General features: G+C 40.3%; 2 protein-coding genes across 3 annotated transcripts; one reads left to right on the forward strand and one right to left on the reverse strand.

Moving 5' to 3' along the window:
- The first annotated feature begins 2,839 nt into the window (after positions 1–2,839).
- LOC103373237 (transmembrane protein 235) lies at positions 2,840–11,367 on the forward strand. Its single transcript, XM_008303088.1, has 4 exons — positions 2,840–3,276; positions 4,304–4,381; positions 4,863–5,000; positions 9,802–11,367. Exons 1-4 carry the CDS (start codon positions 3,105–3,107, stop codon positions 10,044–10,046), a joined length of 633 nt encoding a protein of 210 aa, XP_008301310.1. The 5' UTR covers positions 2,840–3,104; the 3' UTR covers positions 10,047–11,367.
- Positions 11,368–33,142: 21,775 nt separating this feature from the next.
- On the reverse strand, positions 33,143–51,268 carry socs3a (suppressor of cytokine signaling 3a). Of its 2 annotated transcripts, XR_521047.1 has the most exons (3): positions 51,042–51,268; positions 50,473–50,533; positions 33,143–33,153 (listed from the first exon to the last, which is right to left on the reverse strand). XR_521047.1 is itself a non-coding variant. In XM_008303099.1 (2 exons), the coding sequence occupies exon 2, from the start codon at positions 50,398–50,400 to the stop codon at positions 49,783–49,785; it is 618 nt and encodes a 205-aa protein (XP_008301321.1). In that variant the 5' UTR covers positions 50,401–50,533; positions 51,042–51,248; the 3' UTR covers positions 48,507–49,782. The 2 variants fall into 2 exon arrangements, 1 of the variants encoding a protein (XP_008301321.1); XM_008303099.1 differs by lacking the exon at positions 33,143–33,153 and having other exon boundaries at positions 48,507–50,533; positions 51,042–51,248.
- Between the last annotated feature and the right edge of the window lie 9,680 nt (positions 51,269–60,948).

A 60,948-nucleotide genomic window follows, 5' to 3' on the forward strand; every position in this document is an offset into this window, starting at 1 on the left:
TAGACCCCCTATACTAAAACTATTCTGCAGAAAAAAACCCTGTTCATAACCTGAAACAGTTCTGATCTCTATAACTAATTTCTCCATTTGTGTCAACTGTATGAGAAGTGAACTTTTAAACAACTTGCTTGTTTAAATTGCATTAAGGCTTAAAGCTACTGAGGCTTAAAGCTACTGATTATTAAGGGTATAGCCACTTTGAATGATAAGTCGGGCGCGTCGCAGGACAGTCCATGGTCTAGAAACGTGTGCATGGCCCACTTCAGCTCCACTCAGGCTACAAGTATTTGCAGGTACACTGAAGCTTATTTTGGCAGGACATGGTGGCAAAACACCTTACTAAGACACTTTGTTAGTTTTTCATTTAATTTGTCACCCATCTGTACTTCTCTCTAAGAGAACTGACAATACTGCTCTAATTAAAAAAAACAAAACTGTCCACTCAATAATCACAATAAGCCTTTTAAAGATGGAATCTGCATGTCACAGAAAGGTCAGCTGCCTGAAAAGCTAGCTGTTTTTAGACACTGTCATTGACACTGGTTGTCACTCACACAGGCATTCATCTAGTGCTCCGTACTAAACAAAGAAAAGAAATTAATTCTATTTCAGTTCACGTTTTATTTATTGGAATGTACATTTCAGATTCCCTGCATGCTACAGTGGCTGCATTTGGAGACGAAACTAAAAAGCAATTCCAACTACAAATAGGAAGCACAATGTTTGATGCTTCTAAAAATTGCAGACATGAAGAAGAACTTTCTTTACCAACTTACAATTGACGAATATTTTATTTTCCTTGCCATCTGTAGCATTTTATGACAATGGCCACAATCAAGTACAAAACATGTAGTTCTACTCACGCCTACCTTTTAACAGTCAACAATAGCAACATGAAAGAGAGTCTGAATGTGTCCCGCTTTTGAGAGACTAACAGCTTCAAATGACACTGTGATAAGTACAATTTTTACTTTATTTGTCATTAATCTTGCTGATCAAAGGGCAGTGGGATTTTAAAACCGTTTACTTGCTTCAGTTCTATTCAGCATCAAAACCCATTCTGCTGAAGACTGTGAAATCACTCTAAACTTAATTATTACCAATGTAGGTGTTAAAATCTCTTTTTCCTTGTGCACCCCTTTTTTACCATATAAGCTACAGCTAGATTTCCTGGTGAAAACAAGAGAATGAGGTAAGTTGCTGCAGTCTAGAGAACTTGGTAGGGAATTTATTGTCCGGTGAAACAACAAAGCCATAAAGATACACGGGAAAGGTTTCAAAATATCCTGTAGTGCCCGAGCCAAGAGCCCAGATCTCAGTCCAATTGAGAATTTGTGGCAGGACTTGAAAATTGCCTTTTACTCACCATCCCTTACCCATCTTGACAAAGCGTGGACAGATTTACAAGGAGGAACTGGAGGAAATGTTAGGCCCTGATAGAGCCATCTAAAGTCCAGGCATGATTTGAAAGGGTTGAATTTTTCTGCTTGTTTTAAATGTATGAGTAATTATATTCACAAAGGGATTTGTTTGTAATGTTACTGTCTTCTGTGGGTCTGTGACAAAATAAAACCTCAATCACGTGGTAGAAATAAAACCTACCTGTCAGACTGATGGTCTCTGGACTGTGTTTATCCATCCAACGTCTCACATGCCTTTCTAAATTCACAAACAAATATGCTGTTTTCTATCTGTACTCAGCTGTGTTGGTATTTCGCATAAACTGTATAAAGGATGGACGTAGCTACCGTGACGTCACTTGTTGGTTTCTGCACTGAGAAAATGAAGCCAGGGTTTTGCTACTTCCTGGTTGACATCTTGGATTTTTGGAGCCAGTGACGCAAAAATAGGGGGGCGGAGCCATAGGAGCAGCGATTGGTCAGACGGATTGAGAGGCAGGCCCTCTCCCCACATTTATGGCCTTCTGCTCACTTCATCTGTATGGTCACTGCCGACTGTCAATCAAGCCAGCCACACCCCTTGCCCCCACAAAATGTTGATGATTTTTTAAAAATTCAGCATTGATTTATTTTCAGATTGGCCAACTGATCTCTGGACTTGACCATGAAAACAAATTTTTTTAAAAATCCTGAGCTGAAGGAATGCAGTATTGCATGAACTGTGATCACTTCTTTTCCAATTCAAGTCTATGGGAGCCAGGGCTTTTTGGAGCCAGGACTAGCGGACGTAGTGATATTGCAGGTTTTTGACACTTCCGGGTTGGCTTCATTTTTCGGGGGCGGTTGCTACGTCCATCTTTTATACAGTCTATGGTATTTCGTCACCATCTATGAGGCTGGCCCTCCTCCAGGACCCTCAGGTGAACAGGTGTCAGGTGAAGTTGCCTGATCATTCCTGGCTCAGAACATGTATTTGAATTATTTGATGTAACCAGAAAGTCATGTCAGCCGACCGTTTTGAAAAATAATAAAATCATTTTAGATTTAGTTTTAAGTGTAGGAAAGTTACCCTGCATGCTCTCAGACTTAACTTGTGATTTTTATTTATTAAGTCTGCATTTTTTCCCTCATCAGGCAGCCTTTAGACTGATAGTACAGTTTTCTATATGGAGTCACCATCGCAGCCGCTGTTGCAGGTAAGATTAGGTTGAATTACAGCGGGAAACGTTTTACAGTAGGAAATGTGTTATTTTGAAGAAAAATAAATAAACACAAACAAGCATCTTCGCTGCATGTTGAGTTTTATTTTGAAATTCACCGCCAGAGCTGCAGCGTTTTATTTCTGTAACTTGACAATATGGTTCAATCGAGGAGCGCAGCAAGAAGCCGACAGACGCTCAGCCGCTACCTGTCACTATAAGATGGCACAGACAAAGACGCGTCTCTCCTTTATTTTGTAGTTCTCTATCTGATTCTTGTTTCATGTTCCTAAGCAGGACTTAATTCACAATTTTTATTATTTTTTATTTTTCCTTTTACAACTACATCCTAGGATGGAGAACCTGCAATTTACAGGGAAGGATCCAGCTGGAGAGCCTTTACGCATCGCACACCTTGGAACGTCGTTGTAGATTTCAGTATAGACAAAGAAAAAAAACAATCATGGAGTATTAGTGTAGCTGCACTCTGCGTGTGGACTGTATCATGAAGTACGGACCGGTGGTTCTAACTGCTGGGCTCACAGGGTTGCTCAGTTTTGGTCTCCTCGCTGTGGCAATTGGGACTGATTACTGGTACATAATTGATGTGAATAAACCCAACTATACAGGTCCAGATGACCTGAGTTCACACTCTGGACTGTGGACAATTAATGAAGGTAAGTCAGCTTAACTTCAGTCTGCATATTATGGGATGTAGTTATGAGCTCTTATTCAGCAGGTGTGACTCTTTACACTCAGTTATTAACTGCGTAATAACCTTTGTTCTGGCACAGGCAATTCTGAGAAACCCTAAAGTTCCTTATTTTTCAACTGACTTCTTTCCCATTCAGGCGTGTTCTAAAATGTGAAATATCAGTATTGATCTATTCTGAAATGTGGAGGGAGGGCTGTGAATCGATGGACTGTGTGTGACATGATGTTGCTGAGATCCAACATCGCTCATATTTGTTCATGGATCATGTCTCTCGTGCTGCTCTGCTGCATTACCGTGATAACGAGCAGCACTGTTAGAACTCAGGTGCAAAAGCTGCTTGCGGTGGATTTCACTATGTACCACTGATGCACAGAGGAGATGTCCATGCTTTTAGCCTGTGTGAGTAAATGTTGGCAGTATCCTGAATTAAACTCTCTTACTGGATTCCGACTCAATTAAAAAAAATAAATAAATAAATCACTTTTCATGCAGTGAATATAATAAACATTTTTTCATTATTGTTGGTTAATTTGTAAATGTGGCAACTTTTAGCCTCTGATCAGTATCAGCCCCTGCAGGCAGCAGCAGGCAAACACACAGGAAGCTGTAGAAATGATTTCCAACACAACTGTCATGTAATCTGCATGTAGGCTGCACAGTTTGACAGCCAGATGGGTCCGATTTGATGGTGGTGGTGCCTACAGTTTACACAGTAATGCCACGTAATGAGACAACATGCGGTGCTCACCTGCCACTGCCAAACAAATGTGAAACATCTGCTGTAAAACTAATGACATTTGGGACGTACAAAGGCTCGGTGTCATTGATTTTATTGTTGAATATGTGACGTTTTTCAGCACTCTGATCATATCTTTACTACTGAACGACTCAAATCTGTATTTTTTTTTTGGTATCATGGAGCAATTTTGCAAGTCCCCTGCACTATTGCAGGTCCTGTCGTGTGTAACCTTTTCTTTTGACATTTTCAGGAGCAAGCAGGAGTTCAGTGATCCCCTCTTTCACAGCAAATATGTCCAGCCTGTCAGAGGCAGAGAGGCACATTCTTGGTGAGTGGGTTACTTTATCAGCAGAGAAAGAGCAGGAAGAATACACAGTAGAATATTCTTGGCAGAAGGAAGTCAAATGTCTATTTTTCTGCCTAAAAACATTTTTATTTACCAGCAATGCTTTCAAACAATCATATCCAGAAAACAAACGATAAGCCAAGATAGACGTTTTGAGGTAGTATATATTTGTTGTTGTTAAATCCTAGATTGAAGCAGAGTGTCTTTCAATACTTGTCCCTGTTTGCAACTTTCACAAAGAAATACAGAAGTCAATTGTCTCCTGTGACAGAAACTAGCTCAGCCAAGTCTGTGCAAGGTGATTTTTATACCTTCCTGACAATAAGAATGAAAACCAATGGCTCCCTGGATGGAAGACATCAATCTGAAAATCTCAGCTGCTTTTGCAAATGGACTGCACTCAGCAGTAGTGTATGCACAGAGAGCAGTGTGTATGATTTTATGCGCATATGTGTGTTTGCAGGCTTGCACAAAGTGGTGGTCATCTTGTTGCCCATGAGCCTGGTCCTGCTGGTGCTCGGCTGGATCTTTGGACTTGTCAGTTCTCTGGCCTGCAGTCCCAAGCTGCTGGCTGCATCAGCATGCTACTTCCTCCTCTGCAGTAAGTCCACGCAGATCCTTGATAGTTTTTTTTTTTTTCTGAGCCTGTAGCGGTGATGTGTCCTTGGCATGTGGAATGAGACTGAAGCAAATCCTTTGCCTGATAATGTCAGCCTCTAAGATGTACAGCATGAGAGCAAGTGTGTGGGCGACACAATGCAGACACGTGGCTTTGTGTGAGTGTTAACTACACCTAGGAAGTAAATCCTCTCTGATTCACTTCTAACTAGCGGCACCATTAGTATCTGATTGCAGCCTTTCTAGACATAAACAGTATGTTTATGTATGCTTGAGCAGGCTAATGACCAATGAGATAACAGTGAATATAGTTGTGTAAATATCATATCTTGCAGCTGATTGGAGGAGGCTGTTATGCGTGTAATCTGCAGCTATATATTACATGTCTCCATGTGCCTGTTAAAAATCTCATTCAGCTTAATTGAGTTGAGTTAGGTAATGGTCGTTTTGCTCAAACTGTTACCAGAGAAGGGTGGAGATGTGGATTTTATGGTGAAAATAATTCTTTGAGGGGAAAGTAGAGCCCAAGTGATATATTGGTGGGATTGACTGATGTTCCCACATCACAGGTACATTTATAAATTGTGTCACGACAGAGTTTGTCCACCAGTTTTTCTTTGCACTACTGTCTGCACCACATGTAGTAGAGCGGACATCTCAGCCGAACAGATGGTGGTGCAGAATCAAGAGTGGTTTTCACAGTAACTTTTTTGCTCTTTGTGGTGTTTTTGGACCAATATTGGTGCCAAAATGTGAGGGAAAAAAAATCCAAATCACCATCCATCCATCCATTATCTATACACCGCTCAATCCTCACTAGGGTCACGGGGGGGCTGGAGCCTATCCCAGCCGACTCAGGGCGAAGGCAGGGGACACCCTGGACAGGTCGCCAGTCCACCGCAGGGCCAAAACTAGTTAGAGACAGACAACCAAGCACACTCACATTCACACCTACAGACAATTTAGAATCACCAATTAACCTCAACATGTTTTTGGACTGTGTGGGAGGGAGAACCCGGAGAGAACCCACGCTGCACGGGGAGAACATGCAAACTCCACGCAGAAAGATTCCGGTGCCCCCACCAGGACGCGAACCGGCGACCTTCTTGCTGCGAGGCAACAGTGCTACCAAATGCGCCACCCTGCAGCCCTCCAAATCACCAACTAATTAATAAATACATTGCTGGACAGTTATTTATGAAAACCCAATCACTTCCCCTTTAAGTATCACTTTAGCATATCCAGTTGTGAACAAAAGTTTACATACACTTGAAACACGCGTGTCTTTCCTTCAATAAACAGTCATGCATTTTGGTGCATGCATATTTCTCTTCTGGAAAAATTACGAAATCTTGCGGGTCAAAAATACACAGACAGCAATGCCAATGTTTGATTAAATACCCCTCTGCCATTTTCACCTCACCTAGGTGCTTTTAGTAGCTGTTTACAAGCTTCTGGCAAGCTACTGGTTGTATCTTTGACTCCTCTCACTGAATTGGTGCAGCTAACCTAAATAGTTTTGCTTTCTGATGCAGACTTGTTTCTTTAGCACATTCCACAGATTCTTGATGAAGTCTACGTCAGGACTTTGGGGAGCCAGCCTACAACCATAATTCTAGCCATTTCTTCATCAGTTTTGATTTGTGTTTGGGCTCATTGCCTTGTTGGAACACCCAACTGCATTTAAGACCCAATCCCCAGGCTGATCATTTCAGCATTTCTAAAGAGGTGATCTTTATTCCTCATGATTCCATTTACTTTGTGTAAAGCACCAGTTCCACTGGTACCAAAACAGTCCAGAGAATAATACTGCCACCACCATGCTTGATGGTGGATATGGTGTTTTGGGGGGCTAAAGGCCTCACCATCTCTCCTCCAAGCATATTTCTAGTCATTGTAGCCAAATAGCTCCATTTTTGTTTCATCTGACCACAGAACTCTCCTCCAAAGACATGTGTGTTTTAATGATTCCATCATAGAAAATTAGCAGTTGTAAGAGTCACTGGAAAGTCAAGACTGCCATGATACACATACAACTTCTGCTCACATCTGAATATAAAGACTATTGACTATCAGTATTTTTACTCCCTAAAATCAGTATTGGCCCCAAGAAATCCAGTATCCATCGGCCTCTAGAGCAAAGCATTTTTAAATTCCTATAAATCTTGAAACACTTCTGTCTCTTTATCCAGCCTGTCTGGTTTTGTGTATATCTGACAGATTTTGTCAATATGTATCAACAGCATCATTGATTCAAGCCATTCAGATGCAATTAAAGTAGATGTGGTAATGCAACTCTCACATAAAATCCCACATTCTGAATCACATTTCTGACACCCCCCTTTTCCAAACACTAACCTGTTTTAGAAAGATGTGAATAAAAGTAGTTTGTAGTGGTTAATTTCTGCAGGCATGTTTTTTGTTTTTTGTTTTTTTTCTTTTTTTCCCCCTCTGTGCCTCCCAGTCAGATTTGCATAAAATAAACCATAATTGCAAGCTGGTTCCTGATGAGCACGAACATAGTTTTAGACACCGTACCAACAAACATTCTCAGCATGGATATTGACATAATTAACAGTATTGATCACAGCATGGTGGCTGATTGCAGAAAATTGCAGAATAGCTTGTTGCTGATTGAAACATCCAGTCAGACTTCCCTTTGGAGCCGCCTCATTCTCATGTCATTCTCTGTTGCTATGAAATAATATTTAAATTCTTTGTTGTAGAAAGTGAATGAGATCAAATGGACAAGCCATTTTATAAATTCTATTGCAGAAAGTGTTCAGAGAGAGTCAAATCATAAACAAGCAGCAATGCACTTGAAATAATTCACATTTATCTGTCATTGTCCAGCGATATGACGTGAAGCAGAGGGTCAAATAATGGTTTTGTTTTTTATAAAAAAGCTTTCAGAGCCCCTTTTGATTAGAAGTTGGGTTTGGTAGCTACCAAAAGGAGACTTGATTTGCTGGTTCCACTATAAGGGCATGCTTTCATCAGTAATACTATAACAGAATACATTTTTTCCCTGGGTTCAGCTGTTGAACAGTCACAATAAATACAATATCCATCAAAGAATACATTTGATTAGGTCTGAACTCGAAAGGAATGAGTTCAAATTTGTGTTTGGATAAGATTGAGGGTAAATGCATGATTCTGTCAAAGGAGTAGAAGGTCTTATTATGTACTGCGCCATCTGTGCTGACATGCCCAGCCTCTCATGTCACACAGAAGAGACAGCTAATTTCATGCTTTGCACCAAATGCCCTGTCCGCGTCCCTACATCAAAAGACCTGCGAGAGCTGAGCTCTGCCATTTTCAAAAACACCCTTCTTATAATGTAAAAGAAAAAATGGGGAATGGTTTCTGTGTTTGGTTCTCCTTTTTTCCTTCTTATTAAATCCATTAGAACCTTATTACTCACGCCATATTGTTTTTGTATGAGAAACTATCGTAATTTACGTGTCAGTAGGTCTAGGTAATCCCACCCAACATACTCACATCACATATCACAGTACTGATTACACAGTCTCTGGTTCTTTTAGAAATGTACATTTAGTTTCTTTAATAGCTTTCATTTAGTTTTGCATGAGCTCAAAGGAAAAACTGCTGTGGTGTTGGTGCAGTAACAGCTTCGACCTCACATTAATTCCAGTAGAGCTCTTCTAAGACATACGATATATTGGAAATTTTAAATTTAGCATAAAAAGATTGAGGGCTGCAGGGTGGCGCAGTTGGTAGCACTGTTGTCTCGCAGCAAGAAGGTCGCCGGTTCGCGTCCCGGTGGGGGCACCGGAATCTTTCTGCGTGGCGTTTGCATGTTCTCCCCGTGCAGCGTGGGTTCTCTCCGGGTTCTCCGGCTTCCTCCCACACGTCCAAAAACATGTTGAGGTTAATTGGTGATTCTAAATTGACTGTAGGTGTGAATGTGAGTGTGCTTGGTTGTCTGTCTCTAAGTGTGGCCCTGCGATGGACTGGCAACCTGTCCAGGGTGTCCCCTGCCTTCGCCCTAAGTCGGCTGGGATAGGCTCCAGCCCCCCCGCGACCCTAATGAGGATGAAGCGGTGTATAGATAATGGATGGATGGATAAAAAGATTGAGCTAGATGAAACCCAAAAATGAAATCTTGTCATTCTCAGAACACCAATCATTATGATACTCACTCTAACGTCACATGTTCTCTTTGATGCGCCCACGTGCAAATTAGCCATGCTGCTCGATAGGCATTGAGACAAAAGACCACAGGTGAGGTTTTAAATTATCTGCAATTAACTGAAGTTAATTGCAGGTGCAGGTTTTGGAGTGTGCAGTTCCACCGTGCCACAGGAAAGGTCAATCTGAATTGTTCATTTTATGGTTCAATATTTGAGGACTTTTGAGGCTGACATTTATAATGATGTTATTTTTGCTGGCCCACCTCTGTGGCAATTGTTATGCAAGACATTTCCTCTGTCGTTTTAGGAACATATACAGAAATCAAAAACAAGACCACAGGTTCTGTCTGTAGAGTTACACACTGACAGGTTGAAACCTACATTTTGCAATTCCATCTACAGGGTTATGTGGGGACAATTGTGTCAGAAAAGGTTTATTTGCTAAATGATGTATTATTGTTGTAATTACCCAATTATAAAACCCAGTGAAGTGTACATCATGGTGATTACAGTGCGTGAGTACTCAGCTCAAACTCTGGAGAATTCCCTCCAATTCCAGATGGATCCATGCTGCAGGTACAAACAAGGGAGTGTGTTACAATCTGAAACGTTTGTCTGTTGCATCAACAGGTATTTTCACCCTGTCAGGAGTCAGCATCTACATCAAATACTCAAATCAGGCCATGGAGGAATTCCAGCGGCTCGTGTCCCCGGAGAGTCTCGTCTATGTGGATGTGTCGTTCGGCTGGTCCTTAGCCACCGCCTGGCTCTCCTACAGCCTGGAGGTGGCGACTGGCTTGCTGCTCATGCTGGCTGCCAGAATCACTCAAATGAAGGGGCATTACGACTCTGGTGTAGCCATCGCCATGTTATAGACTGATATATTCATGGTGCCTGGGTAAAACTAAAAGGTCACATTTTGTGGGTTTTTTTTGTTGTTGTTGTTGCAGTTATCACTTATTTATTTATGGTGCTGGGGGAAAAAAAAAAAACAGATGAGAAGAGTTCAAGCTGAACAAGGGCCATGACAACAAAAGGTACTGCAAGCTGGGTTTACAACCACAGATACAGAAAAACTAAATAATTTATGCTGGTGAACATTTATTTCTTTTCACTGCTGCCTTTCATTCTCTCAGTGTCATTTTCTGTCCATTGTCCCATAAATGTTGCCACACAAACAGAAAAACGCTGACTGGGCTTGACTTGATAACCAAACCATGTAGATGCAAATGCCTTGAGATGTGAGACGCTGGTGGATTCCTAGACCTTTGCTGCATGTCATTCCTCTGCTCTTTTCCCCCACATTTCCTGTGCTGCTCCACGCCTATCAAACAAGGGCATTAAATGTTCTTAGTCACAGAGTAATTACTGCTAAGATTAAAAGTAGCTGTTTTGCCTTTGAATGTATCCTGTATGTAATACAGTATGCTTTAGCCTTGATGCCAGAATCCAGCCAATATATACATTTAATTATTGTACTACATTAACTGTTTTGTATTTTTTATTTTTTTTTTAGTGTATCGTGATTTTTTTTTGTGTGTGTGTGTGAACAGTTGTTTCATCTGTGTCTGCCTCGCAAAATAAACGCAGGCAAAATGAGCAGTTACTGTAAGTTGTACAGGTTAATTTCCTTTTTGATGCATGCTCTGTAAGACTTTTTGAATTAAATATACTCCAATATCTCCTGTGCACCCATTTGTTATACTGTATTCAAATACGGTTTGCATCAGTGATATCGAGTATTTCATTCAAGTGAAAATGTTGCTGATTTTGCAGGAGGAACCCACCGAGCAATGAAGCCACCAAGGAGAGTAGACTAGATAGCACACAGTAAGACGTAGTACAGTTTCTATTATATTGTAATAGAACAGCTGCTACTTTGCTGCTCTGTGTGCCAGGAAATTAGCATTTCACTGCTTTTGAAAAGCACTTAGTCTGTGTAGAAGTTGAGAGACTGTTAGCTGCTGAGTATTTGACTTCTAGAGCAACATCTAAAACGCTATCCTGTGCCTCTTGCTTACACATTTCTTTACCCAACCTAACAGTAAATGAGTTAATCATGAAAATAGGGCTGACGTTAAATACACTCATGGGGATGCTGGTATTTGTTTTCAGCAGTACAGAACGGGTGCATGTGTTACTGTCTACTTTATTGTAAAACTCTGTGTTCTGGAAATGTGACTTGTTCTCTGCATGCTGCAAGTAAATGGAGCACTGTGACAATACAACATTTTGCTGTAAGATGTGTTGTGTATTTCTCTTTTTACAAGCATACGAACCTTCCTAGTGTTTTCATACCAGAACAGTTAAACTTTTATTGTCAGCAGTGGCAGAAAATCAGGAAAACCTCAATCCAGCTGTAGAGTAAATGCAAACTTTAAACAGACAACAGAAAAAGAAGACCAAAAATGAAGACTCAGATCATCAAAAGCATTGGGATTATATGCTCACTCATGTACACATTGTACATGTTTTGCATTCTATTTACAATGCAAGTAAAAGGCCACAAGTTCTGAATTCACTAACTGGAAATCTGCCTGCTTCTGAATGTAAAAAGAAAATGTTTTTTAAAAACGTAAAAACAAGCCAGGCGTCGGGCAGAAAATAAATTGTGTCAAGCCGTGCCAGAGGCAGCGTAAGATTGATTCTGAAAGATCTGACCGATTTTTTATGACGCTACTGTTTAATTCATGTGCAAATTGTTAAATCACTGGGCAGTTTTTTGTACCAGGATTCATGATAATTGATGCTTTACTTATGGTGGTATTATGCAGGATAAGGTTGAAATGTGCCAAAGTATTTAATTGGCACCTAATTTCCACCTCATGATAGCAAGGCAAAAATGCATTGGCACATTATATTTTCTAAATAAAAAGGCAAACTATTGAACTGACATACATAATGTACAGAAAATCATTTACAAAGAACAATTCACAGCATACTCAGTAAACTTGCATGAGTACACTTGACACCAAGACTCCACTGGTTACTTTAATAAACTGCCTGCAGCACATAGAAGAGCGGAAAGATTCAAAACAATGTACGAAGGAGCAAAAAAGTGACAGCCAAAACGTGAGAGACAATTTTGGCTAAGTGGAATCAACCCTAAGATGTGGATGTGCACCAAACACACTTTTAAATTACACTTTTTAGCACTGTAATGGGAAACAAAGAGCAAAAGTCTTTGCAAAGGGTGCTCGTGGCAGAGATAGACTCAAAAGCACTAAAATGTGTGTCTAAATGTGATTTGCAACATGATTTAATGTGCATCAGCTCCCTAATCAAAATCCAAACCGTGAAACATTGTGTCCACTCAGCTGTTTGTGTGGCAGCTACTGGACCAGTATTCCTGTCTCAGACGGTATAGAGAGGAGAGAGCTGTAAAAGAAGGACCAAACCACAGTGGCTCAGCCTTGCAGCCCTCTTTTATATATCAGCCGTGCTGAAATCCCATTAAATTTTTATGGAACATAATAATTCAATCTGCTCTGGCAGAAGAACACCAAAGTTGGTGCTAAGCCATTACTCTTTGGTTTGTGCCCTTGTCCTCGACAGGGTGCAGTAATTCTCACTCATACAACCTCTAGGTTCTCAGTTTTAAGAATTTATTTGAATCAGAACTGCTTTCCTTGATCAATATCACTCTTGGCAGTATATATATATATAAAACACAAAGTTAGAAAGAAGGTTTAGGAACCATGTCATAGAAACGCTGGTATACGCTGTAGAACATCAACTATTTCCAGATTTTCTGTACTGTATTAAACAAGTGTGCTGAGCCTCTGTAGTCTATCATCATAATGAACAAGCCAGTCACTCTAATGCTTCAGAAAAGTGAATACTTCCTCAAGGGCAACAATATTACTCACTGAATGTAAGACAGATTCTCACTTTGCTTTGAAGGATTTTGTTTCGAGTACCATGTTGTGGTACTGATGGAGTGGCCTTGAGGGAAAATGCATTCAAGAAAGGCCTACTGAAAAATGTCCAATTATGTTGCATTGGACGATATAAAATGAATTGGGCCACTCTTGTGGCATGTTCAAATTTTTCGAGTTTTTTTATCTGCAAATTTGACTTTATTTATCCCCAACTGTTGTTGGAGGGCTGCAGCGAGATTCACACATCCTGTCAACACCTCGAATAGAGCGGATCACACCTGAGATTACATGTAAAGAACTGCTATGGTGGTGGAAAAGCAGCTTATTATGCTGCTGTGACTGTGGTTCTGTTGTTTTTGTTTTAGATTTCACTGCAGCAGATATTGAGGACATTCAGGGGTCAACTAAGATAACAAGGAAGATAATATTTTGTATGCATAAGCCTTAACAAAGACAGTTCATTGATATCTAGCCTGAAAGTCTTAAATAAAAGGCTCTCAGTAGATGCTGGGTGTGATTTAGGCAGAAGGATGGGAAAATAGCTGATCCCTGAAGAGGCATCTTAAAGCTCAAAATATACCCGTTTAGAAATCCAGTATATTCCACAATTTTATAGCTTTCATATTCTGACTGGAAATTAGCATAAAATTATTTACTGAGACACGTTCTGTCCATTCCCTCATATTTTCACACTCTCTCCCTTCAGGGCATTGAGGGCATAAGGTTCTAAAAGATTAATTCTCCAACCTTTTCATCTCCACATTTTGATTCACCCCATATCTCTTCCCTGTTGTGGTTGCTGCTTAAATCTGTAACCTGCCCGGTCACCTTCTCCACATCACACTGTTTCATTCAAGCGCCGCTATTGAGGGGTGCGTGCAGCTGATGTCTCAGGATTGAGTGGTCTCATAAAGCGAGGAGGGACTCAGTCCCCGGAGGAACGTGAATAAGATGTGCTTTTTCTTACCGAGGAACCACTTGAAAAGTTAATTAGACCTCTCCCTTGCTCAGTGAGCACCAATAGTAATGGGATCATCTAAGAAATTGAAGATGCCATGGATCTCATTTTCATTTGTTTCCTCCAATAAATATACACTCTATTCAGGTAAGTGATGAAATTGGAAGGGTGCCTTTCACAAGAATAAATCTGTAAATTATGCCACAAATTGACACAGATGTACAAATGCATATAAAGACAGAGTTGAGCTGATGTCAAGGCGAAACTACTACAAACCGAGCTGGGGACTTCAGATCAAAGACTCGCACCCTACTTGATGTGAGTCATATTTATAGGGTCGTGTAACAAGAATAAACAGACTTTTACAGTTTTATACAGTAAAACGCTGAAGCAGTAAAAATTACATAATCCAGCATCATTGTTATGTCCCTGGTCTAGGGGTGCAGAGACATCGTATAAAAGGACATGTGGCGAGAAAAAAAGGGTGAAAGTAGGCAATTTATTGCCAGTAAAATTTATATATTTACAATTTTAAACAAAAAAAAAGCATTTACAAAATAGAAAAAAAACCAAAAAAAAAAACAGAACAATAGAAGCCTGGCTTCAGGGTGGACTGAGGCCAAAACAACAAACAAAAGAAACTAATCTAATTAACCCAACAACTGAACTAAACCCTGGAAGAACAGAAATAAACCAAACTAGATTTTCTAACCTCCCTCCCTAAAGTAAGCAAAAAACAGGAGAAAACGAATTCAAACAAAACTGACAGTCCATCCCTACTGCTTCTGACTAACATGAAAAAATGTTTACGATCTTAATCTTAAATACGAGACGACTAAATTCTCTGAAACCCGAATTCCAATATAACTAATCACAAAAGCTGGTCATTCTTTGCACCAACACACACTGTTAATGAAAGTCTAAATACTGAGCACTTAATCTGACACAAGACCGAAGAGGCTTCAGGGACACAAGCCACTGCTGCCGCAAAAAAGGTGACTCCCTCCCACACGCCGGCGGAAGAGGGTGCTTAAATATCGCCTCTTCTGGTGGTTCAACCAACCAAAAGCAAACAGCTGAATGCTTGCTTTGTCTTGTTACAATGAGCAAAATGTAAGTGAAGTTTTATCACACCACTTACAGTGCCTATAAAAAGCATTCACCCCCACTGGAGAGCTTCCCCTTCAATGTTTTTTTAAAACAATGACTCATGGTCAATTACCATGTCAAAGCAAAAACAGATTTATACAAAGTAAGGTTAAGTAATTAAAATTAAATGCGTAAAACAAGTGATTCACCCCTTTCTAGCCAGTATTTAGTAGATGCACCTTGGGCTACAACTACAGCATTGAACCTGTGTGGATAGATCTCAGTGAGCCTTGCACAAGTGGACACTGCAATTTTACCCTGTTTTTCTTTGTAAAGCTGCTAAAGCCTTGTCAAATTGCATGAATGAACAACCATTTTCAAGACCAGCCACAAATTCCCAGTTGGATTGAGGGCTGGGGTCTGACTCAGTCACTCCAGAGCATTTACCTTGTTGTCTTTAAACCATCTCTGTGTAGCTCGAGCTGTATGCTTTGAGTCTTATCTTGCTGGAAAACAAATCTTCTCCCAAGTTGCAGTTCTTTTTTTTTTGCAGACTGCAGGTTGTTCTCTAACATTTTCTTATACTTTGCTGCATATCCTTTACAAACCTTCCAGGACCTGCCGCTGAGAAGCCTAACCCTATCATGATGTTACCACCACCATGCTTTGTGGTGTAGAAGGTGTCTTTGTGATATTGTGCGATGTTTGGTGTCTGCCAAACATAGTGTGTAGTCTGATGGCCAAAAAGCTAAATTTGGGTCTCATCAAATTGAATTGTCAGAGTTTTGCTTCATTAGATTCTGTCATGTGTTTTCTCCTTAATGTCTCTTGTAATTCCCTTTTTTTTTATTCTCGTACCGTTCATGTCCCTATACTGTTACTTACAATTTCTGTTCCCTTGTCTTGTGTCACTTTTTTCTTTTTGTCTCTTGACTGTGTCCCTTGTTAAGTAGTTTTGTTTGATTAAAATATCCCTTTTGCCACAACCTGCCTACTGTCTGTGTCTGCATTGGGTCCTTTGGCTTTAGTCTACCACATGCTTTCTGGGAAACTGTAGTTGAGCTTTAATTAGCTTTTTAAACGGTGGCTTTCTATTTGCCAGTTTCCCATAATGTAGTACCCAGGTAACAATTGCTGTATGTACAGCCTCTACCATATCAGCCACTAAAGCTTGTAGGAGTCATATACCCCTTTCCCACCAAACCGGTTCCAGTGCTAGTTCGGACCCAGAGCCTAACTTAGCACCAGTTCTTTGTCTTTCCACCACCTAAGCACCAGTTCCACGTTCTCAAAACTGGTGCTTAGCAAACACCAATTCTTTGCTGGACCAGAGCTAAGAACCGAGTACGCCAGAGGCTGGGGGCGGCGTTATCGTGACCAACGAGACTGATGGAAACACAGAATGGGACACACAAGGGGTAATCTATGTCGTTTTTCGCCAGGACGTCCCTGGTCCGATTGCAGATGTATTGGAATGAGTCCCTGGACATGCGGAAGTTTTGCACAAACTGTTGCACGCTGAAATCTGGTACAATTGTGTCCCACCAGTAGCACCACAGAGGTGGAAAACAGTACTTTGTGTGATCAAATGAGAAAATTGGTCACAACCAGTGAAAAAGTTAGTCTGGAACCCTGTGTGCATTTCTGTATCGTTGTTCGGTTATGAATGCAGTGATATGTGGCCTGGCTCTAACTTGGCTCCTTCCTACTCCAATAAAAAAGCAAACAGGTTCTCAGAAGGTGTGAGATTTGAACCAACTAAGCTCTGGAACCAGCACCAGCAACAAACTAGCATCTGGTTCTTCTTGGTGGAAAAGGGGTAATAGGCACCTCACTCATTAGTCTTTTTCTTGCATGTTCACTCAGGTTTTGAAGACAGTCTGCTCTCTGTAGATTTATGCATGAGCCTCATTTCTTCCAATGTATAATGATGAATCTAACTGTATTCCAAGGGATATAGTGTGACTTTGAAAATTTCTTGTATCTATGTCCTGGCTGATGCTGTTCAATAAGCTTTTCGCAGAGTTGCCTGGAGTTTTCTTTTATCTTCATGGTGTAGTTAAAGCCAGGTATACCGATTCACTGTTGACTGGACCTTCCAGATACAGGTTTCTTTCTACTACAACACATTCCCTTGAAACATATTTACTGCACTAAGGTAATCTCTATTTCACCAATTGTGTGACTTCTAGTACAAACTGGTTGCACCTGTATTGAATATGTTGAGTCACTTAAAAGGGGCTGAATAGTTATGCATTCATTTGTTGGAAATTCTTATATTCATAGTTCGTTGACATCACTTTGTAGAAAGTCCAACTGTTGACTTAGTTTTTACCCCACATTTAGACATGAACTCTCTGCTTGAGAGAGTTTATTTCAGATCAGAAAATTATTTCAAATTATATTAACTGCAAGCAAATAGCAACCAACTTTGCTGCTACCTTCAGGTCTCGTAATGGTCTTAGTCAGTGAAGCAACGTAGACGAGATGCTGAATCAATTTAATATTATGTGCTTCGGAACTCAAGGCCAAATAGCACCTATGTAAGCTCGGTCATGTTGTCTCTCCAACCCAGAGCCCTGGGTCAATGAAATTATTACAAAGTAGCTAAAAGAAAAAATGAAGAGTGGAATAAAAATGGAAAAAATGTCTAAGCTTCAGGTCTACTTGCTGCATATGAGGGAGTTATGTTCTTTTAATTCACTGCTGCTAAAAAAAGAAAAACATAACTCAAAACTTAACATCAGCACAATCAACAGTTTAGTAAACCCTGAACAGCTACTGTTTGTACCACCACTGCAGAAGACTGTGAGAAGTTTTTAGATTATTTTGCTGAGAAGATAGAAAACAGCAAAGAATCAATTACACTTGCTGACTCACTTCCACCCTTACCTGGGCCCTCGCCATCCACCACACTGTCAGATGTGTTTGCACTCATTACCCTCACGGATCTGGTCAACACTGTGTCCCACACTAATCTCACAGCTTGGAAATCTGATATACCCTGTCTCAAGCTGTTTAAAGAGGTTTTTGGAGTCATAGCTGCCTGATTCTTTTTTTACCATTGTGAATGAGTCTCTTGGATTATTTCAAACAGGCCTGTATCCAACCTCTTCTCAAGAAACCAAATTTAGATCCAACACTTCCGAAGAACCACTTTAATGTATCCAAACTCAGAAATTGTTGAAAAGGTGGTTGCTAACCAACTTTTAGAAATAATAGAAGGAAATTACATATCTGACTAATTCCAATCTAAATTTAGAAAGAACCATAGTATAGAAACAGAGTAAAAAATGACATACTAATGAATGCAGACTCTGGTAGTTTCACTATTTGCGCTCTACACGCGTTCAACACGACGGATCAAACAGTTCTCCTCAGTATATTCAGAAAGTGGCTTGGGTTTGCTGGCACTAAAACTGGAAAGTCAAAGATAGCAGGGTCTCCTCAGTCTTGGCCCCAATTTGTTCCATTCCAATCTGTTGACCCAGGGTCATGTTATTCACCATTTTACCCCTGTGTTCTACTACTATGAAGCCAATGACTCCCAGTTGTACACCTCAGAAAATTATGACAATTTTGAATCACTACAATCAAGCACTCAGTGGCTTCTAATATCCCATAACTTTATACAGACAAGGCTGAAGTTTTAGTTGTTGGTCCGGACCACATTTCTACCAGCATCACCCCACCCACCTTGGATCACTATCAATCAACATGAAGCACTCAGCCAGAAATCTGGGAGTTATTTTTGATCGAAACAAACTTTAATCAACGCATTACGACTTTGGTTCCATTCTGCCACCTACAAATTGAAAGTATTGCCATGGTCAAACCAGTGCTCCCCAAAGATATTGTTGAACAGCTTATCGACACCCGTATTTACATTTTTATATTTACACTTGGATAACTGCAACTCACTTTCACTTGCCTGAACAATACAGTAATTGCCCAGTCACAGTTGATTCAAAACGTATCGACAAGACTACTCACAAAGACTCGACACAGGGAACACACTACACCAGTCCTGGCTGAATTGCACTGGCTCCTTATTCTGCACAGAATTTAATTAGATTCTCTTGATTATGTTTAAATGTCTACATGGTCTGGCTCTGCTCTAAATCTTTTCTGCACCACAACCCCTCAAATCAGAGAATCAATTACTGTTAAACGTCCCACAGTCCAGGTTTAAAATTCAAGGGGAGCCATGCTTTGTTTTAGACTCAGCACCCTGGATCTGTGGTGTTATTTTCTAAGTTCACTTCCGGCTGCACTTGGTGTGGTTTCGTACAACCCAGTCTCACAGTAATTCATGAAATAGTCACGAAACGTAATCCATTGTTTCATGTCCTAGAACACGATTTGCCCGATTTTTTCATGTTCCCCAGCAAAAAAAATTCAAACCAATACATTTCAATTGGACTTATCTTACATGTTTTTTCCCTATCAGACAGCACTTATACTGTGATGTTTTTGTCGTTCTTTTCTTCTGACAGTCAGGCATTAACCAATTTTACTGTTACGGCCCGTCCACACTAATAACTATAGAGATCACTATGCAGATGTCTACGCCCACACTGACCACCATTACCATTCTGTAAACACATGTGTATAAACTCCATATTCATTTAAGAAAAGACAAAAAAATATACAGAAGCTGTTCTGAGATCGCTCTGAAAGTGATCCCATTGATATTGTTCATAGCTATGATTGTTTATTTGTGGTAAAACATAAGTGCTTTTACTGTATTTGGGCTACATGCTTGTTGTTACTTTAATTTCTCTGTAAACAAATACAACTCTGGGACACATGCAGGAAAATGGCGACCGGAACACGTACTGTGATCCCAGCGATGGATAATCTGACTATTGTAACTGAGAGGGCAGCAGTGGGGAATGCATCCGTAGCTTTGTGAAGCTTTCAGCTAACTCGTCAAGGCTGGCTACATCCATTTGCTACTGGACATATTTCTTATGATGCAGATAATTCCAATTGAAATGTATTGGTTTGAATTTCGTGCTGGGGAACACAAAAAAGTCGGGCAAATCATGTTCCAGGACACAAAACAATAGATGAAGTTTCATGACTATTTCACGATTTGCCTGAGACTGGGTTGTGTCGTATGCTTTGTGTTTGCAGGCTAAGCAGGTTCTGACCAGTGGAGGTGATTACGCACCTGCACTGGTTAAAGCCTGGCGTCTCCTGCTTCCCAGTGCTAGAAGATTGGACTCCGCTCACGGGCTGTCACCTCCACCCACTCAGCAGCAGCGCACCACTCTGAGCACAGCTGCCCTTCCCCTCACGAGTGGCAGCGCTGATTCCCTCGGATCCCCTCCTCTCACCTGTCTACACAGCGTCTGCACCCCGAGCCCCAGCACCTACTCACCACCTGCACCAACCTTCACCCCCCTGCGTCTGGGCTCACCCGTCACTCTCCCTCCCCGGTTTCATAATAAAAACCACCTTTTCACTATTCACCAGTGTGTCCCGCCTCCTTTCATCCGGCGTGCCTTCACACAGTCAAGCTTTACCTCAGAGTCAGCTCAGTCAATGCTACAGTTCAAAAACCTTCCAAAACCTGCCAGTACAGAGAAGCATTTGTTAATGTAATGTTTTGTTCTTGCCCTTTTTAATGTTTGATTGTCATCACTAATGTTTTATGGTCTATTCTTATTGTTGTATTGCTGGTTTCTAATGCTGTGTATATTATATAGTTTTGTAAGACCCATTGTTACTGTAGTTTTAAAAATAGTTTAATATTATAACTACTGTGAATGGTTTATTTCAAATAAAGAACTGAAATTCAATGATTATTAAAAAAATAAAATAAAATTATATGTATATATATATATATATATATTATTCCAAAACTGAAGAAAACACGTATATTGTCTGTCTAGTAACACTTGTCTAAGTCAATACATCACACAATATATCAAAAATACATCATTTGTGCCTGTGTTTACCAATTTTGTGAATTGCCTTGTGTCTATAGCCACTGCTGAGCAAATCATAAGCACTTCTATTTTTGTGCCACCTCAAGTAAAGTAGTCATATAAAACTAATAAGCACATATTGAGTTTTTACAGAGGAATTTGTAATAAGTACCTTAATGGCACTAAAGTGAGCACAAAAAGAGCTACTAATGAAGTAGCTAGTAATAGATGAGTGGTTTGTTAATCAGGCTTGACTTAAAAACGATTATTATTCCATTTCAGCATGTATATATATATATTACAAATTCATTAATACATCGAGAAACTGCTCATTAACACTGTGCAGATTTTTTTTTTTCACCTTAAAAAATCATGAACCAGATAATCCTGTATATATGTAATAATACGATAAATGCATTGAAAAGGCTTAAACTCCCAGAAAAATGATGGTCGATTAATGTTAAGTACCACATCACATGATGGTCATTCAGACATTCTTAATGCCTTGCTATTGACTGATGGAGACTTGTGACTTGGATTTAAAAGCTTTAACATTTGATTTCTAGATCATTTTATTAATTTTCTCAGCTGAGTGGGTGGAGAACTTGCTCCCTGGTGGGTTTGCAAAGTTGTAAAGAGGAACAGATTAATGTGTCTATACATAAAAAGAAAATCCAGATATCGGTAAGTATGATTTCAAAGAGGCAGATTAATGGAAAAGTCGGGAGAAAGAGGACATCCCCTCTGTGAATAAAATGGTCCCAGTTCTTCTTGATGACGGCTGCTCAATATTGTCAACCTTGAGACAAGGGAAAGTAAAGAACAGAGAGGACGGGGAGAGCATGGCAAAAATGGCTCGATTTTTCTTCCACCTTTGTCACCCTCTCCCTTCACATTCCCTGTCTTTCTGGGTTTATTTCAGCAGACAAAAACAAATTGTTTCTGTTTGAGCCAAATGTATTCTTATCTCCACAGTGCAGCTTCCTTCGTAGCGCTACCAAACTGCCAGCAAACACAGTCCATGTGGGGCTAATATGGTTAAATGAAGCCAGCAAATAATGCAGAAAGGCCATGAGGTAAATTGTCAGTGAGAAACAAGCTCTGTGTCCCTCACTGCCCAGAAATATCATGCAGGGTGGCTGCAGCAGCTGTAATGGCGTCATGCCTCCCAGAGACATGGTAACCCAATAAACCACGATACACATGGCCTCTAATTTGATTCAAGACACCACCTGAATCTTTATGGCATTTTCTGCCTGAGCTTATATAGACGTACAAAGTCAAAATGACTTCTTTCTGAATCTGGAGGGCTTTCAGAGGTCTGTGCGGAAACACTCTTGGAAGTCCCTGGAATAAACAGCAGTCAAATTAAACCCCACTGTGACAGCCAGAAGCCTACAAATAAAAGCACATTTGAACAGGAAATGTCGCTTTTGGACCAAATTATCTAGCTACAATTTTTTTTTTTTTCAGCATAAATACAAATCCTGTAGCACTTTTAATTTATAACATGGTCACGCATAAATATGCAAACACCACTTGCAGTAGGAAAAAAAGATTAAATCATAAGTTATTTAACCCTTCATTAACTGGTACTATAGCCCCTTGGATGTGACAGATACCCATGATGGCATAGTGTTGTTGTTCATTGCAGATAAACAAACAACAACTACAACAGGTTCATATGATTATGTAAGTCACACTTAATAATGTTACATACATGTGCCTGTGGCAAAGAGCATGTAGTAAACAGTTGCCTATTCGCACATGCGGTCAACGGCAGGTAACAGTAGCATTGATTTGGATTTGTGTTTCTGGCAACCAAACAAATTAGGTTCAATAGTCACTCTCTTCCCAGCTCCTCAGGGAAATGTCTGCCTCTTTAGCACTAAATTCTCCACCACGTTCATCCCACTATGCAGTGTTAGTTGCTAAATTGGTCTCTCTGCACCAGACATATATTTGTATACTAGCTGCATTGTAAGTGAAGCTTTTTTTCCACAGAAACCAGCTGTCTTAAACAGTGACATCACAGATAGTAACACTAATACAATGAGCAGAAATAGACTAAAACGCTCCATAGAGATGAGAAAAACTGCACATTTTGCCAATGTAGGTTTGTCACTGTGAACAACACCTTGCACATTTTCATTTGATGTTCTGTTATTGTAAAATGTTGTGGCTTTAAAAACACACACGCCCTTGTGGTTATTCAGTTAATTTCAGTCAATGATCTTTTTTTTTTACTCATGTTATGAGGGACTATGGAAGTGTGCTAAGTTTTATGATAATTCATCCAATAACTGATATTTGTCACTCAGGACCAAAACGGTTGACCATTAAAGCAATACTACCATCCCCAGCATGGCTTAAAAGGAGAACAGAATAGCAAAATAATTCAATATTATGTAGAAGGGTACAGATCAGTGGCATTTTTGCTAATAAATATAACTACAGCATATATAGCTATAAAATGTGAGAGCAGTTGCGAATAAACAAACACATTAAAATTAACAGAGTGACAAATGCGCCCTTGTGGCTTCCTTGTGATAAACAGGAGCTTGCTCAAGCTTTATCACAAGCTCATTATGCATGCAGCGACCCTGTAGGCTGGTAATTAATCATTCAGATGGACACATAGTGGTTGTAACAGTCTCAAGGATCCAGTCCTCCTCAGGACTCACTGTTATGAAGCGGTATCACAAGGTCCACTAGGTGGAAGCCTTTCACCACTTTCTGCGCATATTACAAACGCACAGACTTTGATCCAGGATTAGTCTCTTGCAATAAAACAGTGTCTTTGCTCGTGCACACTTCCATTATACTGTGACAAAGTGGGGTGCAACACTGTGATCATCTTTTAGCTTTGTTTGAATTTTAATATTAGAGGATAAGTGTTACATTACAGTCGTATTACAGAGTAAATTAATGGAGTTGAATGATGTTGGTTGTCTTTTCACATTTTTAAAATAAAAATTCCCATTTAGCACACTGTAACACAATCACAAATTTGAAGGTGCAGATATTTTAATTCAATAATTCATTCAAGTGTCTAAAGGATGCAGCGTGATACTGTGAGTAACTACGTTCTACACATTGTTGTCAAGGTATGGGTCAAATGCTATGTCTGTTGCTGTCTGCATGGCAATCACAAGATTACTTGCTGCTGGCATTAGGTGACACGTCTGTCATGTAAGGAAATTCAAATGCTTCCCGTAAGGCTCAATGGCGTGTGTCTTGGCACTGTTTCCTGCTTTTCTATCAGATTGCAGTTAGCTGCTGTTCCCTGTCTGGTGGTTGCAATTTGTTGAGAGTTTCCTCCATTGAAACGTATGCAAACACTTCTTATTTTTTTAACCACAGTTCGTTGCATAACAGTGACTGCTTCCTTAACTTTTGTATGTGCATTCAGAAAAGAAAAAAAAAAAAAGTCATGGAGCAAACTATCTCAACAGATGCAGAGGTTTTTTGAATTGTGCATCATTAGATCTCTCTGTACACTCTCCAGCATTATTCCTGTCTCTTTGTGCAGAGGCTGTTGGCAACAACAACAACAACAACAACAAAAAACTGGGGAATTTCATCTGGAAGAAGTTGATGTCCACGTCTCATAGGAGGGGGGGAGAAAATCCTTTGTTTCGTGTTTAGAATGCCTTTTTGACCCACTTTTGATGTCTTCATGTGCTGCCAGGACAAAGGCCCACATTATGGTCTTTTTGCTGTGTGCAGGGTGAACAGCATCTCCCTCTCCAGACTGCTCTGAGTCACATACTTACATGGTAAACAAACAAACAATGATGCAGTGTTTCCAAGAACTTGTCTCTATTCCAGAGTCTATCCACTTCCATGTCTGCTGAGATTCCTCAGATTGGTTGTAAGCACAGTCAGTTTGACTCAGCTGGCATGTATGTGTTCATTCCTGTAGTCATAGTTTTTCTGCAAAAAAAAAACAAAAAACAAAACAGTGTGGTGTCACTATGTGCCCTCTACCTCTATCTTGATCCCGTCTACCTGCGCTCTCCACCTGCTGTGATTGAACAATGGAGCCAGAACAGCTCACTGTAAGGCCGCTGTGACACTGCATGCCCTCTCGGAGATGAAGCAAAAAGTCAAGCCAAAACGGGAAGGGCTAACATGAGCTCATTGGTGGAGTTCTGCCAACCCTTCCTGCCCTCCACACTACACCAGACCTCTGTGAACCTCTCCTCCCCAACCCTTCCATCTGCCTTCACTATCTTCCAGTAAAAACAGACGGGAGCTTGGGTATAGGTTAGATGAGGTAGCCACAAGTTTTATTCAAATGAACTCCATGCTGCAGCCAGGTGTTAAATAAATATGAATTTCAAAACTTTTTTTTCCACCATCCTTTCTTTCCACACATCTGGCCAGTTTTTTTTTCTCTTCTCTCTGCTCTTATTGCTCTTTTCTCTTCTCTCAGGCATTCTCTCTCCCACTTCAAGTAAGCCTGACCTGAATTTTACATTTTCTTTGTCCGTCGAGCAATTTGGTGGTCACAACAAAGACAGAAGAATGGAAACTGTTATTTTAGCATGAAGCAGTCTGTCTACCAGCCCTTTGAGAATAAAGGTAAATGAGTAATGGCTAAAAGTTGAAGATTAACCAGTTCATGTGAAATGTATTCACATTTAGTGGGAACTTGTCATCTGCTGATACTGCTGTCAAATGTCAGACCTGTTCTTGTGAGGTTACTAAGAAAGAGGAACTAGCTGAGATACTCATTTATATTGTGTCAATGGCAAAATTCCACATTATAGCTCCTTATAAAGCAGATAGAGGATTCAGATGAAATTCAGAATGTTGAACTGATGACGCAAACTGCAGCTGCAACTGCGTGAACTCGCTAATCTTGAACTGAGAAGAAATGTGTTTGATAAAGTGTCCCTTTAAGTTCCAAAATAAAGGATTTTCCAAAGATATATATATTGTTTTTTCTTTTACTTATTTACTTTATTCTTGCTTTATTTCAGGCAGGGATGATGCCCCTTTTCTCTACTTTAAATTTATCTTGAAAACTAGTTGCTTTCAGATTCAAATCGTATGATTCAGCTGTACATAAAGAGGTAAAATTAGCTTCATGTCATCCCATTACACCTCTGAAATAGTTGTTGCTGGTAGCAATCATTTTGAATGAGCACTTTCAATCTTAGCTGAGAATTTTTCTTTACTGTTCTTGAAGTCAATTTTAAAATATGGGATTTTCTCTTGTAACAAAGGGGGTTATTGCTGCAAAACTGCACTGTTTCCATTTGTCAGCCTCTCAAAATAAAGTGTCTCTAAAGATGAATTGCACCATAGTATTTTCAGAATAAACGGACCTATTTGAACATTTATGTTGATACGACTGGTTTCAATAAAGATTTATGATGCAGTACCCGGCTGTGGAAAAGTGTTCGAGCCTCTCCTAATTTCTTTTTGCGTGTGTGTGTGTGTATCTTTGGTAGTGCCTCAAATGAAATAGAACATAAAACAAAGGTAACCTAAGGAAACAGAAAATACAGTGGCCTTTACTGAAGCATAAAGGTCATCCAATACCTAAAATCACGAATGTCAAACAATAATAGCTCCACTGACTTTAACAGCAAGCTGTGCCACCTTTAGCAGCAACAACAAACACTGTTCACTGCCATTGCTGCGGGGAAATGTTGACCCAGTGTTCTTCGTAGAACTTCTGTAATGCAGCCACATGAGAGGATTTGAACTGCTCTTTTTAAGCAGCACCCACCGCATCTTGATGGGGTTCAAGTCCAGATGTAGGTGCTACTCCGAAACTGATTCTATTCTTTTTAGTTACTCACTGGTAGACCTACGTTTATACTCGGGTCATTGTGTCACTGTATTATCCAGTTGCACTAGACTTCCAACTCAGAGGTGGTTGCCCTGACGTTCTCCTTCAGGATTTGCTGTAAGAGAGCAGAATTCATGTTTTATTCAATTTTGGCAAGTTGCTCCCTGAAGCACCAAACCATTCCTACACATCACACTGCCCCCTCCATTCTTTACCCTGAGTATAATGTTCTTTTTCTAAATCTGTGTTTGGTTTACCCCTGATGACACAGAACCCTGTCTGAGGTCAGAGACATTAACAGTTCCTTGGATGTTTTCTTCTACGCTTTTGAGAATCTTTGGAAGAATTTGGAAAGACCAGCCACTTGAAAGCTTCAGTATTGTTCCAGTCTTTGCTCATAATGTCTCTCACTGTGTATCTGTGGAGTACCAGAGACTTAGAAACAGCTTCCCAGACAACTGTATTTCAATCACATTCTTATGGGATTTCATTTGATTTTGGCTTAGTGTGCAGCTGATCTGACCCTTTAGCCAGCTTCATGCTTCTGAAAATGCTCTCTTCTAGTAACTATTTGATTAAACAGGGCTGGTAGTAATCAGTTGTGTCTCGTCCAGCTGCAACCAGTTATCAATCCACTATGGTGGTGGTGTTGTTTTTATTTAGTAAGTGGGCCAACACATTGTTCACACAGGACGGGTTACTACTAGATAACCCGTCTGCTTCAATAAATACAATTAGAAAGTAAAACGTTGATTTTTGTGATTTTTCTGGTTTTTGGAGTGTTGTGAAAATGTTAGAGTTAAGATCTGAAACTGTTTAATAGGAGATACACACAAAAACAGAAGAAATCAGGAGGGCTTCAGATGCTTTTTCACAGCACTGCATGCAAGTAAAGTCAGGAAAAAAATGTTACAAAACTCATTTTCAGTACTTAGTCCATCAAATGCCATAATTACAGCTAATCAGTGACATCGACAAGGTTTTTGGTAAACTGGGTGTGATATGAGATGTGATAAAGAAGTTCTCAGACTGCACCGATAAAAGCTGAACACCACAATGGATGTAAATTTACTCCTGCCACATAAGGAACACTCTCTGAAAGACCTGTTGTGGGACAGGGTTGTGCACTCTAAGTTCATCCCCCAGGGCCAGACTGTCAAGTTCTACTACATCGTCCTGAGGCGTCTGAGGGAAAACACTGACGGCAAATGACCTGAACTATTGCTCGTGATGTCATTCCAGTGCACACCCTGACCATTCTCCACATGCCCTTCTCACCAGATTTAACTTCTTGCGACCTGCTCATCTTACCAAAATGAGTTCAGGGGTTGCAGGTTTTACATACTGTAGGAGATTAAAGGCACATTTGTGATGGTGTTTTGACACACTCAACTTCTAAGGAGCATTCCAAACATGGCAGGAGCACCGTGAGCGGTGTATTTCTGCACTAGAACATAAAGGCCAAAGTTAAATTAGGTACAGTTTTTGTTTTTTATAGGTTCGGTCTCTGAACATAGCAACTTGTATCGGGATCACAAATGTTGTCTCTAAATAACTAATACTCGGGTCAAGGATCAACTAACTAAAGGCAAATGACTAACAAATAACAGAACCATCTAATCAGTGAACACTTTACAGTCTTTTCCATCAAGCATTATCGTTACAAAACCAAACTCTGATGCTCACGTGTCAGCCAGACTGCTATACCACACAAAGAGGTTGTCTGGTGCAAGCACACAACCCTGTAAAGAGGTAACAAACAACGTGGCTCAGACGAATCCACATAACAGTATTTCACTTTAATTTCCCTTTTACCTCTCTCCCACATACGCGAGAAGTTGGTTTCTGTACAAGATGCTGTTTCTGCCATCCTCATTTGCACTTTTCATGTCTTCAGTTCGCCTTCAAAGAACTTACGCTTGGTAGTCACCTGGAAATATCTGAAAAGTGCTAAAAACTGAAAATCATGCTTAGACACAATTTGTCTCTGAGACTGAGTTGCCATCCTGACAAGAAAGAAGTTGTTTGGTATATAGACTCAGGACTTTGTTTTGGGACCTTATTGCTATTTTCAGCTCCGGAAGAGTAGTAAAAAAAAAAAAAAGTGTCAGCATGAAAGAGCGAGACAGAGAGAGAAGATGTGTGTGTCAGTGAGTTGATTAAAAATGGAAGCATCTTTCCCTGGCCTCCCTGCTGTCATCTGATCCACTTGCGCAGCTGTCTGCACACACTATGGCATTACCTCAGACCGGAGGAGCTTGGATTTCTCTGTGTGGACACCAGGCAGGACAAATGGAGTCTGGCCCATTCATTGTGCAGCAGCATCTCTTTCTCCAACATTAACAAATGATCATTCAGAAATGTACTCAAAGTGTAGCAGCTTTAACACAGTCAAATGACCTAGTGCATAAGAAGCAGGTATGATTCTTTGCTTTACTTTGGAGAAGGAGGGATAAAAAATTTTTTTAAGTCCCCCAAGGCAGGGAGACCATTTTAGTTATTTTACTTGCATGTTCTTTTTTTTTTACTCAAATGCACTGATGGGCAGTCTGAAATCAAATGGCAGATCTAAACATGTGTGACAAAGCTATCCCTGATTAGTGTTGCTATTTTATTGCTGCACTCAGGAGATGATGGAGGCTAAAATACAAGGCGTTTCAGGCTGATGTTTTAAGGCAAACATCCAACCCTTTTGGTATAATACTTTAAATTTTGGTAATGTAAACAAATAAAGAACACTAAATTAAAACCTTACTGTTCATGTGATAAATGAACTCGAGCAAGAACACTTTAATTCTGAGGTGACAGCATGTGTTAAAAAAAAAAAAATAAACTTTGTTTTTGAAAATGATAGATATGAGTATTACTCATTTTGCACTAATACAGGTGAAAATCAGTTTGCACAGCTCTGCTGCAAAGTGGCACTTTTGAGTGCAGAAAATGAAACATGAATGATTTGATAAATGGACCATTGATTTCCTGTCTGCTGACCCACATGTTTATCGCTGCAGGCAAGCCACGACTCTGATCTTTAGCGCTGACAAAGAGTACTGAGCCTCAGTTATTCAAACTGGAGATTTTCACTGCACCATGCCAAACCTCTCCCCCCTATGAGCCTGCTGGTGTGCATGCGTTTACTTGTTTCTCTGTATAGACATGTACATTATCATAAGTGTTTCAGCGCTTATTTGACTGGAAATGCTGGATCGCCTCAGTAGAGCTGGCTGGGTGAACGCAGGGCTTTGCCTGGCGTCATTGCTGATCTAAGCTGGTCGGGTTCAGGGGCTGTGGTCTTTATAGCCTGTAAGACTGCCTGACCACCAGGCCTATTTGCTCGGCGGATAAGCCGCATGCCATGTCACCTGGTTGCTATAGTAACAGTGTGGTCATTCTTTCCTGTAAAGAGTGGAATAACAGATCCATATCCTGCATTACAAAGAGCCCCAGAGGGTTTGGCTGAGAAGGGTATTATTCTCTTTCTATGGGTTTGTGTTTAGCCTGTTTTTCTTCTTTGTCTGGTTTCTCTTATAGAGACATTGCTTGTCTGTCTCAGTTTGTATTTTTGCTTATTCTATTCTTCTTTTTGTATTTCTCTTCAGATATGACCGTCCATCCTTTTTCACTGTCCTAACAGGCCGCTGTGATGTCTTGTGTACAGGAGTGACATCTGCTTCCTGATTCAGAATGTCTCCAAGAAACTGTGTTTTTACCTCAGCACAATGACTTTTTATGGCTACAGTGAGGGGAAAAAAGTATTTAATATGGAACCGAGAAATGCTCATATGACTTTGAATGACTTAAATTAAGTTTTTACAACAGACTATTGCACACTTACGAAGCTGTTAATTCACTTCCTTGTCGTAAAATCCACCGTTATCCTATTGTTCTACCTTATCATGTGCAAATATCATGAAGCAATACTTTGTCAATTCAAACAAATGAACTTCAAGGGAACTGATATCTCCGGTGACTTCTGACTAAGAAGCTCCCTTCCAAGTAAACAGTACTGTCCACTTTGCTGTAAGTTCCACAGAACATGTGAGTTATCATTTTCAAGTGGAACCCTCAGCACACATGCAGCGTTTGCATACACAGACTTTTGTGTCACACGCACAGGTTTACTGTGTAAACCTACTGCCAGCTGTCCTTTGTTAGATGAAACCATGAGAAATATTTATCTGAAGCCAAACGGGCTGTTATAGAATGACAAATTTGTGTTTGTTTGCAGCAAATTAGAGACAAATTAACAACACAGCACTCATTACAAGAGAGATTCCTCATGAAAGCCTTGTAATGTGCTGCAGCTGCTCTTGTGTACTCAGTCCTGTTTGTGTCTGACCTTATGCTCATAACTAATGGAAACTTGTGAATTAAGACTCTCTCCTGCTTATACTTCAGACTGTTTTCTGTGCAAAACATGGAAGCAGTGTAAGACACTTCTGCTGTTGGGTCAACAAATGTGTCCTCCCGCATTCCTCAGTTTGTTAGTTCCCTAATTTCGCAAGCCTTTTGGCAAGTCTCATTATTTTCGGGAATAGTCATCTGATTTCCTCATACGCTAGATGTGGGATTTCTACATTCTAATAGCAAAAACCTCTGTTTCACTTTACTTCGGGAGTTTTGTCAAAAAGGGGATTGCCATTTAGGGCAACTAATGTAATTTAATGCTCCAGGACACTTTATGTTTTTTCACCCGCCACAACTTTGCTGTATATTCTGCACTGAGTTACAGATAATGTGTATGAAATTGAAATAAAAAAAAAAAGTTAAATAACTGAAAAGGATGATGAGATGAGAGGTAATCCATACCAGTGGGTGGAATAGTAACAGATATGCCACTATTGGTGCGTGAGTGAATGTAAACGAGGAACACATTAAACCTAAGTTTAAAATGCACCATATAGGTGTGAATGATTGAACATTTACCAAATATCAAAACTGATGACCGGAAACACTGTTGTCAGGAGTCTTCATGGGATATTCAGTGAAGTGTAATGAGGCATTTCCCTCTGTGTTATCTGAATTACTGGCAGAAATGGACATTTGAATGCCGTGCGTGTCATTTGGCTTCCAAATAAAGCTATCCATTCGATTTCCAGGAAGGTCACGTCAGGAGAAATACTGCCCTGAAGTCATTTAAAACTATTCAAATCCAAAAAATTTTACTAAACCAACTTTCTCCAGTCAAATGTGAGTTAGAACTTTCATTCCTGCCTTGTTTCTTCTCATGAAGGGTGAGTGGTTTTGTAATGTTGCAAGCATGTAGTTTATGGGAAGCTGATGTTTTCTGGCTATCTGATGTGTAAAAAAAAAAAAAAAAAAAAAAGTCTTTGTTTTGCAACAGACTCTTCCAGGAAGCAGGGAGAGGGCCCCTTTGACAAAACTCACCTGAGTCAGATGAGCATCAAGATATGAAGCTTATGTCTTTGATGTCCAAAGCCTCAAACGTTTCACTCTCACTTCCCATAATTCGCCTTGCAAGTGTGAGGTTATCTTGCAGTATCTTTCTTGCCATCTCCTTTGTGTCTTCTCTGCCTCCCCCACCACACAGACACCAGATGAAGTGGCATACTTGAGAAAAACTAGGCATAGTGAAGCACATCTGCTGTATTTCTTTAAACAAAAGCAAAGAAAATAATCAGTAATGCTTGCTATAATGTGCATCCAAATAAGTGTGGATTTTGATTTGATGCAACTCATCTACGGAGATGTAATTTCTTTTTACATATGACAGAATCATTAGCATGGGAAAATTAAAGTTCGTCAAAGATGACAGAGGAAAATTAAGCGACGACAATGATGGGAATGGGGTTTTCAAAGATTAGATTTCCGTAAGAGATCTGATAAATGTAATCTCAGTATATGTCACTCTGTATCATTATCTACAAACAGACACGGAAAGAATCTGTGTTTAATCACAAAAATCCAAAATTAGTCAAAATCTCTCCGAGGGGGCTGCTTACCACCTGAGTAAACACAACTTGTAAATACCACCACAGTGAACTGTTTGAAATCTTACAGGAACTGAGTGTGCTCATTCACACTTTACCCACCATAGTAACAAAGCAATGGAATCATTCAGTCTGACTAGATATTGCCTTTACCTTTATCTGACTAAACATGACACTCGCACATTTGTGGTAAAACACATAGGCTTTAGTGGAAACCAATCATCTGGGCCTTGAATGTTATCGTCACCACAGTTGGGGTCCCAGCAGTGTCACTTCCTATCATTGCTGTGGGTAAGAGGAGGGGAGGGCTGTATGTTCTCTTCTGTCACCCTCTACTACACACTTGGCTTTTTGTGTTTCACTGGTTTCATAGAAATAGCCACAAGAATAAAGTTTGTTTCATTTTAAAGACATAGAAGTCCGTGAAACTCTTCTAGCTGCTGGTGGGACTGACACAAACAGATTCCAGAAGGATGATTCAAAGTTTGGCCGGAGTTACATGTTCTGACTTTTGATTTAGTAGGTTTTTTTCTCCCCAAAAATATTTTAATAGGTCAAGAAATGTTTCCTTTAAATAGCTGTTTAGAAGTACCACAAACTTCTTATTAGCTGTAAATAATGCACAGCCAGTAATTCAGGCTGACTACAGTGTGCTCTTCTGTTACAGGAAGTATGGGAAGTGAGGTCTGAGAACAAAAGTTACTCATCTGACGCGAGCACTTTGGCATGTGAAGTTACTGTGTTGCCACTTCCAAGCACAAATGTGCTGATAATCTGCTTGAGTGCTTTTAGAGTAAAGTAAAACTGTCGTGGGGAAATGAAGAGCAGACCGTGTGGGGGCAGAGAGTGGGGCCTGCCTTGTCTACAGGTAGCTGTTTTGAGAATGTGAATGGATTTTTTTTTAAAAAGGAGAACAAGAGAGAGAGAGAGAGAGGTGAAGAGGAGTGTGATCGTTTTGCATAAAATGTGGTCACATTTGCTTAAGACGCACAGGTTGTGACCAACATCTGAAGGGTTTCCTGATACGCCACAGGATGAGTCACACTTCTCAGAGGCCACAATCAATTCCTTGAACTGTTACTAAGAGAGCAACCTCCCTCCCTCCCTCCCTCCCTCCCTCATCTCCTCCCATACTTCTATCTATGGTAATCGTTTTGTCATTCATGTGAAGTGTGTCAGACGAGCTGTTCTGATAGTTACAATGAAAGGGTTCATTTCCTCACTGTTATCTTTTATAGGTCTTACTTCTAACACAGACACACTGTCTCATTCTTAACTAGTGACACTTTTTTTTGTAACTTTAATCACTCAATCATCATTAAAAAAAAAGAGCAAAATGTAAAATAATTGTTTCTTACCCTTTCATTCTCCAACGAGCAGAGCTGTTACATACAAAGCAGCTCTTGTGACATTTAACACTAAGCCCTAATGAACTGTGGTGTAAGGATGTCAGATTACAGCCAGACTGATACAAAGGTCACACAAAGATATCCTAAAAAAAACAAAAACGTTGACATACATGTTACTTCATAGGAAACCTTCAACATGCCACACCTTCCATTTTGCCAAAAGCACTCATTTCCTCCTCAAAGTGATGCACAGTAAGAAACATCATAACACAATTGTCCATTGCCGGTCAGTTACAGCTACATGAACACTGTGTTGCGGAATATTTTAGCTGTCTTTCGTCACATCAACTGGAAATATGATCCACTTCCCCTCCTGATGTGTCAAAAACTTCCAAAAATGCAAAGTTAAACCTCACAGCCACATGCGTTTGTGATCACTAACCAGTCATGTCAAAGGTCCCAATTGTCCCTCCAGCAGCTGCGTTTCTCAGTGATCCGTTCACTGTTTTTCATCAAGATATCGCATCAGTTTTCTTGAACATTTGCACCTGTGAAATCAGCCATTCATACTATTTCATACTTAATACACAGAACTGTTTCAGCATTTCCTGGTATGTAAATTGGGCAAGTCTGCTTCTGGTTAGAGCTGTTTTGAAAGTGAGGCCTTTACATTATAGCGTATTCGTGACGGGATTTAAAGCAAAGACCATGTAGCAATGTTTTTCCTGTTGTGACCAATGTTGCAATTGTTCCATTACGTTTGGTGTATTTCCGTCTTTCTGTAGTTGTGCTTTCCGGTTGTATAATTATTACGGCCAAACAGCCATAGTAACCGTCTGGACCACACTACTCTGACATACCCCTGTCAACTTGCTCCCCTGTGTGCTGTTTTCGAGAATGCTGTATTAGTTTTTTTTTCTTTTTTTTTTGATGAAGTATGTCTTATTTTCCTCCCAGTCTGTCTAATTTGTCTATATACTTGTCTGCTCTCTGCTGTGTGTGAGCACGTGATGGTTTGTTACAGCTCAATCCGTCATGGCTTGTCAGACGCACTGAGGAGCACTGAATTTTTGGTTGTGTGTGTGTGTGTGTGTGAGTGAGTGAGTGAGTGTATCTGATGGGAACAGTGATCCATCCCAGTTTACAGTCACTGTGTGTGTTTTGTGACTCAGTCAGTCAGGAACAGACTAATAATCACCCTTATTCATTCACAGGTTTTATGGGATATCAGTCAGTGTACAGCTTAGGACTTTTATCAACCTTATGATAAATAATAAGTTTGCAAATTACGACTAAATATGGACCATGAGCCTTGATGATTGTAAGTTTACCTCATGCTCTTTCACCCTTGTGTTCTGTGGAAGTTGATTCCTAAAGTTGGTGACTATTTTTGTACTAAGTACGCAGCAAAATGAGGTTTTAGAAACAGAAAGTCTAGGTACTTTACACTTGTGACATACTGGTAAACCAGCTGGAACAACCACCAAGACCACAACTCAATCCAATGGCAAGATGTGGAACACTATTATGCTATTATGATCATTACCTAAAGGCCATGTGATGACTGCTGAAAATGATCCTTGAACGGAAAGAGAGCTTTTTGAATAATAGTGAGTTATATAGAGTGGGAGATAAATTTCATTACATCCAAGTTCCTGCCTCCACAAAATCTCCATATATCAAACACATGAGTCAGCCCACTAAAAATGAGCCTGCCTGCGTGTTTCCTGTCCTCCGATGACCTGTGAGCTCATTTTTCGAAACTGTATGTTTACTTACCATCACAGACGTGGAAAGAGCACGCAGCAAAGTTTAAATATTGAACACATATTGCTGAAGTTCCGTCAATAAGTTTTCTTTTTTTTTTCTCAGTTTGTTACTTAGCAACATTTGGACCTTCCTCATGCAGGTCCTTGCTGTTTCCAGTGCTGTGAGTCAGTTCGGTTGAACTGTGATTATTATTGTTTTCCAAAAAGAGTCACAGGAGGAGCATTCCCAAGTAATAATGTTCTGTTTTTGCCCTCATTAATGCGCAATGCACCACCTAAATGTACAGAAAAAACAGCTTTTGATATGAATAAAGAATGTAGTTTGTGTCTTTGAGGCCCACTTTGTCTCAGGAATGGATAAATTCTTGGTATGTGGAAAGATCAGCATCAACTGGGGACGAACGAAGCCAGTGATCATTTGAAACATTTCAGTTGTTATTAATAATGAGCCTGATGTAGCTGACAGCAGCAAACACCTCTTAGATCATTCCACCTACACACTGCATATATGATTACACTTGAACCTGCACTGACACTTGGACAGACTATTTCCAGAGTTTGAGCTATTTATATGCCAGCTGAGTCTTTGCCATTGACTTGTTGCAACAAAAATGAAATGAGTTGCAGGGGTGTTTTATTCACCTCTCAGCTGTAACCGCATTTTCTTGTTTTTGCATGTACAGCGAACAAAATCATAAACTGCTCTTTTAATCACATTCAAAGTTAAACTAGTTTTACGAAAAATCTTGTGCACATTCACACTCTTGCCCAAAGGGAAAAGTGGTTGTCACAAAAAAAAAATGCCACTGACTGATTGTCTTTAGTATATACTCCTAATGAACCGCTGCCACTGCAGTGTACCAAAACCCCAATTAGTTGACCCAGCACCTTAGGCATTAATCTTCAAAGCAGCTTAGATCAAACATGGCCTTGTAAAACCTAATTGGAAAATGAACCTCTTTACCCTGTCAGTGTGTGTCATCCTAAATAAGACACTAACACAAAGTACAGTGCTAAAGTAAACACTACATTTCCTACATTCTTGAGCACTATTAGACACTGTAAAACTCCACTTCATGATTGTTTCCCCTCACATAGTTCTCGTAATTTTGGAACTGCTGAACAAACTTTTCAGAGGAATGGAAACCACCACACTTTGATACATAGCCGAGTTTCCCATCAAAAAAAAACAACAACAACAAAAACAAAAAAACTGTTGAGAAGTCCCGTTTGATTTTCAGTTCCCTGAGTCCAGAATAGTAACCTTTACTATTATTACATTTGAGTTGTTAGATCCAGCAAACAGCAGGACAGGCTTTGAAGTCGGTGTGTGGGTTGTATGGGGCCTGCTAAGAAACAGCAAACACTGTGGACTGTTCCTTCCTGGTGAGTGCTGCATTTCCATGGAAGTGGCAGGAGCTGTGAGCCTTCTCCGTGCTATGCGGTTTCCTTTGACGTGAGAGATCTGAGTGTCTTCAGCATGCATCTCCATGGCAGCCGCTTGTTGTTACTGGTATACCTTTTCATGTTCTGACAGGAATTTTCTAACTAAAACAGAGTAAAGGGGTCTGTCTGCGTTTTTTCTCCCTTAGTCTTGTGCTGGATGTTCCAAAAAAGGATTAGAAATACAACACCACTGCATGTTTTCTCCCTCTTTAAAAATGAAACCAAGGGGATTTATCTGCAGATGCTTGTGTTGTGACTTATCGTGCTTAACAGAAACCAAGGGATCACTCGTGATCCTGTAACAAAGAGGATTTTTTTTTCCTTAAAAAAGAAAGCTGATTGTTTGAGTTGTGCTTGTGTCTCCAAAGCTCTTTAAGTAAAATTCCTGAGCTGCAATTTTTTTTATTTTTTTTTTTACAAAAAATACAAGTGTGAACCTGCCATTCGACAAAGACACATCAAAAATCGAAGTAAAAAGCACAATTTAACACTCACACACTCAAAAAGCTGCAGACTGAATATATATCTGACCCAACTTTGAGCAGGATTGTTAGATTCCAGATGTGGACGACATTTTAAACTAAACAAGAACGCATTTTATTGAACCAATTCAACCAACACTGCTCAGTAACCACTGCATAGGATGTCCTCTGTGTTGCTTTCAGTGGAACACGACTTCCTCTGTGTTTTCATGTTATGTTCAGTTTATTTACGTTTTTGTTATTATTATCACATTATCTAATTTTAAGATTGCACAGTAAAACATACTGAATTAATGCTGAACGAGCAAACGCTATAGCGCCGATAACAACAGCAAAAAAAGTTTGAGCCAAACAATAATTTTTAAAAATTAATTGCAGTGCCATGTGTCTTGTGCATTATCTTTTTTATTTATTTATTTATTTATTTGTTTGTTTATTTTCCCCATTTTTTACATTTTATATGTAGTTAAGGGGCTGCAGGGTGGCGCAGTTGGTAGCACTGTTGCCTCGCAGCAAGAAGGTTGCCGGTTCGCGTCCCGGTGGGGGCACCGGAATCTTTCTGTGTGGAGTTTGCATGTTCTCCCCGTGCAGCGTGGGTTCTCTCCGGGTTCTCCGGCTTCCTCCCACACAGTCCAAAAACATGTTGAGGTTAATTGGTGATTCTAAATTGTCCGTAGGTGTAAATGTGAGTGTGCTTGGTTGTCTGTCTCGAAGTGTAGCCCTGTGATAGACTGGCGACCTGTCCAGGGTGTCCCCTGCCTTCGCCCTAAGTCAGCTGGGATAGGCTCCAGCCCCCCTGCGACCCTAGTGAGGATTAAGCCGTGCATAGATAATGGATGGATGGATGTAATTAACACACAGTAAAAAGCACAGCATCACAGTCAACACATCAATTCATATATTATATTTGGACACCATCATTTACTAACCACACAGTATAACCTGACAGTAAATTGGGGAAACCTTTCACTTGTATTTGTGTGTCTGCACATATTGGAACTTAAAAGTAAAAGGGGGAGGTTTTGGTTCCTTCCCACTGTTGCCAAGTGCTTGCTCAAACCTAATCTAATGGAAACTTTGGATTTGTTAGGTTCTCAGCTTAAAATTTGTAAGGTCTTCACCTACCACTATGAGAGGGCATTATGTTGTGAACCGGTGCACCATAATTAAAACTGAATTGAATTTGGAGTACTTCTTCTAGGTGTCTGTCACACAAAGGGCATGTAGAATAAGCATGTTGTTCTCAAAGGCGTTTAACATATGAAATGTTGATGACAATTCCACACATTTGCAACAGTTATAAATCTCACTTTGGTGCTTTGCTGTTGTTGCCACTGGACCAGTAAGTGACTGCCCTTTTTTTTGCTGGCACAGCATCCCGGCGCTCCATGGGGTCAGACGAGGTCAGCCCCAGTCACTTGATAACATCTGTTACAGGAAAGACCTGTTGACGCCACCTGGCCGAGCTCTGGTTTCAGTATTTTGTTCTCTTATTGTTCTTGCCTAATGTCCACACATGCACACAGTCCAAAGACTATCGAGAACTCCTACATGCTGCCAGGTTTTGTTACATGTTCTCTCACTAATAGTGGCCATTAGCAGTGTTTCCAGTTTTCAAAATAGATTTTGCATCACAATCATGTTAAAAAAGAAAACAAAAAGGAAAACAGCTACGCTAAGCTAAGCTAATGAAATTATAATTACATTTTAAGTTTGCATGCATGCTCATTCTCACTCTCTCACAAGGTTTGTATTTATCCCTCAATCTGACACGGAAGGTTTATGTTTTGCAGGACAAGAAGCTGGAACACAAGCAGGACAGGAATCAGGATCCACAAGAAATGTACATTCATACATATAAAACACAAAAAATGAGTTTGATAGTATGACCATATCACAGAATTTTATTTTATTTACTACCAGGGTGTGCTTTCAGTTTTCTTCAACTGACTGTTACAAACATTAATCTAATGACCAGTTCTTTGTATAATGACACGAGTCAGATAGTTTACCCTGGAACACTTCACTGATACTGGACAAACATTTATTCAGTGACTATGGAAAATGTCACTTACAGAGAAGAATTATGTAATCTGATAAAAAACCTAATTACATGAGAGGTGAAAGGTTGATATGCCCGATTCAGTGGAAACGTTATTGTCATGCATGATTGCTGCTGGTTTTATGATTGGCATGTAGAGAGATGATGGTAATCGAACCATGAAGTGCCAGGAAAATGAAAGTGTCCAGCCCAACTGCCAGATACAGCAAGGTGTTTGGTCGGCTTGAAAGTCTGCAGTCCTTGGCTACACGGTTTCAGCTGTGGATCTGACACCACAGTGCACATTTACAGCAGTGTATTGGGGATTTTCTTAACATAAGCCACAGTGGTCGCATTGAGAACAATGAAGGAACAAGTTACACAACTCAACAGTGTGGCTCAGTGATTTGTTTTGAATAGTTTCTGGATTATCTATGTTTTTTATGTCACGTGTCAGAGACTTTAATGGATTTATTAATGTAATAGCTCATAAAAGGCCAGCCAGCACAGCCTGTGTACACACACTTTGATGTGACAAAGAAAACAGCGGCGATACATTAATCTCTTCATCTCCATGTGCCATGATAACATTTCTAAAAAAGTTCAGAAGAAATTTCTGAGGAACAACAAGTCACGCCCAGAGAGATGATTGTGTGTCTGGCAGCTGTTACGCTCAGCCCGATATGATACACCACAGGCAGACAGACCGCTGTAGGTGTGCGTAGATTCTCCTTCAGGGTGCTGTGGGTGGTGCCGAGTGTCTTTATGTTTAGACAGCACCTGATTGGGTGTCTGTTTGATGCTTTCATACCCAAGAAACATCAGAGAAAATCCCATGGAATGTTACTGGAAATACATTAGTGTTCCTAGGGAAATGCTTGGGAACTCTTACAAAACCACATTTTCGCAAGAAGAAGGAAGTTCCTGTGTGTTCTTCTTTATTTAACACGTAAAACTGCTGAGTTTTTATTTTAACACTATTGTTACAAACTCAATAATGAGAACTGAATACTTCTCTCTTTAAAAAGTTATGGACGTAAGAGCCAAATCATATTTGTTGTCAGTGTCTTGAGCTTCTACTGTGTACATCTCTACTCACGGTGCACACAGAAATACAGCATTATTTGGTTTCCATGGTGATGGGAACTTGTGTTACACAACGAATGGAGTATTAGCGTCAGCATGTCGCACTTATCAGTGACATCACAGAGCAGCCCAGATCAAGCCTCCTGATGTGACGGACACACCCTGTTCCAACACACACACGTTGTCATGTCATCCTTAAACACAAGACAAAACCTGTCATAAAAATTATTTATAGAACAAACATCAAATTTATTTTGTCAACCCAAATAATATTTAATAATGAAATAAAATGTTCATACCTGAGAAGAAATGACATTTATGATTTTTTTTCAGTCAGTGTTTTTCACAACACATGCCACAGCTTAGAGAAGTGCTTCACTGTGGCAGCTGGATTGTGGCTCATTTGTTAAATGTATGATACTGAAATACAGTGAGCGATTGTTGAAAGTATTTCCCAGCCAGATAAAATAATGGGGAAGTGAGTCAGGTTATCACTAGAGCAGTGTGCAGCCACAAGCTTGTTAAAGTTCTCACTGCATTTTTTCCATGTTACACTATCTGCTCCGTGTTCTTTGATTGCTGATTACATTTTTCATTCAGCCTGTAATGCCCTGCTGTGCACCGGTGCCCTGTGTTTACGCTGTAGCTGTGAAGGCTGCGTCGCACAGAGAATTGAAGCATCTTCCGCAGTAGTCGTTAAGCAGAGATATGTCACTTTACCGTGGGCCTGTCTACTGCGAGAACGCACCAGGCTGCTTCTTGTCGCAGTGACTCAGCGGGTGTTTCCCAGCAGTGCAGGACGACTGTTAGGGATTTCTCTTCAGCTGACATTGTTTATATTTAGTACCTGTTTGATTGGGTTTCTGGAAATGTAGAAAAGAAAGAAAAACTATTGGTGATTTATCTGAACCGGCAGTGTTTCAGTAATTACATGGCTTTTATTAAACGAAAGTAAAACAAAAGATAAAAAACGTTTTTATAGTCAACATGAAGCTTTATCTGATGGCTTACCTCTTTTGGTGCTCCACCTGAAGACTGACAAGATGGATGATTTGTGTCACTTCGGTGCTAAATCGAACTATCACCTGCCAACCACTGACAGTTCAACACGTAGGTGTGTTGAAGTATGCAGCGGTTCTGGAAGTGACTCAAGCGTTTTTACCACAAACAATGACAAGTTGTGTACCATGGATCAAATTACCAAAGAAATCTAAACAATTCAAACTGCTTGCTGTACTTGGTTTCCAGTAATACTGTAGGCAGGTTTTCAGACTACAACAGGAGTAACCCTCTGGTGACTCAGAGCATTTGTACATGATTCCATCTGGGTGAACCTGTAAAACCTAAATGTAATTCAGTACAACAGCTCAGTCATATAGTCTGCAAAGGTAATCATTTTCACTCACTGCTGGAAAGGGCCAAGCAGTAAAGCTGTGAAGGCACCTGCTGTGTTCCTGCTGTTTCCTGTATAATTTCTTCATCGTTCTTCATCTACCTTTAGAATCTATAGCATCCTGTGGTAAAAAAAAAAATTGAAATTGGTACACTTATTGTGCAGAGTCTCCTTTTTTTTTTTTTTTGCTAGCTTTCATATTTGTGATTCAAACACTCTACACTACCAGTGGGTTGAGGTTGGAAGTGTGCTTATAACTTAACTCTAAAGGCTTACGGCTAAATTTCTAAAATTAGTTACCATTGGATTCCTTGACGAAGCTGAGTTCAAAGCACCCTATCCTGCATATATATCTCATTTTTTCCAGCAATGGATTTTATGAAAATGTTTTTTTCTTTTGACCTGATTTGACCTCCAGAGGGAACTAAAATAAGAAAAAAAAAAGTCTAATAACTGTTGATGTGTTAAATAAACAATGCCAAGGCCAAGACATGTCCACCTAATTATTACCACCATGTTGGATTTTACTGAAAGGTTGTTTTGTTTTTTATGATCTTCACCAAAATTGCCACAGACAATCACAAACGTTGCCCATTAGATTTCAGATATACAAAAATTGTATTCATCAGAGCAAAGCCGCTGTAAAGAAAGTTGGAACATATCTCTGTAGCTGTTTCACATATTGATGCCAAACTCAGTCTATGGAGCTGGCAGCCTCTCCTGCAGTTGTCCAAAAAGTTGCATCACGTGACCACTGAGAGGTGCTGCAATAAGAAAACTCGTTCGCGCTCACAGCAGCTACTTTCAACATCATCAGATCAAGTTGCCATGGCAACTGTGCCTTCATAAAGTGCTTGACCCCCTAATTGCTTCTTGCAGCTGCGTTCGTTGATGAAGTTTTCAGTTTTGTTGAACCAGACTTCAAAATGCTATTGAAAGGTGCATCTGAAGTCAACTTTGCAAACATGAGGGGGTAAGAAACTTGAATCGATATTGTGCAGTTAGATACAACGCCAGGACTCCTTACAGTACAGCCTCAACTATCATTTTTGACATAAAGCTATAATCCAAGGTTTATGACTGTAAAGTTTAATATGAACACGTCTGTGTGTTTGTGCAACACTTCCTCAAAATCTGGGATCTGCGAAACACGCGATACGGCTGCAATAGTAGTCGTCATTCCGAGAACTAACAGTAATGCAAACACACAACCCCATTAGTGGAAATCATTTACAATCAAGGTCTAATTTTGAAGCATTCGCTCATGTCCTGCTACATCTGCTCTGTTTTGTCTTTTTACTCTCCCTCTCTTCTTGGAAATCCCCTTTCCTAGAAGCACAGCAGAGGAGGAGCATTACGATTCTACCCAAAGCTGACGAAGTGGCCAAAGATTCAGGTTCAAATAGTGTGCTGAAGATTGAAGTCCAGATTTATGGTATTATAACCAGGCAGTGAAGCAAAAGCACGAGGGAGTGGAGTGCTAACAGTAAATCCGGAGGTCTGGAGGAAGAACAGGAAGAGTGTGCCCGGGGAAGAGACTCAGAGGGAGGGACTTGCGGGTTGTGATGACTCACAGCTTCTCTTTGGTTGGCTCTGATATCTGGCATCTGGAGCTCATTGACAATAACTCCATGGCAACCAGCAGTTGCGGAATTGTAAACACACTGAGAGACTGGAAAGGGGAGCGGGAATCAGGCTTTCGCTGTTTCTCCACAGTGTGCTCAAAGAGTTCCAGCAGGGCAGTCAGTTTACTGTATAGACACGTGCTGAGGTCAGAGCGAACAACCGAAGGAAAACTACCACACACGCACAAACACAGACCTGCCTGCAGCATTTATGAGTTTAATGTTGACATTATTTTTATTTCACATTGTAAACTCGCCCTTCAGAAGTTTATCTTGCTTGTGAGCACAAGATATAATGTTCTATTTTGTCAGTATTTCCAGAGAATTTGCTTTATTTTGCTGAAACTGTGTGACTAGTTGTAAGTGGTTTATCTTCTGCAACCTTCCTTTTTTTTTTTTTACATAATCAGTACTCAGAAATACAGCAGCTAACCAGCAGCTGCCGGGGGAACAACCTGTTTTTTCTCAGTAGTTCCCCTCCTGGGAACTTGAGTAAACCCATATAAAGCTACATCAGTTTATGTTTCAGTGGCACTTTAAAGTTACAGGGCTTGAGTTTAATGTAAACTTTCTTACATATGAGATCATTTTTGCTGTTACTGACTGGAAAACATGAATCTCTACCGAGTGTGTATGCAAAGCGAAGCCCTGCTTTATGCACTGAACAACCTATCACAGTGTCAGTTCACTAGAAACCATTGCAGTAATGGACACTTTGACATCAGCATCATCAGCAACAACACAGTTGTAAATAACTTTGGATTCCATTTATTTCAGTTTTAAGGTCCTGGTATTATACATCCTCGTGTGCTGTCACACTACTATGTCTTACTGGCAAACATTCACAGAACAGAACTGTCATTATTGGCAAGAAAAAGCAAAACAAAAATGACGCCTCGTAAACCGCCACTCTGCCAATCCCTCAATAAATAATTATATTACACATGAAGAAGTCAATAAAAACAGGCACTGAGGAACTGGAAAGTGTTATCATAAATAAATGCAGTGGGGAAGCACTGGTAGTCATAAATTCAGTATGGCACAATAAGTTTAATAGATATCAGTAAATGTAAACTATGCTGTTTGAGACCCTGAAAGACTTCAGCTGCCATCACAGTCGAGTGCAGCAATCACCTGAGCTTTCACACTTCAACGACTATTTATTCCATATCGCTCATTAGTTTTAAGGTTCATTCTTTGGTACTAATTTTAATTTCTGTCTTTTTTTCTTTCTTTCTTTTTTTTGCATGGTGCCAGAAAATTCAAGAAATTACCAAGTAACCAAGTAAGACATGTTTGGAGAGCCTGGCACACCACATGTTCAGGACTTTTTTTAAAAAAAGAAGACTAAATGAATCACAGCAAACTTTTTACAACTCACTTCTTTCAAGTACAGATAACACTTTTATGAAGTGCACTTCTGTGGAAGCGCACACTTCATCTGCTACATGGAGCTGAAGATGCTAAAGTTCACAGTATTCCACCTCCAGCTTGTAATTACAACTAAGAGGCTGATGTGAATGGATTTTCCCAGCCAGCAGGATATATTTATCTTCAATCTAACATGACCTTAAATACATCACTGTGTTCAAATAAGGAAGTCTGACTGAAGTCTGGGGCATTCTGCTCAGTGATCTGCTTTCTCAGGAACTACTTTAATTTTTATAAAGGCACAGCCTCATTTCTATCACACCATTATGCTAACAACATTGATTTCAGTTCAAATACTATGCTCACAGTGAGGTGATGTTTAAATGTGGCCAAAAATTTATCACACAGTCAACAAGAACTGCCTCCAGCTTGGTTTGACAAAATAAATAAGCGATAATTTGAATGATAAAACCTGAAACACTCCTTCAGGTTACATTATATCTGTTTGTCTTGTAAGGGCACAGATATTCAAAATGTTTTCCTTCCACCCCTATCTGTTCTGTGTTTGGTGTCAACAGTGTGACGGGGTTGAGTACAGCTGCGAGTGCTTCTCGAGAAAGACCTGATGTGGGAGCTGTAACTGGTTTCAGATTGTCAGAGAGGCAGTGACTAGTCAGGCTTGCAGCTATGATGACAATTTCACTACTTGTGTAAGCCCTGCCCTGACTCTTCAGTGGTTGTTCTCTAGAATCACATGACCAGAGACTACCAGAGAATTTCTCCTGAGTGACACGCAAAGCCGGCGTGCTTATTATAGTCCTCCACGGAAGGTCTCAGACTGGTTTCAGCTGCTACAGACTGCCGTGAGGTTCATAGTCTTAGTAATTACCTGATAATGTAGTTTACTTTAGAATACAGGCAGATGTTTTAAACCATTCAAATGCTTGATTTATCTTTACAAGGAAAGCAAAGATTTTTCAATGCAGTGCTGCAGTTTTCTCTGAAATTTCTCTGAGTAAACGATGGTTAGGAAGAAGCGTAAATGAAAGAAAGCATATTTCACCAGAACCATGTTTGAAAAATACATTATTGTAGGCCTCTTCACAGAGCTGTAAGCACCTCAGAGACCCTTCATCTCCCTGTACCTCTCCACTGAGCTCCATGGGCAGAGAGTAAATAGTAAAGTGCCATGGAAGCAGGTACAGCAGGAGCTCTTTTCTGTAATAATGATGGATATGGAGGTTATTGCAGATTTCCATTCATCACGTTTCTATGTGTAGTCTCCCTGACGTGTCCATGCTTTGAGGGGAGATGCAATGAAAGTATTGGAGCTTACGATCCAGTAAGCAATGAAATGTAACAATCATAATCATCAGAGCATGTTTGTGTTAAAAAAAAAACAAAAAAAAACAGTTTTTTTCTTTTGAAAAAATATTGAACAAATGACCCTTCCTTTTGCCACAAACTTGACCTGCACTGCTAGAATAAAATACAGTTCATCTTTTTTTTTATAGTGTATGAGTTATACGTGTACATTACACACTTATGTTTGGGGTCAGCTGGACTGCTGACGAAGGAACAAGAATGAAAGCACTGAATAAATTGTTGTAAAACTCTAATAACAAAATCCAAATAGACTTACTGTCAGTGCAGGAGAGATGGTGGCATGAAATTAATGTTCAATTCAATTCAATTCAATTTTATTTGTATAGCGCATATTTACAACAAGTCATCTCATAGCGCTTAACAAAGGCAGAAACACCCGACAATCCAAAACATTTGGATTCCCTATAAGCTTCAGCAGTCCAAAAGCAGTCCGCAACAGTGGGAAGGAACCGAAAACCCCCACAGGGTTAAAAAACCTCAGACAGAACCAGGCTCAGGGAGGGACGGCCATCTGCCTCGACCAGTTGGGTGGATGTAGGATGAATTATAAAATTTAGTTTACAGTTAAACAAGTTATTAGAAGTTATTGTCCTTTTGTAACAGGAGGCATCATGGTGGGGGCAGCAGGATGCAGAAGGTGAGGCCAGCGGCTGTAATTCAGGAGCTCCAGGTCCAGAGACATCCACAGAGAGAGCAGGCACAGGATATGTTAAATGAATAGTAAAAAAAAAAAAAAAAAGAAAGAAAGAACTGAGGTGCTCTCATGCTAACTCTGACACACAAACAGATGAAAACCAAAGAAGGAAAGAGGACCTTGGAACACAGGATGTGTTGCTCCAAAAATAACCCCAACAGTAGTTCACACAGCAGAGGAACCCTGATGTAATTCACTGTACAGGAGGTTGGGGGACCATTTAAGTCTTTCCTGATTAGAGGCTCTGTCTGCACACACTCTGCTTCACTGTAGAATAGTTTATATTTCACTTGCTGAAGTCAGGGCTGTTGTTTCAGAGCCTAGGGCACAGGTGAGCAGACAGCATGTCAGGAACCATGTTGCTAAAGTTAAGAACACATTGTTCTAGACGGCTCTGCTTGATTACTGGATAAGATGCACCATGTGAAAACAGTAAATACATCATGTCTTTGAATTCCTGTGTGCTAAACTACATATGTTGACATATGTTTAACTTGAGTATATGCTTCAGTAGGAAACATTTAGTAAAAAATCAGAATTCTTGTCATGATAAAAAGCTCACTGTTGAATCATGTTTGTGCATGTGCGAGCGTGTCCGATCACACTACTTACAAAGAATCCAGTGAGTCACACAAGAACAAAAGACTCAACTTGTACTTCTGTAGTAGACTAGATTGTTATATTACAGTTCTGGTGTATTTGTCTGTTGTCTATGATAGGGGAAGAACTTGAAAGTTGAGGTAAGCTTGTGGGCCTTCTAGGGAAGCCAATCTTTAAAAGGGAATTTGAATGGCTCTTGATATATGATAACAATCTGAGATATGTTACTGTATCTTTAAAAGTGGAGTGTCACATGGAGCTGTGGTTCCCCATCTAGGTTAAAGGTTGCGTTTCATGAATTTAAGAGGAAATCGTGAACACCTAATGATGAACTTGTGGTTGATGTTGCCCTGACAGGGCCTAAAGATGCACACATTGAAATGTGTACTGTGTTTGAATACAAAAACAGGAAATATGAAGCTATTACTCAGTTCTTCTACCAGTTACAACAAAGCAAATCAAACAATGAGAGTTCATTTCATAGAAAAATAGAAGTCTTTATTATAAATTAATGAATTGTTCGTACAAATATAAATAAGTGCAAAGTTGTATCAGTCTGCTTGCTTCGTCAAAACTTCTCAAATATCTTCAAGCATCCACACAGCCAGTGGTTTGGCTGGCAAAAAATGACATCTTTATAAAAGACAAACAGATTTATCATTTCATCTTAGCTCATGTAAACATGGTTTTCAGGAAAATAAGACATGTTTTGACTATTTTCCTCATTAGGAAAAGAGAGATACCAAATGTAATACATTCATTTGCAAGCAGTGACTGTGCCACAAATACTGCCACATCTTTTGGTATATATTTCCTCACCACTGAAGTCATACAAAGGCTTTATTTGCTTAACTCAGTGGTACTTCTTTCTCAAGTAAAACCCTGTAAGATTCAGTCATGTTGGTCTTCCAACTAACTGTTGTCTAGTTCTGACAAATTTGGCATAAACCCTTCCTAAACAAAATATCAAAAACACACCTTCTTTCCACATTGTCTAATCTTAAAAACATCTTTTAAGATTCAGATGAAAAAGTTTAGCCTTTTCACATCATGGTCGTTGCACAATGCACCCAGAAAGGCCATCAGTCTCCACTTATTTGTACTCTGTGAGTTTCCATTGTCTGTTAATGTCCAGCGAACACTTGGCCTGAGGTCCCAGGACGCTGAGATGGACTTGTCCAAGATTACCATTCAGCAAAAAGAAGAAAAAAAAAAAAGAAAAAAGAAAAGCCAGTCTGATCATAAAAGCCACTCCAGCCTTAATTATTGGATCATTTTCTAAGGCTGACGTGTGTGAGCTCAACGGCCTCACAACACAGCGGTTTAGCAGCAGCAGCAGCAGCAGGGGGAACATGTGTGTCACCACACTGTAGACAGCTGACGGTGAGCCTCACTTCAGTTTTTGCTAAGTTTCACGTCATCAGTGAGGCAGAGGAAGACGGTGGAATTATCTCTCTTTCATACCACCAGATTACAGCAGTGCTCTCTTGGCCTTCTTCATCCTAGTCCTCGATCCAGCGTCTCTTTATCTTGAAATGTTAAAAGAGACTCATGCCCCCTTCTCTGTGAGAACTACACATCAGTACAGATCTGCTCCTTTTCACGAGCTCAGTACTGGGCTTCATCCTCGTGACTCTGCTGCATCATTTACTCCTCAGACATGTTTTCACATAGCTGTACTGAAACCGTCCGGCTTCTTCGCAACACTCTTAAGTCTTTGCCCCTTCAAGAGCATCAGTCCAAGACTTCTAGATAGGAGCATCATACTCCTGGAGGAACTCCTTAAGAGGGTGAGGAAGTTGGTCTCTTTTCGAAGAAATGTCCAAATGTCCATTGACTGTTTTCCTGCACAGGTGCTGCAAGGTGGACAAACTACAGGACAGAGGTTTGATGAGCTCCAGAGGGATCCTTTCCCCTCCAGAGTAAATGTAGTAGATACTCCCACTGCGAGTGTTCCCTTTGCTCTGAGGCATGTAGTAATGAACCAGCTTGAGGACACAGTCAAAGTGGGGGACAGAGTGAACGTTCTTGGGGTCTGTCTGCAGGTAAAAAGAGTTTGAGTCACATTGGATTCGCAGGTTCTTTGTGCCCGAGCCTGTCTTGACGCTGAGGGTGAACAGGTGTCGGTTGTCAGAGCTGTCCCGGATGAGGAAGGTGCCCGTGCTCTCTGACGCCAGCATGGAGTTGGCCTCCTTGCCGGTGATGGTGTTCCAGTAGAAGCCGCTGTCCTGGAGCTTTTGAAGCGTGGTCAGGACCATCTGGTACTGCGTCTTGGAGGTGAAAGTCTTGTAACGGTAAGGCAGCCGCATGTTGGAGTCCAAGGGGCTGCTGCTCATTGCGGAGTCAAACTTGCTGTGAGTTACCATGGCGCTGTGCACGCTCTCTGGGCAGTCTGGGGAGCACTGAGTGCAACACAGACAGGAGCAGGTGGGTCAAACGGAGGTTTCGGGGGGTGGGCAAGAAGAGGTCAGGCTGGAAGTGTGTCTGGAAACGAAACACCTGGAGAAGACAAGAGGTGGTGTGAGTTACAGATGACACAAAATGAAACTTCACACTGACCAGATCTGCTTTAATGTTGTCATCACCTACAGCTTTTACTGGAAACTACTTTTGCTGATCTGTGCATCAAACATCTGTGCTGATGACTAGAAACACACACACACAAAAAAATCTACAACCCAACTTGTGTGACTCTTTTGTTGGAGAAGAGTTGTGGTTTTAACAGCAGGCTTGACTAATATGCCTCCATCTGAGTTCCAGCCATTTCGGGGAAACTTTTTTTCGTGTGTGTGAGTGTGTGTGTGTGTAATCTACCCTCGGGAATGAGGCACCACGGTCAGTTCCAGTAAAGACAACGTAATCCTCATTGCGCAATTTACATGCTTCTCTAAACAGTTTACCTCTGTTAGGTAAACACCCGAGACATGACTTATGCACTACTAAACTATGGTTATACACTAATTATAAGCATTATGTTAAAAAAGAAAAGAAAAGAAAAAATCCTCACCTTCAATTCTTGTCCAAACTTCGAGGTTAAATCCAAAAATGCTGGATAGAAAGCTGTTCACGAGTATTCTGATAGGATGGTAAAATGTGTCTGCTTTTTTTTTTTTCTCTAAGTTCTCAGACCACAAACTCCTCGCTGAGCTGCAGTCCGTGCGCTCTGCTGGTGCGCTCAAGAGTTATGAGTGGAGAGCCGGAGGTGGAGCGGAGTCCTCTTCAATGTGAATAAACCCCGCCTCCTCTTCTTTCCAGTAAAGCCTCTCTGTTTGGCAGATTGATAGGAAGCGTGTATTTATTTTGTTTGTTAAGTATTCCTGCTAAGAGAAGTGCCCTCCCCCCTCGCCGTTCTTCCAAAATGAAGTTAGGGAGGAGCTCCAAGCATTTACCTCTAGTAACCCAGAGCATGGTGTCCTATAAACACTTTTTTAGAATAAGATGTCCATCTTTAAGGATCAGCTAAAACACAGATTACATAAGTATACTCCATTATATATTCCTTTCTTTACATATCTAAAGGTTCTGCTTTTCGTCTCAAGTGTGAGGTAATGATTCAGTCCCAATTTGTGTAATCGGTTTCTGAGAAATTCGGCACAAGCAGCTCTCATGTTGCTGTAGCTGCCCATAGAGGGCGCCACAATTGAGGAACTTCATGGAACCTATTTCCCAACAGCTGGTATCCAAGGGCAGCAGGTTATTGTTTACTCTCTGTTGTCAGGTTTTATATCTGGCTTCTATTGCAGCGTCTGGCCATATTTTATGACTGCGTTAAGGTTTCTAAAATTACCCAAACATCTGTAAGAAGTATCTCTCCCCATCTCCACTTTAGGGAAACGTCGTTTTATGTCAGAATATGCAGTTTAGTGTTACTGCACATACAGCTGGGAAGCGCACATGGACTCATAAGGTGTCAGACGTAGTGTTGCAACACTGAACATTTTGTCGTGATGTAAAATTGCTATCCAAACACAGCACTTTATCTCCTGAGCCGAACCGTAGCATTGCAACGTGTCTTAACAAAAAGTTCCCTCAGACAGAACTCAAAATGTTCAGCTAAAAAAAGGAACATACTATAATATTAGCAGATGTACACGTTGATCACTGTATGTATGGGCACATGCGTTAAAAACAGAGAATGAATGACAATGTGGTAAAACACAGCTGTAGTGACAAAGAACAGAACTCAAAAAGCTTCTCAGATGAAAACTGGAATGTCTTTAAGAACCAAAAAGAGAAGTCAAGTTAGACTATTGTGACGTGGATGACTGAGAATCCACACAGACAAACAGAAAATATATTAACAGGATACATTAGAATGTGTCTACATCTATTGTAAATGAATAAATACTTTAATACAGACCCTTTACCTTTTTTTCACTTGATGGTGTGTTATAAACCATTTGATAAATGTCAATAAAGAGTAGAGAAATGTCAAATAGGGGGAGTTTTCATAAATTATTTGAAATGAAAGGATTTGTTTTTTTCCTCCGATCCATTTTGTGGCAATAAATTTGAATATTCTGTCACTGATTTAGAAATTTAAAATGATGAAATGTAGGATTTTTCTTACTTCTCCTATTACACTGGTGATCTTAACTTTATGTACAAGCTTAAGCTTGACATAAGACTTTCTAAATCATCATTTCATATAATTCAGCAAATCATTGGAGGCTGTCTTGAGGAAGTAGGCTGAAAGTGACGCTAATCTTTAGCAATCTTAGTGTGACTGATACAGTACTCATACCATCCACTTCAGTTCCCTCCCTGTTGACTCAGACATGATCATCATCAGTCTCAGGTAGGTGTTTTACTACAGACTAACCCCAGGCTGTGGTGTCATGTCAGGCTTTGACTTCCTTCACCAGCTCACTCATTAATGCTGAGGTATGTAACAGAGAGTCTGAAAAATATTCAGATATCTTCAGCTTCACAGCACAAACTGTCTCAATCCTTGCATTTTGTGTTTTACCAAATCCCAGCTGGGAGCTGGACAAAGGGAGGAGCTTGCGGGCAATAGACTGACGCCAAAGAGGCTGATGGGCTTTGGTAAAGGCCAGCTGTGTCCACAGAGGTGAGTCAGGTGTTGTCTAATACAGACGGCCAGCAGCCGAAGGGGGAAGGGAAATCACTAGGATAGCCTTGTAACAGTCTGCTTGTTTCCAGAAAATGTATTGTGTCATCATTGTGAGGCATCTATTTAGCATCCAAAGTCTCCCCTGGGTCCATAATAGGAGTCAATGAAAGGAAAAGGAGCAGTGAGTTGAGCTGAGCTGGGAAAGAGAAACCCCCACGTTGTGTTTGAGGTCACCACATCTCCATGGAAACCACTATGCACGTTATTACAGTATGCTGACTTGGCTCTTTAATGCGTATGCTGTCATTAAAAAAAAAAAAAAAAAAAAGTTAATTACACTTTTAACAGAATAGAAGGAAAAGTGCAGCATGGAGGAAGAAAAGACCTGTAAGCATAAAATAAAATAAACATACTTAATCAGAGATCAACTGTCAGGAGGTTCCTCATTCAAGGTGGCTGACGAACTGCGTGACCTGAAACTGAGACAGCTTTCTGGCCTCTTGCTGTAGCACACTTTGGGACTTTGGCCAAACATCTGCGCATGTGAGGGTGGGCACTGACAGATTTGGCTCTTTAGTCTATGTGTGTGTGCATGTCTGTCTGTTTTATTTGTAGCAGGTTTATAGAAACTAAACAGTACCCCAAAAGCACCCATTTGTTCATGTTTGTATATTTCTAAATGTGTTTCCAGGCTCATCTGAATGCATTTTGTCTATTTATACTTAAAAAATTAATGAGAATCCACAGGCAAAGCCTGACAAATGTATCCCCCGTGTAGCAGATGAGACAGGGCCTTGCATGATAGCTTGCTGGTCTAAACCACTGTTTAGGGGAAAAGGCAGCTGTTTAGGTTTTCCCACACTGACTCAGAAATTTACTCTAGCTCATGGTTCCCGTAAACCCGCTGGGGATGAGGGCAGGAAAGCAGCCTTTTCTCGACTGGAAAGAGGAGTAAAAAGCAAAAAAATATTATTCAACAAAATATTTTGGAGCTGCTTGCTCTTGCAGAATTCCACCTAACAGGGAGATCTTTGAAAAGTCTTGTGCGGTTTGCCAGTTTTATGAAATAATTTGTGGTGCTGGCAATTGCAAAGGCGCCACTATTGTTTGCACAGCTGAATGCAGTGATCCTGAATTCAGGTCGAGTCAACAGTATCGGTAAATGTTATTTTTGAACATCCTCTGCTATTATGCAGGGTTGAATTTAGAATAAAATCTTTGCTTTCTAAAATCCCAGCTTACCATGAAATGATACTGCATTAAAGGAGAGGGGCTGTAAGAGGAAACCCTGTTGTTTTTTTTTTCCTGTGAGATTGATACAATTCCTTGTATGATTCACATCTGGTAAATTTCTGTTGAATTGTCACTGATGGGCTGAGACATGCTAGGAGGTTCCTGGCATATCAGTCAATCTAATTCCTGTTACCTCTGTATCACTACCATGCACAGCTGTACTTCCTACTTCCTGCCTCTACCTGCTTGTCTTCTTTATTTTGTTGCCACCATTTCTCTGTTTTAGAGCACAGCTATTCACAAATGCATTACTATAAAACTTCCTTGTTGGCTGAGCAAGGCCACTTCTGTGCGATTACCAGTCATCCAGTGATAATTTCCTGGTAACTCTCTCGCTCTCTCTCTCTCTCTCTCGCCCTCTTTCTCAATGTACTGCTGTCAATGTCGTTCTTTGTGCGTTTCTGTGAATTATGGGAAGTGTCATGTTTGACCACCACAGTTGAGAATGCCACAAAACCCAGTGGCAGCATTGTTTTTCACAATACATTCTTCAAAAACTATTCACAGTATGTCCTCACGTTAACAATAAGTGCATATTTACATGTTTACTCTGTTTACTAGAAACACTGTCGGGCAATCTTCAACGGTATGTGGAGCAGTTCCAGGAATTCTCTAAAGAACATTTTGTTCATAAGTGTCAGAGATGCTCATCATGCAGATTGCACAACCCCAGTATTACTCTAACTTTACAGAGTAGAAAACATGGTTGTTAATCATTATTTAGTGTTTCCCACCTTTTGTAGGAAGTGATGGCACCATGTGAGCAGTAAATACTGTGAAGCTCACTGAGAAGTGAATTGTTTTTGAATGTGCACAGGAGTAAGTGCATCTGCTGCAACTCTGTCTGCAGTAGCACGAGTGTTCGCACAAGGCACCGACGTTTCTTTTTTAAATTTAAACCAGCAGGTTTATCATGAACGCGTGCTTTACACTTCATGATCCGAAAAGACGTGACAGTTGGCAACGAAATCTGTCGTAACATTCCGGGCACATGCAGCGCTTTGCATTCCTCTCTGCATGTCACATGGTGTCTATTTACAGCTGTCACAGCCGTCTTCTGGGAAGAGCTAAAAGTAGAACAGAGTGCCATTAACTTGTTCTTTTCACACCCACAAAACCATCCACAGGGATATCCAACAGTCACCTGTTTACCTCATTTTCAATAGCCTCTGGTTTTGCTATTTATTCTCATTTTATTCATCCATCTAATGCATAGATTATTATCTCTGGTCTAAACAGTTGCTTTTTAAGTTACTAAGAATACATTTCTTTATTTTATAATGTACTTTGCATTATTTGACAATGCCCCCGCCAACAAATGAACAGCAAACTTTTCAGCTTCAGGCACTGCTCCAATATTTACATTACACCACACTATGGTTTGCTCCTCGGGTCTCTGCCAGATCTGCTCTTCTCAAGATGAAAGAGGGGAGAGAGAAAGAAAAGTTTGTGATGTGTCAACAGTCATTGTTGTCTCTTTTGACACTTTTTTTTTTTTACAGCCTGTCTTCTGTTCCAGGCTTTTATTTTCCTGGCATAGGCCAATGAGACAATAAAAGGAATGTCATACTGTTGTGATAAGCTGCATCTGAAAGTGTACATGGGTCATTTACCATTTTAGCCATGTGACAGTGAGCTGGGAGCTTCAGCCAGGCCTATTATTGAGACCGCTTCACAGGCTCGAGCCCTGAGAGACCTGCACTAGACTTTCCACAGCCCTGTCTAGCTCACACAATGTGGCACTGACTGATGTGATATCAAAACAGAAGATGTGAAAATGGATTCGGGACATGTGTACTTTTGGAAACATGTGATTCTGTCAGTTTGACTGCACAGTCATTGCGTTGAGGAAGAAGTTAAAGAAAGACGTGTGACCAGTGTGTCAATACTTTCCGCAGCAAGTCACATTGAGCTAGATGTGGTTGCTAAGCACATGGCGCCTCAGCACTGACTGGAAGTCAAAGTTCATACTGGTAAAATTATAGTGTGGATCCACAGAAAACAAAATTTCACATTTACTTTTTTAGGGGATTACAGGCGAGAGAAAGACAGAAAACAAGTAGCAGTCATGTTAATTGCAGGGATTCCCTGTAAAAAAGGTCAGATACACTCTAAGTTGCATTTCATTTACCACAGAATGCATGTTTTTGGTAGTTTTCTATCAAAAAGCTACTTTAAGAGTTGTAGATCAGAGAATAATTTGAATACCGTCTGACATATTAGAATGAACAAGTCCCAGTACTTATACAAGTCCGATGCTTTTTGGAATTGTGATAGAACAATGCTTGAAAATTGTAAACTATTGAAGAAATGTGTTGTTATTTTGGGATACTGTGATTTTCTTATTATACATTGACCGTTTCTATATAGTCTCCATTGTTCGAAGCCAACTGAGTTCACAGTTTCACCAGTAACAGTCACAGAAGAACAGCCATGTCACTACTGTTTCATTTATTCTTTCAGTATACTTCTATGAGTCCAGCCTGATTCTTGGGTGCAACACTAAACACACGTCACCTCAATATTTACTTGAAAGTTTAAATGGTTAAGATTATAGTGTGTATCTTAGCTGATCCACAATGAGTGACATTTAAGGCAAGAGACAGACCGAAAATTAGAAGTAAAAGTTTTGTGAATTGCAGAGATTTCAATGCATGTAAAGTTTGTTTATTTCTAAAGGAATCATTTTAACATTCTGGGAAATGTGCTTTCCTGCCAAGAATAGCTGAAGCCAGAAATCACTCAGCTTAGCTTTGCATAATGACTGGACACAAAGTTAACAAAATCTGCCTACCAGTGGATCTAAAGTTCATTAGTGAACACGTTGTATCTGGTTTGCTTGATCAATACATAAACCAATGTGCAACAAAACAACAATTTTGTTCTTTTAATACTCTAATTTCCAGGCACATAACCCAGAATAAAATGATGCATGAGTACTTCCTGATTGTTTCCAGTCTTCATAGTAAACTAAGCTGGTAGTGGCATCATATTTAGTTACAGACATAAGTGGTATCAAGTGTCTAACTCCTGGTAAGAAAATAGTTGGGCCTGCTTCCCAAAATGTTGAACTCTTCCTTTCATGCATTTCAATGCAGGAGTGATTTGCAAACTGACGTACAACTAATAAACATCATCACATCCAGGGTTTCAATCTGCTCCTATGATCTCTGCACTTTCTGATCAAAAGAACTGTGTGAGCTCAAACCACCATGATGGTATATGAGGTGCATCTGCAGGATGCATATCTGCCATGTTCCCCGAAACGGCCAATCTCCAAATCATGATGAGTTGCGCCAAACATTCAGATTGCATCAAGGCAGATAATAGGATTGATCTGATTCTGCCCGTCTATCTTGGCTTGCCTGCCGCTGCCACCACTGTCCGTTTATCAGTATCAAATGTTTGGAGACAACAGGAGACAATGACATAATCGGAATCTTCAAAATGGACTTTGATTCCCACAAATCCCAGAAATAGCTGGCTGATGTCATTGGGCAGATGGTAATAAATCTGTCTACGCTATAATAGCAGATTGGCTGAGAGATGCTGTTAACTGAGAACACCTTGTTTAAATGGACTCAAGTGAGCAACATGCTGCCAAAACATACACAAGTCTGTGCAGTGAAACCACACATGCACATGTGGATGTATACAGCATTCATATACAATTAGAGTAATACAGGGGTTTTCCATATGCATGGACACATGGAAACGCACAAACACACACTTCCTCTATAACACAGTCGTAGTAACTTGATCCTAAGCTGTGCCAGTAAGCCTGACATTTCCGGATAGATTTAGTGTGTACGTGCAATATTCACACACCGGTTTTGCGGTTACTCTCCAGATAAGAGTGCTGATAGCGGCCTGCGATACCGGCCAGGCACAGGACAGGGACAAGTCAGTGGATAAGGAGGGAATTACCTTGAAGGTGTCCTGTTACTCTGGAGGAAGCACATCTCAAGTCTTCATGTACACCTCACTCATAAACGGCCTTCATGCCCTGCATTGTCTAAAGGGCCTGACTCAGCTGCAGATGTCTGAAGGTCCTACCCAGGATACATCAGTCATCCACAGGAAAGCTTTGATCCTCACCATCCCCTCCGTCGGTAAATGATTCCATATGAGCGTGTGACTCGGCCTTCAATGACCTTGCTTGGAATCTTTTCATGGCAGACACAATGATGTCACATCAGGGGACTATAAACTAACCCTAAGTCAGTTGCTGTGTAGAATGGAGCCTATTGTTATTGGTGCAGGTGTGTTCCTGTTCAGAGTTCTGCTAGAGTGACTTAAAAGAGCGCTCTTTCATTTTCTCTGTCATCATCTTTGAGTGTTTGTTCCCTTAATGAAATGCCAGCTGCATTATCAGTCAGTATCTTTGCATTCATTCTTTACCAGCTGTGCTCTCTTTGTTTCTGGGGCTGCTGTAATAGTAATCCCATTTTTCTCTCCGTCTCTCTGCCCTGTATCATAGAAATGCAACTCCTACACTTTGAGGTTTGTGGACTCTGAGAACAGCAACTCAGTGTCTCCACGAGGCCAAACAGAGGGATGTCCTGTCTGCGCAGCCTCTCCTTCATATTTCAGATATGTACAGTGATTAACATATCACTCAAAGGAGCTCACTTTGACTGATTGTGAGAAAAAAAAGGCATTAATCGCAACGTCAAACAAATAAGATTAAGCTGGTCCTGGATCAGAGATCAGAAAAGAGCTCTGCAGCCCCCCCCCACCACCTCCACCACCTCTTTTTCTGCAAGGCATTTCCTTTTGTCCCCTTCTCGCTGGGCACTCCCAGTAGACAGGAAATTTTTTGGAGTCGATCCAGACCACGGCCTCCTTTTTCCTCGTTTTCCTGTTCTTAACTAAAAAATCTTGGAAGGAAGGTACAGTCTGTCCCAGCCTTACAGCCTGCACGTAAACAAACAATCGCCCTGTTCCAGAAATCGTTCCCGCTTATCCAGCTTCCAGCACTTCTCATCTGACGCTGTGTGCCTGTAATTATTAAGCTACACAAAAAGCTGCAATCGGCATGAGATAAAAAAAAAATACAGGATGCTTCATTAAGACACAAGATAGAAATGCAAAAAAAACCTAAATCCCACAAGAAATAATGTGCGTCTTTTTACACCACATTAAAAAAAAAAAAAAAAAAGAAAATCTGTTTCCCAGAATGAAAGCCACCCACAGTTCAACAAATGTGCAGAAAAATCCCACATTCCCGTTTTCCCACTGGGACAAACGACCCTCTGTATTGTTCACACAGTTACTCTGCAGCCCTGTGTCAGCAAGTTCAGAAAACTGTACACAAGAAGAAAAAAAAAAATCTTCTTTCCTGTAAATCTCCTCCGTGTGGCACCCAGATAGCATCTTACCTCAGTTCTATTCTGTTAAATTCAAATCCTGATTGCATTCAGAAGCAAACACTGAGGTTTAGATTGAAGATGTTTTATCAGTGCATTTATCAGTTGTCATCTAACAATGCCAGTAACTGTGTTTGGTGTACAGTCTATCTGCTTTATTACCTGTTATATTGTTTACAGGTGCTTTCATTTGTGACACAGAACTGCATACAAGTGGTTCATAAAAGCAGCTGGAACAGCCGGTGAGATACAACCTGTTTGCACTGAATTTATTTCCTCAATATTCACTTTTCTAGGTCACTGTGTCACCAATAAATTGGACAATGTTTTGTTATTTTGTGTCACCTGAAACTGTAGCTGACGGGGAAAGTGGGTGGCTTTTCAAAAGAATGAACAGTTCAAGTCAAAAGGCATTTCACAAAGTTGGCTTTCACGATTTTATTTGTAAAATGTCAAATTCAGTCACGTAATTCCCGTTTAGATCCGATTGAATTTAGTGTCATAAGTACCGAGACAACGAAATGCAGCTAAGCATCTAAACAGAAGCGCAAAAGCAGCATTAAAGTGCAACATATACAGTATGGATGTACACAGCATGTTACAATATGAACATTATTAATATAATAGCTGCAGATATCAATATAAAGACTGATAAATATACATGTACAGGAAGGGGGAAATTTAAAAAAAAAAAATCAGCCCACTACTGTGTCAGTAAGTCATATAGTCCACATCCCAGCAGTAGTTTATTGGATGTGTTTTATTGCTTTTCACTATCGCTGCTAGAAACTTTCCTCTCAACAGCTGGCTGACACACAACATGACAATACTGTAAATATGCTCTTTGCATGGTTATATGAGTGTGTGTTGGGCAGAGAGGGAGATTTCAAGGAGAGAGAGATAGTGGTAAAAGGGAGGAGGAGAGGGGAGGAAGAGACTTTGTTGTGGCTGCTTTTTAACTCCCTTTCTCAGAAATCCTGCCCTGAGGATGAATTTAGTGTCCCTTAGCAGAGCAGGAGATTCCTGAAGTGATCTGAGCGGGATTTATTCTTCCAGTAAGTCAGGGCAGCACCTGAAGTGTACATGCACACAAAACACTGCAAGATTCTGAAAATCATTTTGGATTATGAGCTGCAAAGGGCTCCAGTCTGTCTGTGTGTCACGTCTTTTCGAATAAA

Source organism: Stegastes partitus, unplaced genomic scaffold (genome assembly GCF_000690725.1).
Source record: "Stegastes partitus isolate 25-593 unplaced genomic scaffold, Stegastes_partitus-1.0.2 Scaffold38, whole genome shotgun sequence".
In the NCBI taxonomy this organism is placed as follows: Eukaryota; Metazoa; Chordata; class Actinopteri; family Pomacentridae; genus Stegastes; species Stegastes partitus.

Coding starts and splice junctions, on each gene's coding strand:
- LOC103373237 (XM_008303088.1), top strand. CDS start 3,105: ATGAAGTACGGACCGGTGGTTCTAACTGCTGGGCTCACAGGGTTGCTC. Junction 3,277..4,303: donor ACTGTGGACAATTAATGAAG/GTAAGTCAGCTT, acceptor TGACATTTTCAG/GAGCAAGCAGGAGTTCAGTG. Junction 4,382..4,862: donor GGCAGAGAGGCACATTCTTG/GTGAGTGGGTTA, acceptor GTGTGTTTGCAG/GCTTGCACAAAGTGGTGGTC.
- socs3a (XM_008303099.1), bottom strand. CDS start 50,400: ATGGTAACTCACAGCAAGTTTGACTCCGCAATGAGCAGCAGCCCCTTG.